The sequence below is a fragment of the Solanum verrucosum genome, unplaced genomic scaffold (assembly GCF_900185275.1).
Source record: "Solanum verrucosum unplaced genomic scaffold, falcon-dt-bn FXZP01000008.1, whole genome shotgun sequence".
In the NCBI taxonomy this organism is placed as follows: Eukaryota; Viridiplantae; Streptophyta; class Magnoliopsida; order Solanales; family Solanaceae; genus Solanum; species Solanum verrucosum.
In genome coordinates this window covers 919,983-992,071 of record NW_026020195.1, presented here as the reverse complement: position 1 = coordinate 992,071, position 72,089 = coordinate 919,983, and the positions used below count along the sequence as shown (strand labels likewise).

At 30.2% G+C, this 72,089-nt stretch overlaps 6 protein-coding genes and 2 pseudogenes across 7 annotated transcripts; 2 read left to right on the top strand and 6 right to left on the bottom strand.

The window, feature by feature from the left end:
* Positions 1–3,292: 3,292 nt before the first annotated feature.
* On the bottom strand, positions 3,293–4,474 carry LOC125829648 (F-box protein At3g07870-like). Its single transcript, XM_049508841.1, has one exon. It carries the CDS (start codon positions 4,472–4,474, stop codon positions 3,293–3,295), a length of 1,182 nt encoding a protein of 393 aa, XP_049364798.1.
* Positions 4,475–15,867: 11,393 nt separating this feature from the next.
* Positions 15,868–16,488, bottom strand: LOC125829647 (F-box protein At3g07870-like). The gene has a single exon (XM_049508840.1). It carries the CDS (start codon positions 16,486–16,488, stop codon positions 15,868–15,870), a length of 621 nt encoding a protein of 206 aa, XP_049364797.1.
* A 2,431-nt stretch (positions 16,489–18,919) lies between these two features.
* LOC125829646 (F-box protein At3g07870-like) lies at positions 18,920–19,624 on the bottom strand. Its single transcript, XM_049508839.1, has one exon. It carries the CDS (start codon positions 19,622–19,624, stop codon positions 18,920–18,922), a length of 705 nt encoding a protein of 234 aa, XP_049364796.1.
* A 548-nt stretch (positions 19,625–20,172) lies between these two features.
* Positions 20,173–21,353, bottom strand: LOC125829778 (F-box protein At3g07870-like; annotated as a pseudogene).
* Positions 21,354–28,210: 6,857 nt separating this feature from the next.
* Positions 28,211–29,386, bottom strand: LOC125829780 (F-box protein At3g07870-like; annotated as a pseudogene).
* A 918-nt stretch (positions 29,387–30,304) lies between these two features.
* Positions 30,305–32,384, bottom strand: LOC125829645 (F-box protein At3g07870-like). The gene is made up of 2 exons (XM_049508838.1): positions 31,227–32,384; positions 30,305–30,379 (listed from the first exon to the last, which is right to left on the bottom strand). Exons 1-2 carry the CDS (start codon positions 32,382–32,384, stop codon positions 30,305–30,307), a joined length of 1,233 nt encoding a protein of 410 aa, XP_049364795.1.
* Positions 32,385–35,917: 3,533 nt separating this feature from the next.
* Positions 35,918–36,334, top strand: LOC125829644 (uncharacterized). Its single transcript, XM_049508836.1, has one exon. The coding sequence runs from the start codon at positions 35,918–35,920 to the stop codon at positions 36,332–36,334; it is 417 nt and encodes a 138-aa protein (XP_049364793.1).
* Positions 36,335–38,387: 2,053 nt separating this feature from the next.
* Positions 38,388–50,837, top strand: LOC125829753 (prolycopene isomerase, chloroplastic). Of its 2 annotated transcripts, XM_049508947.1 has the most exons (10): positions 38,388–38,645; positions 38,963–39,073; positions 39,335–39,388; positions 39,535–39,822; positions 40,015–40,206; positions 40,292–40,450; positions 40,533–40,769; positions 41,387–41,528; positions 41,607–41,790; positions 50,821–50,837. In XM_049508947.1, the coding sequence occupies exons 2-9, from the start codon at positions 39,014–39,016 to the stop codon at positions 41,777–41,779; spliced, it is 1,305 nt and encodes a 434-aa protein (XP_049364904.1). In that variant the 5' UTR covers positions 38,388–38,645; positions 38,963–39,013; the 3' UTR covers positions 41,780–41,790; positions 50,821–50,837. The 2 variants fall into 2 exon arrangements, with proteins under 2 accessions (XP_049364904.1, XP_049364903.1); XM_049508946.1 differs by lacking the exon at positions 50,821–50,837 and having other exon boundaries at positions 41,607–41,898.
* Positions 50,838–72,089: the final 21,252 nt, after the last annotated feature.

Here is a 72,089-nt window from a genome sequence, read left to right as displayed (position 1 = left end):
TTTTATAGCCATGGGGTACCTGCTACGTCTCACCTATAAAAATACCGTATAACTCTATCCAATAATTAAGATTTGGACACATGGGAAGAAATGACCTAATATTTTATATTTCGCAAGAATTTCAATTAATTAATGATATAGGAAGTATCCATAAAGCTCTTATTCCTTTTATACAATAAGCTAATTTGTATTAATTAGAGAGGTGCAATAAATTCAAGTTCTCTCATATTAAACAAGATCAAAAGAGTTAAGTTGTTAATTTAATCATAAAAACAAGTAGTTACATAAATTAAAAGCAGTAAATACTTTAAAATCAAGGCAAGAATAGAATATGATCCACAAAATAGCAAACGTTTATATCGAAAGCACATAAGCAAAACATAATATATATATCCCAGAGGAAATAAGATAAAACAAATACTCTAAAGTACTATTTCAATCTTCGGATAAACTTTAAATCAAGGATTTCATATATATATATATATATACCAGAGTTTACAAACAGTCTTACATAGAAAAATTGGCTTAATTGTCAATCTTGAAAGAGTATCGACCACAATCACCCATGGAAGATCCATAATCCCTGTGGCATGAGAGATTCTTCTTCCTTCGCAACATGAGTTTTTTGATGTCCATGACCGCCATTTCCTTTGAACAAAAATGTTTGCTAGTTTTGATGGTTTTGGTTAGCTGGACTCTCATATATATATAGTGAGCTTCAAGATTTTGTGAGAAGGTTCACAAAATCCGATAGCCATGGACTATATAAAAGCAAGGGAGTAACTTGGTATATATTTACGAAGTCTAAAATGAAACACGAGTGAAATATCATCATATCATATATCATATAGTACTAAAAGTGGGAACAAAAAAGTTAAAAGTTGAAATTCCAAAATAACACTACAAAGTTGAGTTACTACAATGATACCATTAAAACACGAAATAAGTTTTTCCTAATAAAATCTAAAATCTAAATTATTCAGCATTAAAACATGAAATAAGTTATTTTTTTAATATAATCTAAATTATCCATTTATGACAACGTACAAAACTGGCTGATACTTGTTTTGTTACCTTTTCTAAAATGCATGTCTTCTCTTCTTTTTTTTCCAGAAAATAATTAATTACATCAATTTTTTTACACATGCATCTTTACTTAAGAGCTAACTTTTATAATTTTCATATATTTAATCTTCTTATTCTCATTTCTTAATCTTGACCTTTTAAATTTCTCACACAAATAAAAAAAATACAAATGAGTAATTATTCCTTAAAGATAAGAAATTAAAGTAGATACATGTATCTTTTAAAGTTAATTTTCATGCTTTATCCTTTTTATAGTTATTTTAATAGCATTTGACCTTTCAAATTTCCATGTAACTTTTCATATTACTGCAATTCTTGTCCTATAAATTTAACCTTTCCAAGGAAGACTTTTATTTACTACTCCTACAATTTTTGTGTGTTGGAGCTCTAAATCGGTGACATAATGTCACAATTTGTTGTGAAAGTTGTGAGATCTCCCTTATACAATCATGGAACAGACAAGAATTTAGTTATTGAAGCATCGAAACTTGGTGTATTAGTTTTATTCTTGTTTGTAGTAATTAGAATTATAATGAGACTTTTCTATATCTCTTTATATAGTTGAATTGCTGATTTGTTAGCAACTTGCTTTAATTTTAGATTTTTTTTGTATGCTCAAACATAGACTATTTGTTATGTTCATTTTTATTTCAGTTTTCATTATAGAGCAAAGCAAACCTAATTGTCTTGCTCGTGTGTTTCTTTCTTCTTATTTTTTATTTTTTGTACTTTTAATTTTACGTGTATATGAACTTTCACCTTTAAGAATGAATTTGATAGAATGTTTACTCATTTTTTTTTGTTGAAAAAAAGAAGAAGAAGGTGAAACATATAACATCAGATTAATGGTGGATAAGTCATGTATGAAGAGACAATTAAACTCTATAAAAAATAGTAGTATGTTTATAAATATTCTGATTTTCAAACTATAAATTATAAGACTTTTTACACATTAATTTTTAATATTTATAATTAAATTATTAGTTTAAAGTGCCCGTGGATAAAAATTTAATATAATATTTTGTACACATCCATTATAATTATACAAAAAGTAAATAATCTCCTATCAAGCTTTTAATTGATGAAACATTAATATTGCACTACAGTTTGAATAAGATTAATCTCATGCAATCTTTTGATCTTCTAACACTATTCTATCAACAAAAAGGAACTTCTAACACTATCGAGAAATTTAATTTGGTTAGCTGTTATCTTTCCCCTTTTGCTTTACAAACTCATTTTTTGACTTATAAATAGAGTTTATTTTATTAACTTCTCATATGATTATCTCGGTGCATTCACTTGAAGGTCATGAAATTGGAGTATCACAGTTAATAGTGAGACAAAGTAAGAAACCTCAATTAGACACATTTGTTTTAAAAGAACTCAAATCACGATATTTAATAATGTTTATTTTTAAAAAAAAATGAATATACTCATAGGGGTTACACGCGCAAAGCGCGTGCTCAGAAACTAGTCTTTATATAAAGTTAGACATAACAAAATCTGATTGCCATGGCTATATAAAGGCAAGAGAGTAACTTGGTATATATTTAATGAAGTCTAAAATGAAACACGAGTGAAATAATATCTTTATATAAAGTTGGACATAATTAACATCTATGTTTGATTTGAGAATTTTTTGGATTTAAATTGTTTGTTAGAATCCTCTTTGTATTTAAAGATTGATTCTTTGACTGATGATATATAAATTTTCCCCATAACCTTTATAACGTAAATGCCATAGTTGTGTTGGTTCACTAGAAAATAAAAGGAAAAAGAGTTTAAGTTCTATATGTTGATGATGTATAAATTATTAACACAAATATCAATTAAGAATTGTTATTACCAATTATAAAGAAAATGGAAAGTCTAATTTTTTAATGGAGCTCAGGTTCTGGTTTATTTGCCAGTGCAAACACACTCATAATTTGAAATGATAAATGTTTTAAATATTATTCGTGTGTCACATGGGTAAATATACTAGTTATCTTAATATTAACAATTAACAACATAGAAGAAAAACTTAAGCCATCTGATTCCAAAAACCATCAATTTCATCAATATTCATAATATAAAATAGTAATTAGCTTTTAAGATTTCTCTGTCCAGAATTCAAAAGCATCCAAAAACTAGTAAAAGTTTTATATCAGAAGCACAAAAGCAAAACACCATATCCCGGAGGAAATAAGATAAAACAACTACTCTAAACTATCTGAGTCTTCGGATAAACATTAGTGACTTGAAAGTCGTCCCCCATGATAGTCTTGAGTGAGTAAAAGCTTGGAGTGTATGTAATCGCTGTAATGACCTTACCGTAAACATAAACCACCCTGAAACTCTTCATTTTTGGGTTGTACGAAGCTAGCTTTCTGCCACATTGAATTAAGATTTCTCCATCTTTCCACATAAGTATCGGTTCAAAATTAATGTGAACCATACCACGTGGAATAGAATCCACCAAAATGATTTCTTTAGTCCATGATTCAGAAACCCCATACTCTTTCATCCACCAGATATCAATATTAGTGGATGATGTGTTGTAATAATCAGTCAAACATAAATAATTGCCCAACTCTACTAGCTTCAAGTTCCAGGGTGGAGTTACCAGTCCCGGTGGAGCTGGCAGGGACTTGACCTTTTCTGTCTCAATATCGAAGGAGTAAATGATGTCATTTTTTTTGCTATCCATCCAATGAAGAGCACCATTGATATTAACCTTGTCAAACTTATCATACCATACAGGACACGAAATTTCACCCACATTTCTCCATTTCTCACCAACTCCAAGAGTATAAACCTCCAATTCTGATACTTTAGTAACCTTTCTAGCTACAAATCTCAATACCTTATACTTTCCAGACGCTTTGCTAAAGCAAAATCCATAAGTAACACGCCAAACACTAATCTCCCATTCAGGCAATTTAACTTCGAAATATTCACCCAAAAGAGGATTACTAATATAAACAAAATGTTTCTCAATATCTGTCGAACCATTCACAAAACAAGTGAATCCATTACACAAACCAACTAAAAACACTCTCCCAGGAGGGTAGTGAAACTCAGGGGTCAATTGAATGGGTCTGTTACAATGGCGAGCATAATAATTATACTCTGCTTTGAGTTCTAGAATTGAAGGCTTGCCCACACCATCGAAAAGATAAATGCATGGGAATTTGAGGGATCTTGTTTGATATATGTTAGCAAATAAAGGGTCGTAAGATAAAAGGTTGTACCAAAGCTTACACACAGTCTTACATCGGAAAATGGGCTTAATTGACAATCTTGAAAGAATTTCAATCAAAATCATCAATGGAAGATCCATAATCCTCATCCTCGGGACATGAGAGATTCTTCTTCTTTTGCAAGATGAGCTTTTGACGTCCATGACTGTCACTTCCTTTGAACAAAATGGTTTGCTAGTTTTGAGGGGTTTGGTCGGTTGAACTTTCATATATATAGTGGGCTCCAAGATTTTGAAAATTTTATTTCATGCCAAAATGACTGTAGAAGTTGACTAGATACAGTTGGATGACTTCTAGAAACATATTTAAGGAAAAAAAATTAAATGCTACTTTCCATTATTATTCTTTTGGACGACTTCTCAAAGTCAAAAAAATTAATAACTGACTTCTTTGAACATTTACCTTATTTAGCCATTTGAATCGGATGTCATCAATATTTTACCTTTTTAGATGAAGTTAATAATTTACCATAGAAAAATTTGAGATACCTTCTCTTACCTTATAAAGTAAAGAGATTGATACTTTTTTTTTTGTTTTTAAATTATATGCGGTGAACGTTGATGCTATGTTTTATAGAAAGTGAAATAATGATAAGGAGTTGCAGAAAGGTCTTCGAAAGGAAAGCAACTTATCCTAAAAGAGTAGAGTGTATTATTTGGATTTTAATTTAAATATCACATTTATTTTGATTGTTATTTAAATTTACTGTACCATAAGTTTAAATTCATCATTAGGTAAGAAAGTCGGATGTGACAATATGTGTCCTTATATTTTCTTGGAAAATATTTCTCCAATGTTTAGTTGGTGAGTAAAAAATGTATCCTATAGACTCTCCTTGATATAACTATGGTGTTCGTTCCTACTTGCATGTAATACATCGACTAATTTCGTGGGGTACGTGCTACGTCCAACCAACACAAATATCGTGTAACTCGATCCAATAATTAGGGTTTGGACACTTGGGAAGAAATGACCTAATATTTTTATATTTCACGAGAATTTCAATATATTAATTAATGAGATAGAAAGTATCCATAAAGCTTATTCCTTTTATACAATAATGTAATTTGTATTAAATAGAGAGGTGCATTGAATTCAAGTTCTCTCATATTAAGCAAGATCAAAAGAGTTAAGTTGTTAATCATATATATATATTTTATATGATTTATTTTGTATGAACTACTTGTATGGAACACACGTGCGAAGAATGTGTCCAGAAGCTAGTATATATATATATATATACTAGCTTCTGGACACATTCTTCGCACGTGTGTTCCATACAAGTAGTTCATACAAAATAAATCATATAAAAAATACATTGTAATGAATAATAGAATAAAGTGAAAAAGTACAAGCTAAAATATATTCAAATGACTTCTTCGTTGAATAATATTAGATAATTAAATATTATTTGAAAATACAAAATTAAACAACTAAATTTATCTATATAGGTAAAATGTATAATGAATTATATTTTGAGCAACATTTAATGTATTGATATATTGCATGATACTCTTTCATAAGTAATGTTCTTGATGTGTATTCCATTTGTTGTTTTGATTACTGATTTCAACGATTAGAGTAGTTTCATTCATCCACTTTAATTATATAATTAGGAAAACATTAATAAACATATATCACCAAAATATTATATATGAATACGTATTCTATTTCATTTATCCACTCCTTTTTTACCAACTTCAGCAAATTTAAGGTATCAAAAATTAAAGTTTCAAACAACTTCTAGCTAAGCAAAGACTCAAAGCTAATGGTAAATGCATGTCATTTAATAGGACCAAAAGTCAATCTCTAACACTTCTATGTCAATACATCAGTTTGATTTTAACTCATAAACATGAATATAAGAAACATTGATAATTTATAAAACTTAAAACTCATAAAATATTATATAAACAAGAAAAATATATTTTTACGAACACGTTCACAGAAAATAACAAAGCTGAAAAATGAACTTACTTTTTAAAATATTTCCTCTACTGCTTCCCCTAATGGAGAGAGTTGTACATATTCTTGATTTATGAATTCATTTATATAAGTTGATCATTGAGCATAATTTAATGGAATAGATAAGATCATTCATTATCAATTAAGTTAGGTAACTAAAGAAAATCAAAAGTTTTATTGTTGAAGACGAAAAGACTTAAAGTATGATGCAATGTTCTTTCCAACTTCCAAACAGCAGCTATGTACAACCATTGTTATGAGATTTATACATTGCAAGTACAAAAAAACTAACAAAAAGAATGAACAAAAATTACACAAGAAAATGTTTTGTTGAGAAAACATTGTATTCTAAATTACTACATATTAAGATAATATGCTATAATAAGTATTGATAGATGAACAAATATAACATGTAGAATCTTCAATCAAACTAATAAATGTTGGAATGTGAAAAGGTTGTATTCTAATTAATATTGAGGAAATTTGCTACTATAATAATTACTGGCAGATGAACCACTATTGCTTATCCGGTTCAATGCATATGATTATTAATAAGTTTTATATTTTAAAATTATAGTTGCTGGACTTTTAATGTTATCTTTATATAATTAAAATATTATTATTTATTAAGATATTTGATTAAATTTATATTTAGTGTAGGGATAAAATGGTAATTCAACTTTTCATTTTGGAGCTTCCCACTTTTAATAATATATGATATATATATATATAAGTGAACCCTCAACCCGGTGACGTGGTGCCACCAGAAGTAAGGATTCTCTTTTTATTTATTTATTTATTTCCAATACTGCCCTTCCCCTCTACAATAGGAACGTATTTCAGCCTTCAATAACTGCTTCTCCCGTTCATTTTATGACCACTCTTGCCGCTCTTCATTAACATTGTGCCTGCTTACAACAGCCGACCCGCCTATATATATGCGGCGCCCTTGCAAATCAGGATTCTTATTTATTTTACTCTTTTTACAAGTCATAATCTTACGGAAAAGTCACTATTTAGTTGCTGCTAATACATATAATCCACTAATAATTTGTTTTAGTAGCAAGAATAATCGTCGCTAATACTCATAATAGTCAGCACTAAAGAACGCTTTAGCGGCAAAATTAGTCGCTGCTAATACCTATATTAGTCGCCACTAAAGATTGTTTTAGTGGCATAATTGGTCGCTGTTAATACATACAATAGTCGCCACTAAAAGAATGCTTTAGTGGCAAAAAAATTGCCGCTAATACTCATAAAAGTCGCCACTAAAAGAATGTTTTAATGGCAAAATTAGTCGCTGCTAATAGGTATAATAGTCGCGACTAAAAAATGTTTTAGTGGTTAAATTAGCCGCTGCTAAGACCTATAATAGTTGCCACTAAAAGAATGTTTTAGTGGTAAAATTAGCCGTTGCTAATACCTATAATAGTCGCCATTAAAAGAATGTTATAGTGGCAAAATTAGTTGCTGCTAATACATATAATAGTCGCCACTAATAGTTGGTTTTCGTGGAAAGAACAATCGCCGCTAAATGTCAATATCAGGGGCATATGCAGTTGTTGCTAATGCTTATTTAAGTTGCAGATGAAAGTATGTTTTTACTGGCTATTAAAGGTAGGTTTTGGTTGCTACTTTCCATATATATACTTTCCATTTACTGGCTATTAAAGGTAGGTTTTGGTTGCTACTTTCCATATATATACTTTCCATTTACTGGCTATTAAATGCTACTTTCCATATATATACTGGGCTCCAAGATTTTGAAAATTTTATTTCAAGCCAAAATGACTATACACGTTGACTAGATACAGTTGGATGACTTCTAGAAAAAATATTTAAGGACAAAAATTAAATGCTACTTTCCATTATTATCCTTTTGGATGACTTCTCGAAGTCAAAACAAAAATAATTGACTTCTTTGAACATCTACCTTATTTGGCCATTTGAATCAGATGTCATTAATATTTTACCATAGAAATTTTTGAGATACTTTCTCTTACCTTATAAAGTAAGGAGATTGATACTAAATTTTATAGAATGTGAAATAGTGATAAGGAGTTGCGGAAATGTCTCGGAAAAAAAGCGACTTTTTCTAAAAGAGTTGAGTGTATTACATGGATTTAGTTTAAATATCATGTTTGTTTTGATCGTTACTCAAATTAACTATACCTTATGTTTAAATTCATCATTAGGTAATGATGAAATATCTCATTTTGTGTTAACGATGGATTTGGTGTGATTACATCGGTACTTTAATATTTTTCATCTCATTTTGTTTTTATTTTTTTCTTTCTTTTTTCATTTTGTCTTTACTTATTATTTAACAATCTGATTTTATTTTTTACCCTACCGTTTTATAGAAGTTTTACCTTGTATCCTACTTTTGTTGTAGGTTTATCATTCAAATTGTTGATGTGTGATATATAAAATGAATATAAGAAATGCAGCTTTGTTGACTTTGCAATGCAAACAACTTAAACGTTAAAATGGACACTAATATATACACCAGAATTCAAAAGCATCCACAAAATAGTAAAAGTTAATATCTGAAGCCTAAACAAAACATCATATATATATATACTAGATATGGGACCCCGTGCCAGCACGGGGCCCAATATATGTTACTGTTTCTGTTTTAATTTATGTGGTACATATGAAATTTGAAGTTAATCAATTTTTTAGTATGTTTTTATATATTTTAAGTTGCTAATTATTTGTATTTAAAGTATGTTTTACGTAAATATATTAGAAATCACAATAATTAACAAGTTAATATAAAAAAAACTTATAAAAAATTCATTAACTTTTGAAATTTCATTTGTATCACATAAATCAGGACCGAGTAATATATATGAAAAATACATAAAACGTACTATAACTCACAAAAATTAGCAACTTAAAATATCTATATATCTCCCAATTTATGTGGTATAGATGAAATTTTGAAAGTTAACAAAAACTTTTTATATGTTTTGAAATATTTTAAGCTATTAATTATTATGATTTATAATACTTTTTACATAAAAAAATTATTTATATAAAGTATAAAAGAAAAAATTTAGAAAAAGGAAACATAAATGTCAGCAGGAGTCCAATCTATGTTAATTTCTATGTTTTAATTATTGTAATACCGATTGAATTTGGAAAGCCAACTAAAAAATTTTAAAGGATTTTTTTAATAAATTTTAAGTTGTTAATTATTATAATTTATAATATTTTTATTAATTTTAAACCAATATATGTTTTTCTCTGTCTCAATTACATGAGACATGGAATTCGGAGAGTCAACTAAAATTTTAAAATATGTTAAGTTGTTAATTATTATACCTTATAGTACTATTACGTGATTTTCAAATAAAATATGTATTTTTTAATTTCAATTTATATGTCATTGATATAATTATGTATATTAAGTAATGAAGAATTAATGTGTAAATTATGTGACACCTATGAATTTTGGAGTGTAAATCAAATTAGTTATATGATTTTTTTTTTAAAAAGCGGTTAATTATTACAATTTATAATACTTTTTATATATTTTTTAAATGATGTATATATATATATATATCTTTATGATATTGATATTAGTATTATAATAAATTAGATTTTATTATTTTAAATTTATGATCTCAATTGTCAGCCTATGCCACATTATAAAATGTTCCAAAGTAGATATCAGATTTACAAAAATGTCGATGCCAGCTAAAGTAATAAAATAACATCTAAGGGCATGAACTTATATATTTATATATAAAGCTGAATATTGACAATTTGATGTGGCATCTCTCTATGACCAGTATTTCTATTCATCTTTTTTTTCCTTTTTTTGACATTTTATCTTTGTTTTGTATTTTTTATTTGTATTTTAAAAAAAAGTATTTATGTCATACCCAATTAATTATGCCCTTTATAACATCCATTACACTAATATAGATTTAAGTAAATGAAAATGGAAGATGAAAAGATAAAAACTATTCATTTTTTATAACTGTTTATAATTATTTAGCCTATAAAAAAAAATAGTTGAGCATTTGTAACAAATAAGAACAAATTTCTTCACTTTGGCTCTTCTTCTTCTGACGATAATGATCAATATATGGTATCAACTTTTGTCGCTAAGATGTCCATCAAATTTCTAGGTCATGTGACTTTTTTAACAAAAGAGAAAGAGAGAATATCTCATGATTCTTGTGAAGACATTGATGTAAAGAAAGAGATTATGTAACAAAAATTCTTTTCAAAATAAAAGACTTTTTGAAAAAATGTTTATTCCTCCTACAAGGAGAGAAAATTCATTGTGGTTGAGAAATTTATAAGAAGCCTATTAGTGTTTTAAAGGGTAAGAAAAATTATTTGGAGAAAAAATCATTCTATTTATGGAATTCGTATCAAATTAGGAGGAGGAGAACAAGCAAAAATTTATTTTGTGATTTGAAAAGAGAGAAAATTAGATATTATTTCTTTCAACCTCATTATTCTTCTAATTTCTTTCTTCTTTTATTTTGTCTTGATTTTTTGTATCTTTAATTAAATTTTTTTTTCTTATTTATCTTTAATTAAAGTTTATATATATTTTCTTAAAAAAGAATTTAAAAAGATGATCATATTTAGTTCCTTTCCTCATCAATGCTATTAATCTCATAATTAGTGTTATTTATATTATTTTCTTAATTACTTTTTTTTCTTTCATTTAATTATTTATTTGAAGAAATTAGTTATTATAACTTTATAAGAATTACACATGTATTTTTACATAATTGATTTGTTATTTTTAAAATTTTTGGATCATTCTTCATCTTAAAGTTTCTATCTATATGTAATAATAAAGCTAAAATAGAAAATGTGGGGTGACACCTTCTTAGCAATAGATACTTATTTATTCTGATCAATGTTTCTGACATTTTTTGTTATTTTTTCCTTAAAATAATTGTTGCCTCGATTTTTAGTTTTAGTTTTATTTTTTTAGCATTTTCTAATTTTAAAAGACTGAAAAATTTATATTGAAAATTTACAAAATATAAAAAATGATTTATTTAACTCCTATCATCATCAATATTATTATTAATTTGTTTTACTTCTTTTCTTAATCTTCATTTCATCATTAATGTAATTTATATCATTTTCTTAGATATATATATATATATATTTGTGACATTTCTTAGAAGTTAGGATTACTATTTATTTAATTTTTAAATTTTTGAATTCTTTTGTCATACTAAATACAACATGTTTTATTATAATTACATTTAATATATTAATCAATATGTTGTACGAATGAAAAGAAAATTATCATTTCACAAAAACAAAGGTTAAAATATAATTTATTATGATTAAGGAAAGATAAAATTATTATTCCAATATCCATAACCATATATAATACATTAAAAATTAATTGAAAAGCTGTAAATGGAAAAGGAATCACCATTTAAGGAATCATTATTTTTAAATTTTTGGATCATTTCTTCTTGTAAAAGTTTCTATCCATACGTAACAATAAAGTTAAAATAGAAAATGTAGTGACACCATTCTTACTAATAGATAGTTATTTATTTTTATTAATTTTTTTTGACAATTTTGGTTATATTTTTCTTTAAAATAATTATTGCCTCGATTTTTTTTTAACATTTATTTTAATTTTAAAAGATTGGAAATTTTATGTTAAAAATTTTAATAATAGAAAAAATGATTTATTTAACTTTTATCATCATCAATACTACTAATTTTTTTGACGTTTTTTCTTAATCTTCATCTCATCATTAATGTTATTTATATAATTTTGTTTAATCACTTATTTTTTCTTTTTTAACTCTTTTATATATATAAAGTTGGATATGTAAATGATGATGTGACATTTCTTAGAAGTTAAGATTACTATTTATCTAATTTCTCCAATTTTTGAGTTCTTTTGTCATACTAAATACAATATGTTTTATTATAATTACATTCAATATAGTAAACAACATGTTCTAGGAATTAAAACAAAATTATCATTTCAGAAAAATAAATGTTAAATTATAATTTTATTATGATTAAGGAAAAATAAAGATATTATTTCAATATCCCATAACCACATTCAATACATTAGAAATTAATTGGATATAATTGTAAATGGAAAATGAATACGATTTAAGGAAAATAAATGTTTGTAATACCATAATAATTAAGGAGAGAGTAAGATATTATTTTAATATCCTAATTCGGAACTTTTAATCTACTACTCAATTAAAAATAAAATGCATTTAATAACATGAAAAAGTTATTAGTTTAATATTTTTTCTCATTGTACTAATTCAATTCAATAAAACTTAATTTTAAAGATAAAATAATAGCTTCATTTTAATTGTTGTCAATATATTTCAAAAAATTATCGTGAAAAGGCTTTTCTTGCACCTTATTTTAATTTTCATATACCATTATTATTTTTTCTGTCATTTTTCAATGAATTTTTATTTCGATTTAAAATTTAATGTTTATTCTTAAAACTCTGATGGTACAAATTAAGGTGGAGTAGAATATAATAAATGATGATTCTTCTACTAAATAAGAAGATATAACGAAATTGAAAGGGTGAAGGTTTTTTTTTTTAAATGGATAGGAAATTCTATTAAGGTATCATTACGTCATTATTCAATATATTTTTAATATAAATTTCATTTGTTGATGCATTTGTTTAGTACTCCCTCTGTCCCTAATTACTTGTTTACTTTTCCTTTTATAATTGTCTCTAATTACTTGTCCATTTTGACAAATCAAGAAAGAATATTTTTTTACCTATTATACCCTCAATTAAATGACTAATTACTTTGAAAATTGCAGAACTTTTCATCTACTTCATAATTAATAGGGGTAAAATGATAAACTCACTATGTCATTAATTGATTTCTTAATAAATGTGTAAATTTAAAAGTGGACAAGTAATTAGGGACAGAGGGAGTACTACAGTGTTATTTGACATTATGAGATATTTCTTAGACATTTAAGGAGAATGGTAGACCGAAACATATATTATATATTAAAGGATGAACTTCATGCAATGGAAGAATTTGTTATTAGCAAATATATTTTAACTTATTTGATAAAAAATATATTCTTCCTCATTTAATAGATGCAAAATTTGTGAAGCTTTATTTTTTTTCACAATCTTCATATTATTAAGACAAATATTAATATTACGATTAAACAACAAATTAAATATAAAATTCATCAAAAATATTTAATTTAAATGATCACGCGAAGTGCGGCCAAGTTCTCTAATTTAAAACAAAAAAGTAAAATTTAAATGGGTCTACTATAGAATTCCTAGAAATCCAACTTGAAAAATTATGTTAAAAATGGAAAATAAAAAGTGAAATAAATTTAATTGAGAGTTATCCTTCGTCTGTCCCATTTTATGTGAGACTTTTTATTTCTCGAGAATCAAATAGTTTAAATTTAACCATAAATTTGCGTATGATATCTTCATTTTTTTTTTTAAATTTGGAGAAATTAGATAAATAGTAATCTTATCTTCTAAGAAATGTGACATCATCATTTACATATCCAACTTTTATATATATAAAAGAGTTAAAAAAGAAAAAATAAGTGATTTAAGAAAATTATATAAATAACATTAATGATGAGATGAAGATTAAGAAAAAACGTCAAATAAATTAGTAGTATTGATGATGATAAAAGTTAAATAAATCATTTTTTCTATTATTTAAATTTTTAACATAAAATTTCCAATGTTTTAAAATTAAAAATAAATGTTAAAAATTAAAATAAAAATGGAGGCAATAATTATTTTATTAAAGAAAAATATGTGTAGAAAAAGTAGAAGTAGATGAAGTTACTTTAGTTGATATTTTTGGTGGGCCTCAATGTACAATTTCTATAGCTTTTAGTCCAACTCTTTAGTGCAATGTTGGTCCTCCAAACTCCCATTTCTAAATAAGAGTAAAATAAAATATAAAAGAGCTAAAAAAGAAAAAATAAGTGATTTAAGAAAATTATATAAATAACATTAATGATGAGATGAAGATTAAGAAAAAACGTCAAATAAATTAGTAGTATTGATGATGATAAAAGTTAAATAAATCTTTTTTTCTATTATTTAAATTTTTAACATAAAATTTCCAATCTTTTAAAATAAAAAATAAATGTTAAAAATAAAAATAAAAATCGAGGCAATAATTATTTTAAAGGAAAATATAACCAAAATTGTCAGAAATTTAATTCTTCATGTGGGTTGTTGTATATGTTGAAAGGCACGTGTACAATTAATGAGGCACAATTAATTTTATAGTACAATTTGAAATGTTTTGTGTACAACATGGTAGTGCCGTGTTCGTGCTTTAAAGTGTCAACTCTAATAAGGAGCCAAATGAGTAATAATAATAATTCTAATAAGGAGTAATGAGTAATAATAATAATTGCAATGTTAGTCCTTCTAGGTAATGAATAATAATAATAATTGCAATGTTAGTCCTTGGTGTTAGTCCTTCTATTAATGTACAATTCTTTTTGCACGTTGTACAACTAATTAATGCAGTCAAAAGTTAATGTACAAAATTGTATGCATGTTGTACAAGAGTATTAATGCAGTGTTGGTCCTTTCCTTTTTGGTGGGCCTCAATGTACAATTTCTATAGCTTTTAGTCCAACTCTTTAGTGCAATGTGGTCCTCCAAACTCCCATTTCTAAATAAGAGTAAAATAAAATATAAAAGAGTTAAAAAAGAAAAAATAAGTGATTTAAGAAAATTATATAAATAACATTAATGATGAGATGAAGATTAAGAAAAAACGTCAAATAAATTAGTAGTATTGATGATGATAAAAGTTAAATAAATCCTTTTTTCTATTATTTAAATTTTTAACATAAAATTTCCAATCTTTTAAAATAAAAAATAAATGTTAAAAATAAAAATAAAAATCGAGGCAATAATTATTTTAAAGAAAAATATAACCAAAATTGTCAGAAAATTAATTCTTCATGTGGGTTGTTGTATATGTAGAAAGGCACGTGTACAATTAATGAGGCACAATTAATTTTATAGTACAATTTGAAATGCTTTGTGTACAACATGGTAGTGCGTGTTCGTGCTTTAAAGTGTCAACTATAATAAGGAGTCAAATGAGTAATAATAATAATTCTAATAAGTAGTAATGAGTAATAATAATAATTGCAATGTTAGTCCTTCTAGGTAATGAGTAATAATAATAATTGCAATGTTAGTCCTTGGTGTTAGTCCTTCTATTAATGTACATTTCTTTTTGCACGTTGTACAACTAATTAATGCAGTCAAAAGTTAATGTACAAAATTGTATGCATGTTGTACAAGAGTATTAATGCAGTGTTGGTCCTTTCCAACTCTCACTTCTAAATAAGGATAATATATATTGCAGAGGAAATAAGATAAAACAAATATTCTAAAGTATTTTAGGCTTTGGATAAACATTTGTGACTTGAAAGTTTTCGCCCATGATAGTCTTGAGTGAGTAAAAGCTTGGGATGTATCTAGTCGCTGCACTGACATCACCGTAAACTTTAACCCGGATGAATCTCTTCGACTCGGGTCTGTATGAAGCTAGGCATCTGAAATTTGTATCAAGATTTCTCCATCTTTCCAAATTAATATTGGGTTTATATTAAACCTATTAAAATCCCGCGGAAGAGAATTCACCATAATGGTATCTTTAGTCCAAGATTCAGCAGCCCCATACTCTCTCATCCACCAGATATCAATATTAGCGGACCATCTGTTTTTATCATCAGTCAAACACATATAATTTCCCACCTCTGCTAGCTTCAAGATCCATGGTGGAGTTCCCAGACCAGGCGGAGCTGGTAGAGACTTGATCTTTTCTGTCTCAATATCAAAGGAGTAAATTTTGTCATTTTCTTCGTGATACATCCAATGAAGAGCACCATTGACAATAACCTGGCCAAATTTATACCTTGTAGGACACGAAATTTCACTCACATTCCTCCATTTCTCACCAACTCCAAGAGTATAAATCTTCAATTCTGATACGTGAATATGCTCTCTAACTACTAATGTCAATACTTTATATTCTCTAGAGACTTCGCTAAAGCAAAATCCATAAGTAACTTGATTAACACTTATCTCCCTTTCAGGCAATTTAACTTCGAAATACTCACCCAAAAGAGGATTACTAATGTAAACTGAATGTTTCTCAATATACATCGAATCATTCAACAAACAAATGAATCCATTACACGAACCAACTAAAGACACTCTCCCTGGAGGGTAGTGAAACTTAGGGATCAACGGAATGGGTCTTGTAGAGCGGCCATAATAATAATGATAACCTTCTTTGAGTTCTAGAAGAGAATGTTCGCCTATACCTTCCGAAAGCAAAATGCAGGGGAATTTAAGGGATGTTTTTTCATACATTGAAACAAATAAAGGGTCTGGATATAAAATATTATACCAAACTTTACAAACACATTTACATCAAAAAATGGACTTGATTGGCAATCGTGAAAGAATATCAATCATAATCACCAATGGAAGATCCATAATCCTCATCCTCGTGACTTGACAGATTATTTTTTCTTTACCCTTAGAGATTTTGATGTCCATGGCTGCACTTACTTTGAACAAAAAGAAAAATTTCCCAAATTTTGAGGGTTTGGGTGGGGTGGACTTTCATATATATAGTGCGCTCCAAATTTTAAATTTTGAATTTTAATTAACAAGGTTCCCATAATTGAACCTTTTTTCTCTTTATGTCTTCTTGAATTATACAATTGGAGGTAATATTTACTTTTTTTCTCTTTATGTCTTCCTGAATTATACTGTTGGAAGTAATATTTACCTTTTTTTTTTTCTCTTTATGTCTTCCTGAATTATACTATTGGAGGTAATATTTACTTTTTTTCTCTTTATGTCTCCCTGAATTATACTGTTGGAGGTAATATTTACCTTTTTTTCTCTTTATGTCTTCCTGAATTAATATTTACCTTTTTTCTCTTTATGTCTTCCTGAATTATACTGTTGGATGTAATAATTACTTTTTTTTTCTCTTTATGTCTTCTTGAATTATATTGTTGGAGGTAATACTTACCTTTTCTCTCTCTATGTCTTCCTGAATTATACTGTTGGAGGTAATACTTACCTTTTCTCACTTTATGTCTTCTTGAATTATACTGTTAAAGGTAATACTTACCCTTTTCTCTTTATGTCTTCCTGAATTATACTATTGGAGGTAAGATTTACCTTTCTTTCTCTTTATGTCTTCCTGAATTATACTGTTGGAGATAATATTTACCTTTTTTCTCTTTATGACTTCTTGAATTATATTGGTGGAGGTAATACTTACCTTTTCTCTCTATATATCTTCCTGAATTATACTATTGGAGGTAATACTTACCTTTTCTCTCTTTATGTCTTCTTGAATTATATTGTTGAAGGTAATACTTACCCTTTTCTCTTTATGTCTTCCTGAATTATACTGTTGGAGGTAATATTTACTTTTTTTCTCTTTATGTCTTGTTGGAGGTAATATTTACCTTTTTTTTCTCTTTATGTCTTCTTGAATTATACTGTTGGAGGTAATATTTACTTTTTTTTTTTTCTCTTTATGTCTTTCTGAATTATACTATTGGAGGTAATATTTATCTTTTTTTCTCTTTATGTCTTCCTGAATTATACTGTTGGAAGTAATATTTACCTTTTTTCTCTTTATGTCTTTCTGAATTATACTGTTGGGGGTAATATTTACTTTTTTTTCTCTTTATGTCTTCCTGAATTATATTGTTGGAGGTAATATTTACTTTTTTTCTCTTTATGTCTTCCTAAATTATACTGTTGGAGGTAATATTTACCTTTTTTCTCTTTATGTCTTCCTAAATTATATTGTTAGGGGTAGTATTTACTTTTTTTCTCTTTATGTCTTCCTGAATTATACTATTGGAGGTAATACTTACCTTTTTTTCTCTTAATGTCTTCCTGAATTATACTATTGGAGGTAATATTTACCTTTTTTCTCTTTATGTCTTCCTATTTTTCAGTCTTTAACAGATAAAATTCCAAAATTCAATATATTGTTGAGATAGACCCTAACAGAAGCAGCGTGTTGATGAGATTCCGTGACTTAAGACAGTGTCAATCTCGAGTAGGCTAGCACCTAATTAAGTTGGCTAGTTTGATAACAAGTTCAGGATCACTGCTGCACTTGACAGCATAGAAAGGTAGAGTAGTGTTTTATTGCTGCTTCTATGCATTTATTGATCTCTTTTATATAGTTATAGAATGCCCATATATGACGAAAATAGCTTACGCTTATGAAGTATAGCTTATGTTACAAAATTGCAGGAAGACATCTTGTGCTCGAGCTCATCCATGTTTTCTCTGTTCTCATTTTGTTCCTTAGTCCGTTCTATTCATACAAGTGCAGAATGAATTGAAACAAAAGGAATATAGCTTTAAAGACTTCACATTGCAAGAAACGTTAAAATGGGACAAGGTATGCTCTGCTTATAGAGGCAGAGTTGTACTATCATAACTCAAAAACATTCATTACACATTAAAAGTTGACAGGTCTATAGCTGAATTACACGAGAAACATAGAGAAAAACATAATATCCAGGAGGAAATAAGACTAATTAAATATCTAAACTATGTCAATCTTCGGAAAAGTGTATGAGACTTGAGAACTTTCTCCAATGACAGTCTTGATTGAGTAAAAACTTGGGATGTAGCTAGTCGCTGCAAGTCCAAGGTACACTTTAACCTTCGTAAACCTCTTTTCTTTTGGGTTGTAAGAAACTACTTGTGTGCCACTATCCCTTTGCATCAATATTTCTCCATCTTTCCAAGTTGAGATTGGTATAAATCTATCCCAACTGATATCAGGTTGAATAGTATCCTTCAAAATGCGAGTTTTACTCCAAGATTCAGCTATTCCATACTCTCTCATCCACCATATATCAACGTAATCACTATCGTTAGGATTACACAAACATAGACAATTCCCCAACTCTACTAGCACCAATTTGTAGGATGGAGTTTTCAGACCACGCGGAGCTAACAGGGACTTCACCTCTTCTGTCCAACTGTTAAAGGAGTAAATGCTGTCATTTTTTCCCGAATTCATCCAATGAACAACACCATTGACGTTAGCCTTACTAAATGTTATGGATAGAGGTTGTGGAGCCTCACCCACATATCTCCATTTTTCATCAACTCCAAGAGTATAAACCTCCAATTCTGATACTTGTGGATGTCTATCAAAATTACTAACTACTGATCTCAATACTTTATACTGCCTAGAGACTTCACTAAAGCAGAATGCATAAGCAACACACTGAATCAGCATCGAGTATTAATAATTTTTCGTCCTCGCTAAACAGACTGATTGTGTTGAGGCCTAAGTTTCACCTCCCTCCATTGGAATCGAGTATTAATAATTGTGGTAAAAAACCAAAAGTGTAAATAATTGGTTCATTTGTTTGTTGAATGTTCAAGATGTAATCCGATCTATGTAGGACACATATGTTCATTAGATGACGAGATGTATCCGTTCGATCTTTGTAGAATGCCATATCTATCATTCACTATAACGTTTCTGAATGGTTTTTTTTTTTTTGCAGATAAGCATTTACTTGTTCATAAAAAGAAGACAAGCAAACTGTTGTTTCTGCAGATGCGTACGAGATGTTAAAACAAAGCCATAAGGCCAACACTTTGTTCCTTAGTTCGTTCTATTCAGACAAGTGCATAGTGAATTGAACAAAAGGAATGCAAATCTGACATATATTAAAAGCATCCATAAAACATTAAAAGTTGGCAGGTCTTAAGCTAGATTACACGAGAAACATAGAAGAAAAACATAATATCCAGGAAGAAATAAGATAAATTAAATATCTAAACTAACTCAATCTTCGGATGAGTGTGTGAGACTTGTAAACTTTCCCCAATGACAGTCTTGAGTGAGTAAAAACTTGGGATGTACCTAGACGCTGCAAATCCAAGGTACACTTTAACCTTCGTAAACTTCTTTTCTTTTGGGTTGTAAGAAACTACTTGTGTGGCACGATCCCTTTGCATCAATATTTCTCCATCTTTCCAAGTTGAGATTGGTATAAATCTATCACAACGGATATTTGGTTGAATAGTATCCTTCAAAATGCGATCTTTAGTCCAAGATTCAGCTATTCCATACTCTTCCATCCACCATATATCAACATACTGACTATGGTTAGTATCACACAAACATAGACAATTCCCCAACTCCACTAGCGTCAAGTCGTAGGATGAAGTTTTCAGACCACGCGGAGCTAACAGGGTCTTCACCTTTTCTGTCCAACTGTTAAACGAGTAAATCCTGTCATTTTTATCCGTATTCATCCAATGAACAACACCATTGACGTTAGCGTTACTAAATGATGATTTGCATAGTGGTTCTGGAGCCTTGCCCACATACTCCATTTTTCATCAACTCCAATAGTATAAACCTCGAATTCTGATACTTGTGGATGTCCTTCAAAAAATTTAAGTACTGATCTCAATACTTTATACTGTCGAGAGGCTCCACTAAAGCAAAATGCATAAGCAACACGGATTCTTTCCTCCCGTTCAGGCATTTTAACCTTGTAATACTCACCCAAAATAGGATTGCTAATGTAAACCAAATGATTAGTTCCAACATGACCATTCAACAAACAAACAAACCCATTACATGAACCAATTAATCGCAAGTTGGGTGAAGGAAGATGAAACATAGGGCTCAACACAATGTTTCTCTTTAGGGGTTGAGAATCATCTGCTTTGAGTTCCACAAGAAAATAGACAGAGTCATTAACAGTAAGCAAAAGGCTTGGAAAATTAGATGATGATCTTTTGTGATACATGTTAAAAAATAATGGTTCTGAAGTTAAAAGATTATACCACAATTTACAAACCATCTTACAACAAAAAATCGACTTGATTGATAATCTCGAAAGAATTTCCGACATAATATCCCTCGAAAGGTCCATAATCGTGGTGACATGAGAGATTCTTTCTTTGCAATGTCTCTTTAAAATCATAGAGCTTCCGGGGTCCATGACTGTCACTTTCTTTGAACAAATCGAGGTTCGACTAATCCTAATCCCCCAAGCTAAAACAGAGAGAATTTTCTCAAAGAAAATAAAAGTGTACCATGCTTTCAAAATCCCCAAGTACATCCCTATAATCGATCCCAATCCTAAAAGCACAATATTTTCCTTTTCAAAATCTGTTAGGAATACCTATTTTATTTATTAAAACAATATAATACGATACAATATAAAGCAATTATTATTAAGTGAGTACCGTGTGTTTGAGGAATTAGATTTTGATTAGGAGACTTATACGCCTTATTATAAGGGCTATTAATTATTATTCCTTATTTAATACTCCCTCCGTCCCTATTTAGTTGTCCATATTTCCTTTTTTAGTTGTCCCTATTTAGTTGTCCATTTTGACAAATCAAGAAAGGACAACAAATTTTTTCCTATTATACCCTTATTTACACTTCTTGAAAATTGTAAAAGTGTATGTTGTTTCCCTCCAATTTATTTCACTTGAATTCAAAGAAGTGGTTGTAATTTTGAAGTGAAAGATTGTCATAAGGGTAAAATTGTAACTTCACTGTGCTTGCCATTGTTGCCTTAATCTGTGTGTCATTTCTAAAGTGGACAACTAAAAAGGGACAGAGGGAGTAGTACTAATTATATCTTATTTGTTTTCAGGATTAACATATCAATGGTGAAATTTTTTTCAAAATTAATTTAATATTTTCCTTGTCTTGTTTTGACATACACAAAGTAATCGTGGTGCATCGTTTCATAGATGACATGGTATTCAAAATACTAATATAGGTTCCAACTAAGTCTCTCATTCGACTCAAGTGTGTTTCTAAATACGACATGATCTATCCTTGTAATTATTTCAACCATAGCTTTAGTCCAAGATTCAGCAATCCCATACTCTTTCATACATATAATCAGTCAAACACAGACAATTCCTCAACACTTTCCTTCAATCCCATTGGGGCGATTTAATTTTGAAATATTCACCGAAAAGAGGATTGTTAATGTAAAGTACTAAATTACCATTCAACAAACAAATGAACCCGTTATGTGAACCAATTACATATATACATTGTCGATTCCACCGGAGGGAGGTGCAAATTAGGCCTCAACTCAATGATTCTGTTACTGGGGCAAGAATAATAATGCTTTGAGTTCTAGAAGCCAAGGGTTGGAATAACCATCCAAAACCATAATGTAGGAAAAATGAGATGATCTTGTATCATACACCGTAACAAATAAAGGGTCGGAAGTTAAAAGATTATACCAGAGTTTGCAAACAGTCTTGTTGGGAAAATGCGGACAAGCACAAAAATATTTATGGTAAAAGTAATGGAAATAAGAAGGGAAAATAATGGCACCAAGAATTTTACGTGGAAACCCTTCTAAATAAGGGAAAAACCACAGACCAAGAGGAGCAACTGATATTACTATAGTAAGGAATTTTACACTGTAGTCACGAATACAATACTCAAAGTGACTACTACACACTCAAAAGGAATAACACTCTTTTGATTTTCACCTTACTAAAATATCGGTCACACTCTATTTTTCTTCACATACTACTTTTCTTGTATAGTCTATGGAATACCTCACTTTGATCTCAAAATGGTGTTTTCTCTCTAACTTGGTGTGTTTCACAAATGAGCAAAAGACTCTCTATTTATAGGAGAAATCTACTCCTAATTATGTCACCAATGACATCATAAAAATACCAAAGTTTCAAACTTTGCAACTATGTAGTTATCTTGATAAGAATTAGTTGGTATGTAGTTGTACCAACTTAAGACTTTAACAAAAATGGGGGCTAGAACCCCGCAAATCTCCCCCTCCAGTCCCATTCACTGGAAGGAGGTATCTTCATTTTCTTTAGAGAGAGCTCATACCCCCAAGTTCTTTGCATAACTCGAACTTGTCTTTCGGTATCATCTTGGTCAGCATATCTACAGGATTTTCACTTGTGTGGATCTTTTTGACGTGAAATGATTCACTCTCCACTTCCTCACGAATCCAATGATATCTGACGTCGATGTATTTTGTTCTTGCATGGTACATGGAGTTCTTGCTCAAGTCTATTGCACTCTGGTTGTCACAATAGACAATATACTTTATCTGATGCAAACCAAGCTCTTGAAGAAATCGCTTGAGCCATATTATCTCCTTGCCGGCTTCAGTAGCCGCAATATACTCAGCTTCAGTTGTAGATAGTGCAACACACTTCTGCAACTTCGATTGCCATGATATAGCTCCCCCTCAAAAAGTAAACAAATATCCAGTAGTGGATTTTCTGTTATCAAGGTCACCTGCCATATCAGCATCTGTATAGCCCTTCAAGGTTGGATCTGATGCTCCAAAACACAAGCATTCATCTGAGCTCCCTCTAAGATACCTGAGTATCCACTTCATAGCTTCCCAATGCTCTTTTCCCGGATTGTCGAGAAATCTGCTAACAACACCAACTGCGTGAGAAATATCAGGTCTAGTACATACCATTGCATACATTAGACTTCTGACGACGGAGGAATATGGAACTTTGGCCATGCTTTCTTTTTCCTCCCTAACTGTAGGACACATTTTCTTGCTCAACTTCATATGATCAGCAAGAGGTGTACTAACAGGCTTAACATTTTTCATATTGAAGCGCTCTAGTACACGTTCAATGTACTTCTTCTATGACAAATAAATCTGCCTTTCATCTCTGAGACGAGTAATTATCATGCCCAAAATTTGCTTGGCATGACCCAAGTCTTTCATAGCAAAAGACTTACACAACTCTTTCTTCAACTCGTCAATCTTGGAAGTATTCTTGCCTACAATCAACATATCATCCACATACAACAAGAGGATGATAAAATCATTGTCAGAAATTTTTTGTACAAATACACAATGATCTGAAGAAGTCTTCTTATACCCTTGCTCCTCCATAACAGATTCAAACTTTTTGTACCACTGTCTAGGAGCTTACTTTAAGCCATAAAGACTCTTTTTGAGTTTGCACACAAAATTTTCTTTACCTTCTACTTTGAAGCCCTCAGGTTGTTCCATATAAATTTCTTCTCTTAGGTCACCGTGAAGGAAAGTCGTCTTCACATCCATCTGCTTAATCTCTAAATTTAGACTAGCAGCCAAACCCAGAACAGTACGAATCGAGGACATTTTCACAAGAGGAGAAAATATCTCGTCAAAGTCAATACCATTCCTTTGACCAAATCCCTTAACAACCAATCTAGCTTTGTACCTTGGCTTCAAGTTGTGTTCTTCAACTTTAACTTTGAACACCCACTTGTTCTTCAAAGATCTCATGCCCTTGGGCAATTTTACCAACTCATAAATGTAGTTCTCATGCAGAGACTTCATCTCATCTTGCATGGCTTCAATCCATTGATCCTTGTGCTCATCTTCTATGGCCTCCTCATAACATTCAGGTTCTCCCCTATCAGTGAGTAATACATACTCATTGGGTAAATAACGAGAGGAAGGAACCCGCTGCCTTGTGGACCTCCTGAACGGAATATTTGATTCGTCCACAACTTCATGAGTAGGAGGATCATCAATAACAATATCATTGTTATTATCAACATCAACATGTTGATTCGATACATGGTTATGGGTGTCACCGTGATCATCAAACCCAACAACATCATGCATACTTGTGTGAGGAACTTCTTCTAGATGAATTATAGCATCAAAACTTGAAGATTCTAGCTTCTCCGCTTTGTCAATATCTTCAATTGTTTGATTCTCCATGAAAATATTATTACAGCTTCTCACAAGTTTCTTCTCAATTGGATCATATAGCCTGTAACCAAATTCATTAAGACCATATCCAACAAAGATGCACTGCCTTGTCTTGGCATCTAAGTTTGACTTCTCATCTTTCGGCACATGTACAAAAGCTTTGCAACCAAAGACTCTCAAATGGTCATAGGAAACATCCTTTTCATACCAAACACTATTTGGTACATCACTTTGCAAAGCAACAGCAGGAGATAGATTAATAACATATGCAGCGGTCAATAAAGCCTCACCCCAAAATGAGCTCGGCAATTTTGCTTCAGAAAGCAAACATCTAACTATTTCCATCAAGGTCCTATTCATCCTCTCAGCCAAACCATTTAGCTGAGGAGTCTTCGGAGGAGTCTTCTGGTGTCTAATGCCTTGATGCTTGCAGTATTCATCAAATAGTCCACAATATTCACCACCATTATCAGTACGAATACATTTCAATTTCTTTCCAGTTTCTCTTTCTACTGAAGTCTGAAACTGCTTGAAGACACCTAACACTTGGTCTTTAGTCTTCAAAACATAGACCCAAAGTTTTCTCGAGCAGTCGTCAATAAAAGTGACAAAGTAGAATGCACGACCCAATGTCTTTGTCTTCATTGGACCGCATAAATCAGAGTGCACCAATTCAAGCAACTCAGTCTTTCTTGAAGGGGGGTAGAACTTAAAGGAAACTCTATTTTGTTTACCAGCCAAGCAGTGCTCACACTTTTCTAATTTAGCACTTTTGAAATTTGACAATAATTTCTTCTTGGCTAGAACATTAAGTCTTTTCTCACTGATGTGGCTAAGCCTCTTGTGCCATAACGTTGAAGAGCTATCGCTTTCAACCAAATTCACCATATCAACACAAGCAGAAGCCGTAGTTCAGTATAGACCACGACGTTTGTTACCACGAGCCATAACCAAGGAACCCTTAATGAGTTTCCATTTTCCATCACCGTTGGTACTAACATATCCTTCATCATCCAAAACACCAACAGAAATCAGGTGTAGACGAACATCAGGGGCATGTTTCACATTGTTCAAAACTAGTTTAGTTCCAACACTAGTTTTCAAACAAATTGTACCAATACCAACCACCCTAGAAACAGTCTCATTACCCATACTCAAGGTTCCAAAATCACCAGGAGTATAGGAAGAGAAAAAATCCTTCTTTGAAGTCACGTGAGATGCGGCACCAGTGTCCACAACCCAGCTTAACTCATCACAAGCAATATTTATCATATCCGCATCAAGGACAGTAACAAGATCTTCGGTGGTGACGGTGGCTAGGCAATTTTCATTGCCATCTTCTTTAGTTTCCTCTTTGTTTTTGTTCTCTCTCTTCAACTTCCTGCAGAACTTCTTTGTGTTCCTTTTCATGCCACAATGATAGCACTCAATATCCTTAAGTCTGCCTCTGGATTTGCTCCTATTTTGTTCTCTATTTTGAGAACCACGAGTTTTGTTTCTCCCTCTGGAGCTAGTTACCAGGACATCCAATGAAGAAAAACCTTAAGATTTTCTTCTCATCTCTTCATTCAAGACACTACTCTTGGCGGAATCCATTGAGATAACACCATCCGGAGCAGAATTTGACAATGAAGTTCTAAATGTTTCCCAAGTGTCTGGTAGGGAACCAAGTAGAAGCAAGCCTTGAATTTCTTCATCAAATTTGATGCCCATAGCAGATAATTGGTTCATGATCCCCTGAAAATTATTCAGATGGTCTGTCATCGGAGAACCATCATGATACTTTAAACTCAGCATCTGCTTTATCAAGAACATTTTATTGTTGCCAGTTTTCCGAGTATACAAACTTTCAAGATGCTCCCATAGGGTTCGAGCATGTGTCTCTCCAGAAATATGGTTCAACACATTATCGTCAACCCATTGCCTAATGAATCCACAAACCTGTCTGTGCAACAGATTCCACTCTTTATCTATTTTATTATCAGGCTTTACAGTGGTAAAGACTGGTTGATAAAAATTCTTGACATAAAGCAGATCTTCCATTTTTCCCTTCCAAATGGCATAATTAACACTATTTAAAGTAACCATTCTACTTGTGTTGTCTTTCATTGTTTATCCCCAAAAAATATAGATATTGCAAACCAAAGTAATTCTTTTATGATGTGGAAGTTCAGACTGTGCTGCAACCACAGAGCATACTCAGATAAAACCTTGGCTCTGATACCAGTTTGTTGGGAAAATGCGGACAAGCACAAAAATATATATGGTAAAAGTAATGGAAATAAGAAGGGAAAATAATGGCACCAAGAATTTTACGTGGAAACCCTTCTAAATAAGGGAAAAACCACGGACCAAGAGGAGCAACTGATATTACTATAGTAAGGAATTTTACACTGTAGTCACGAATACAATACTCAAAGTGACTACTACACACTCAAAAGGAATAACACTCTTTTGATTTTCACCTTACTAAAATATCGGTCACACTCTATTTTTCTTCACATACTACTTTTCTTGTATAGTCTATGGAATACCTCACTTTGATCTCAAAATGGTGTTTTCTCTCTAACTTGGTGTGTTTCACAAATGAGCAAAGGGCTCTCTATTTATAGGAGAAATCTACTCCTAATTATGTCACCAATGACATCATAAAAATACCAAAGTTTCAAACTTTGCAACTATGTAGTTATCTTGATAAGAATTAGTTGGTATGTAGTGGTACCAACTTAAGACTTTAACAAAAATGGGGGCTGGAACCCCACAAGTCTTACATCAGAAAACAGGCTTGATTGGCAATCTTGATAGTATTTCCATCATAATCACATTTGGAAGGTCCATGGTTGTCTCTTCCTTCTGATTTCAATGAACAAAAAAGGAGCTAAGTGATTTATTATTAAGTGAAAGTATGTATTAATTAATTAAGAATATGTATATGCTCTGCTTATAGAGACAGAATTGTACTACAATAACTCAAAAGCATCCATTAAACAGTAAAAGTTGACATACCATAACTCAAAAGCATTCATAGAATCGTAAAAGTTGACAGGTCTTAAGCTAGATTACACATAGAAGCAAAACATAATATCCAGGAGGAAGTAAGACAAATTAAATATTTAAACTATTTTCATCTTCGGATAACCATATGAGACTTGTAAACTTTCCCCAATGACAGTCTTGAGTGAGTAAAAACTTGGGATGTAGCTAGCCGCTGAAAGTCCAAGGTACTCTTGAACCTTCGTAAACTTCTTTTCTTTTGGGTTGTAAGAAACTACGTGTGTGCCACGATCCCTTTGCATAAATATTTCTCCATCTTTCCAAATTGAGATTGGTATAAATCTATCACAACTGATATCTGGTTGAATAGTATCCTTCAAAATGTGATCTTTAGTCCAAGATTCACCTATTCCATACTCTTTCATCCACCATACATCAACATATTCACTATCGTTAGTATCACACAAACATAGACAATTCCCCAACTCTACTAGTGTCAAGCAGGAGGATAAAGTTTCCAGACCACGCGGAGCTAACACGGACTTCACCTCTTCTGTCCAACTGTTAAAGGAGTAAATGTTGTCATTTTTTTCTGAATTCATCCAATGAACAAAATGATCTGCATAGAGGTTCTGGAACCTCGCCCACATTTCTCCATTTCTCATCAACTCCAAAAGTATAAACCTCCAACTCTTATACATGTGGACGTCCCTCAAGCTTACTAACTACTGATCTCAATACTTTATACTGTCCAGAGGTTTCACTAAAGCAGAATGCATATGCAACGCGCTGAATTATTTTCTCCCATTCGGGCAATTTAACCTCAAAATATTCACCCAAAAGAGGATTGCTAATGTAAACTGAATGCTCTACGGTATTCCTCCAACCATTAAATAAACAAATGAACCCATTACATGAACTAATTAATCTCAAGTTTTATTTATATAAAGTGGGGGAAGGGAGGTGAAACCTAGGGCTCAACATAATGGCTCTGTTTAGGGGGTGAGTAACATCATCTTTGAGTTCCACAAGTAACCGAACTGAGTCATTTATCGAAAGAAAAATGCTGGGAAAATAAGATGATCTTTTGTAATGCATTTTACCAAATAAAGGGTTTGAAGTTAAAAGATGATACCAGCGTTCACAAACAATCTTACAACGGAAAATGACTTGATTGGCAAGCGTGAAAGAATGTTGACCATAATCACTATTTGAAGGTCCATAATCCTCGTGACATGGGAGATTCTACTTCCTTCGCAATCTCCGTTGAAAAGCTTAGAGCTTTGGGCATCCATGGTTGTCACTTCGTTTGAACAAAAAAGGAGTTAGTTTATAGGGTTTATGTCTTGGATTGACTGAACTTTTTTATATAGTGTGATCCTCTAAAATGACTATAGAGGCTACTTTGAGTTCCACAAGTAACCACACAGAGTCATTAATTGAAAGTAATTATTGAAATTTAACTAGCCGTTAGCTAATATTAAAAAAAAATTCCTAATATTTTTTCTTACACCGACTAAGTATTTAGTAATTAATGAAATTCTAACTAGCCGTTAGCTAGCCGTTGGAGTGAACCTATATATATATAAGGTATTACATTGGAGACTCAAAGAATATATAATTCCTTTATCTTTCTTGAGATTCTATTGTATCTATTCCCAATTTCTAGCTAGCAGTTTTTGTTTCCACACCAAAGAAAGTACATATATTTTCTAAAACTTCTAGATACTCCATATGTTATTGTCCATTAATGTGTTTAGTATTGGAATCGTTCAAGTATTCAATACCTGAAGAGATTAACATGGAACTACTTCACGTAACAACACTTTCTCCAATGGAGAACAAAAAGAGCAAGTGTGATACAATAAAATTTTACTGAGAGGTAATTAGGTTTATTACAGCAAATTGTCCACTAATATTAATATCTGGTGGATGAAAGAGTATGGGGTTTCTGAATCTTGGACTAAAGATAGAATTTTGGTGGATTCTATTCCGCGTGGTATGGTTGACTTTAATTTTCAACCGATACTTATGTGGAAAGATGGAGAAATCTTAATTCATGGTCGCACAAAACTAGCTTCGTACAACCCAAAAATGAAGAGTTTCAGGTTGGTTAATGTTTATGGTGACTACAGCGATTATATACATTCCAAGCTTTTACTCACTCAAGACTATCATGGGGGACGACTTTCAACTCAGAAATGTTTATCTCACTATTTGGATAAACATTTCTGAGTTGAAAGTCGTCCCCCATGATAGTCTTGAGCGAGTAAAAGCTTGGGATGTATCTAGTCACTGCAGTAACATCACGGTAAACATTAACCACCCTGAGCTTCTTCTTTTTTGGGTTGTACGAAGCTAGCTTTGTGCGACTTTGAATCAAGATTTTTCCATCTTTCCAAATTATTAACAATTCAAAATTATAGTTATCCATACCAGGCGGAATAGATCCACCAAAATGCTGTCTTTAGTCAAAGATTCTGTAATCCCATACTCTTTCATCCACACGTGTTGTTTGTCGATATGATCAGTCAAACAGAGACAATTCCCCTACTCTGCTAGCCTCAAACACGAGGATGGAGTTTCCAGACCCGATGGAGCTGGCAGGGACTTGATCTTTTCTGTCTCAATATCGAAGGAGTAAATTCTGTCATTTTCTTTGGGATCCATCGAATGAAGAGCACCACTGACATTAGCCTCGCCAAAAATTGCACCATACACATGACCCCAACAGCAGCAGCATCCTTGATGTGGGAAATAGTCTTACATGAGTTGGCAAATATGATTTGGTTTAGACTAATTCCGTGATTTAGACAGTGCCAATCTCGAGTAAGCTATATAAATCAAAATGGGCACCTAAGTTGGCTAGTCTGGTAACAAGTGCAGAGCAAATTGAACGTAAGGAATGCAACTTTGGAGACTTCACATTGCAAATAGACTAGAAACGTTAAAATGAACACGGTATGCTCTACTTATAGAGGCAGAGTTGTACTACCAGAACTCAAAAGCATCCATTAAACATTAAAAGTCGACTGGTCTTAAGCTAGATTACATGAGAAACATAGAAGAAAAACATAATATCCAGGAGGAAATAAGACTAATTAAATATCTAAACTATGTCAATCTCCGATAAACATACGAGACTTGAGAACTTTCTCCAATGACAGTCTTGAGTGAGTAAAAACTTGGGATGTAGCTAGCCGCTACATGTCCAGGGTACACTTTAACCTTCGTAAACTTCTTTTCTTTTGGGTTGTAAGAAACTACTTGTGTGCCACTATACCTTTGCATCAATATTTCTCCATCTTTCCAAGTTGAGATTGGTATAAATCTATCCCAACGGGTATTTGGTTGAATAGTATCCTTCAAAATGTGAGTTTTAGTCCAAGATTCAGCTATTCCATACTCTTTCATCCACCATATATCAACATACTCACTATCATTAGGATTACACAAACATAGACAATTCCCCAACTCTACTAGCACCAATTTGTAGGATGGAGTTTTCAGACCACGCGGAGCTAACAAGGACTTCACCTCTTCTGTCCAGCTGTTAAAGGAGTAAATGCTGTCATTTTTTCCCGAACTCATCCAATGAACAACACCATTGACGTTAGCCTTACTAAATGTTATGGATAGAGGTTGTGGAGCGTCACCCACATATCTCCATTTTTTATCAACTCCAAGAGTATAAACCTCCAATCCTGATACTTGTGGATGTCTATCAAAATTACTAACTACTGATCTCAATACTTTATACTGCCTAGAGACTTCACTAAAGCAGAATGCATAAGCAACACAAATTCTTTTCTTCCGTTTAGGCAATTTAACCTTGAAATACTCACCCAAAAGAGGATTGTTAATGTAAACCGAATGGTCTAAGTCATATATGCAACCTTTCAACAAACAAACGAACCCATTACATGAACCAATTAATCTCATGTCGGGTAAAGGGAGATGAAACTTAGGGCTCAACGCAGTGGTGCTCTTTAGGGGGTAAGGATCATCTGGTTTGAGTTCCACAAGAAACTGGACAGGGTAACCAATTGAAAGCAAAAGGCAAGGAAAATTAGATGATGATCTTTTGTGATACATGTTAGAAAATAATGAGTCCGAAGTTAAAAGATTATACCACAGTTTACAAACCGTCTTACAACAAAAAATGGACTTGATTGGTAATCTCGAAAGAATGTCCAACATAATCTCACATGAAAGGTCCATGATCATGGTGACATGAGAGATTATTCTTCCTTTGCAATCTCCCTTTAAAAGATTAGAGCCTCGAGGGTCCATGACTGTCACTTCCTATGAACAAAAAGGTTGACGATGTTCGGGTAGGCTTAATCCTCCAAGCAAAAGCAAAGAAAGTTTTCTATGAAAGAAAAAAAAAGGTACAATGATTTAGAATCCCAACTACATGTATAGATCCCGAATAATCCCAAACCTATAAGAAAAAGGTTCTCCCAATCCTAAAAGAACAATATATTCCTATCCCAAATCTATTAGGACATAGAGTTTCATAAACATTCAAAAAATAATCAACACCTATTTAATTTCGAGTACATTTATCATAATAATCATATTTTATTTTTTGAGTTGGTTTATCATTCAAATTCTTGATGTATGTCGTCACAGAAAACGATAAATATATTAAATGCATATATAATAACCTAGATAGACAACCGTGTGTTTGAGGAATTAGATTTTGATTAGGAGACTAATGAATCAGAATAGGCCTTATTATAAGGGTTGTTACTTATCTAATACTAATTACGTCTTATTTGTTTTCAAAATTGATTTGAATGAAATAAGTTCATTGAAGTATTTTATTTTTTTACACAACAACCAAAATTGTACATATTAATTGTGTACCTATAATTATTGTTATTTAATTTGAATAAAGCACTTGTACTAACAAGTGTTACAACATGTGCAATATATATGTAACACAAAACGAAAAACGATCACACAGTTTAACATTATACTAAAAACAGAAAAACTCCTAGGTGCAAATTTCATCGCCACTCATTTATTAGACCAGAAAGAATTCCAAGGACGATAATTGAACAAACCTAGTTCTTAATTTCGTGTACAATTTTTACGCCATTTTTTGGAACTAGAGGTTGAGGGGATGTTGGTGGTAATGGACCTTGAATGGGGCAAAAACTTCGAAGTGTTAAAGGGAAAAGTGAACCAAAAGGGAAAATCTTAGGCCAACAACTATCATGAATGTCTAATACAGCTTTGCAACATTGAGGACCAATTAATCGAAGTCGAATAGTTAGGAAAGATGTTATAATCTCCTCAACACATCCAGGAACGTTTAACACTGATGCTAAGCATGTGGAGATATCCGGAAAAAGACCATTATCGACCTGACCACCTAAACCTGGTAAAAGACCTCCTCCTCCTAGTAATTGTGAGACGCTCGGAGAAACCTGGATCGATATACACAAGAAAATTAGTGCATAAGCATAGACATAAGTCATGTTTAGAGGATTTGGAATTTGATGAAAATTTGGAAGGAAGATTTCATATTTATATATTGTAGGATGTAATGTTAATGTATGGTGGACCTTTTAATTTCTTTAAATGTCATTAATATGAAGACTTTATTGTATACATTTTAATAGTAGTAAAATTGTAATCAATTATCTTTTCAAGTTTTAATGTTTTTTAGCATTAATATCAATGTTTATTATAGTAGCACATCCTCTAAATTAAAGAAAACAAGAATTATATTGAACTGAATATGTTACAACTTATATATATATATATATATTCCATGAGTTCGCATTGGGTTTAGACTAATTCATATTTGCATCATATAAAAGTTGTTTATGGGGGAAATAAATAATAATTTTAATAATATAAAAATGGAAACAAAATAACATTGGAGGTAGAATTTGATTTGTAAGGTGATGTTAAAAGGGGAAAAATTACTTTCACCTTTTTGGTCTTATTTTCTAATGCTTAGTCCGGTAGGCTTTATGATAGATCCCCAACTCTAGAAAATAACAGAAATGAAGAAATCAAATCTGTTAAATTGTGTGTAAAATATTTTACACTCGATTGAATGCATTGAATCTTGCAATTCTTATGATTAAGATAAATATTCAAAGTTTTTAAAAGTGAAATTAAACAATAAACCCAAATTTATAACTAGATTAACATAATTTGGTATTTTTTTAAAAATTCTACATATGTGGAGCATAATACTGCATTTATTAATTAGGAAAAAATTAATTTTGTACTGCAAAATCTTTTCAAATCTCCATGATGAATTTGTAGATAAAATTTATGAATTTATAGTAAGTTAATCTTCAAAGATTTTTTCCATATATACCATATAAACTTTATTAAGTTCACATTTACAATAATTATTATTTAAGAACCATTCATCGAAGAAAAAACAATCAAAAATGAATTTCTTTCACTTAATCTTCTTCATTCTTATTGCTCTCTTTGTTCCTAGTAATGAAAAAATGGTTCAAGCTATTCGACCACATGAGAGTTTATTAGCAAAAAGTGAAAAAATATTTCAACCTTTTTTAGCTATTCACAAGATTTCAAGAAAGTTGAATGATGTTCAACAAAGGTCAGGGTCTTCATACCGTTTGGTTCCTAGTGGCCCTAATAGGGCTGAGAGTCCGTCAGATTACCCTCCAGCGCCTATTAAGCTAGGCAAAAAGTTATATAAATTGAAGGCATCAAGGAAATTGAATGATGGTCAACGAGGGCTAGGGTCTTCATATCGTTTGGTTCCTAGTGGCCCTAATAGGGCTGAGAGTCCGTCAGATGATCCTGCAACACCGATTAGACTAGTCAAAAGGTTATATTAATCGAAGGTCTAAAAAACTTAGACTCTAAATCTTATTTTGTGATTGATGCAAGGTTTAATTTAGTGATTGAATTTTTATTTTTCACCTAGTTTGGAAGTACCTATGATTATTAATAATATATGTTTATGTTGTTCGGGTTGAAGGATAAATAATATTTTTATTTATTAGTATGTATTTATTTATTCTATGAATCATGTAACAGAAATTACCCAGATTGGAAGTCTATAATTTTAATTGTTATCGAGGATTTTATTTTGTTCAAAATGATTAAAGATGTTTGTCTATATAAAATATTTATTTGGTATAATATGAATGAAACAGAAACATGAAAATATAATATAAAATATTTATCTAGGTATTTTGTTTTGTTTATTACTTAAATTTTACTATATTGTATGATTTAAATCCATTGTTAGGTAACGATAAAAAAATTCATTTTTTTGTGAGGACCGATTTGATGTGATCTGTCGTTACCTTAATATTTTCTTCTCATTTTGTCTTTACTTATTATTTAATAATTCTATTTTTTCTTTTACCCTACCTTGTATTATGAATGTGTGATATTATATAACGATGGAGAACGATACAATCTATCCAAACATTATATTCATTAAAATAATACAATACAATACGATATATTATTATGAAACAATATGTAATAACCCCTAACAAAAATTTAACACATTCAGTTTAATATAATCCTTATGCTTACTGTTTATGAACGAAAATACTAAATATAACAAATATTGTCACTTAGTAAATATCGTATAGATTAATGGTACTCTCTTTAAAGGCATTAAAACTTAAAACGAAAATTAATTACAACTATTAAAATGTACAATAAAGTTCCCATATTAAAGACGTTTAATTTAAAGGGGGGGAAAAGTAACCAAATATCTTACCATATAAATATGGCATGTCCTCCTTTCCAAATTTTCATCAAATTCCAAAATATCTTACCAACTTATATATTCGATAAGAAAAATGACTTCTGTCTATGCGTATGCACTTATTTTCTTATGCATATCGATTGAGGTTTCTCCAAGCGTCTCACAGTTACTCGGAGGAGAAGGTCTTTTACCAGGTTTAGGAGGTCAGCTCGATAATGGTCTTTTTCCGGATATTTCCAAATGCTTAGCATCAGTGTTCAATGTTCCTGGATGTGTTGAAGAGATTATAACATCATTCTTAACTATTCGACTTCGATTAATCGGGCCTCAATGTTGTAAAGCTGTACTAGACATTCATGATAGTTGTTGGCCTAAAATTCTTCCTTTTGGTGCACTTTTACCTTTGACACTTAAAAGTTTTTGCCCCATCCAAGGTTCATTGCCACCAACAACCCCTCAAACTCTATTTCCAAATAGCGACATGAAGATCGTACGCAAAATTAAGAACTAAGTTGTTCAATTATCGTCCTTTAAATTCTTTTCAATAAAACAGGTGGCGATGAGATTTGCACCTAGGAGTTTCTTTTTTTTTTTTTTTTTTGCTTTTAGTACAATATTAATTAAATTGTATGATTGTTTTCATTTAAATGATAAGTAATTTGTTAAAGAATGAAATTTGGAAATCTATCATTTTTCAAAATAAATCGCTGTCTTTAGTACGATCTGACTTCACACCAAAATACGCACCCAATCTTATATTTTTTATAATTTATTTAGTTATATTTTCAATAAATTTCTGTGATACAAATCTTACCAGACCTGTTACCTGCTTCGAATTCACAAAAACTAATTTTAATTCTTAATGGGATTTTCTTGATGTTTATGTTTAAATCTCTTTTTGCACTATTACCGTAAAATTGTTAAATACGTCGGAAAATAAAAATATTAACTTTTGACAAACTTAAACGACCAAAGTTGTTTAATACATACTTAAGGGACTATTTTTGATATACTCTTAAAAAAAAATAAGGAATGGACCCACCTTCCACTTGTCAAACTATTGAGTAGCCTCACACAACTTATATAAGTTATGTGAGATACAATATAAATTTGTGGTGCAGAAACTTAGAACGTGGAAATTCAACTATCAACAAACTTAGCTATAGAAGTATAATAGTATACAATTTATGGTTAGCCAAATTAGTTGCAAAACTTCAAATTCAATGGCGTTGAGATTTCTTCCATTTTCTCCACTTTTCAATTTCAGCTCATCGAATCGAAAACGCACAGTTTCTACCTCTGCTACTCTTGCCTCCAAGCAACCCGTTCCAGGTACCGCTATGGTTTATTATAATTGTTGTTATGATATGTATGTATGTTTTACAAGAAAGATTGGGACCTTGTGAATGTGGTTGGTTTTATTGGAAATAAACTGTCTACCTTCTCAGGACTCCGGACCCACATGTGGAACATTAAATATTTATTGTTAGGGGTGTCAAATGGATGGGTAAAAATAATTGAGTTAATGAATGAAAGGATTATTGGTTACTTTGACTTAATTGGAGTGGGTCCAGGGGCGGACCTACAGTGGTTCAAGTGGGTTCATATGAACCCACTTCGTTGAAATAAAACACCGAATATATATGTATATTTAATTAGTTTTTAAAATTTTATATGTATATATTAACTTTTGACCTCACTAACACAAATGTGACCCTTGGCTAAGTAGAGAAAAGGGTTCAATTTTTCCAGCCAACTCGAGTTCGAATCCCTATTGCCACATTTTAGTTTTATTTTTTATATCTTGAACCCACTTCGTGAAAATCTTGGGTCCACCACTGAGTGGATCAAATGTCATAATTCATAACCCAATCCACTATTCCTTACTAAAACATGGATGTCAACAGTGATGTCAGCTAATATTCCTATCCGCGTTTTGTCTCTTTGGTCTAGCCAATTTTACTCAATACACAATGCCAAGATATTTCTCAATTTTTGATTTACCGGAGAAGGCGAGAATCAAATTAAATATATATTGACTATCATCTTTGCATTATTTTTTAAAACTTTGATATAAGAAAAATTGCAACTTATAGTAAATTTGGCGTAGATTTCGAAAATATGTAGAAGTAACACTCAACAAGCCAAAAGTGCCAAGTGAATTTGGATGGGGAGAATGTAGTTACATGTAGTAACACTCAGTAAGTGTGGACATTCCAAAATGTTTTGATAGTTTCTTATAGCTGACTCTTTTGCAAGTCACATTACCTTGTTGAATTCTGTGTTCAATCAAATTACATGACGCAAACGGAGTACTGTTTCCTGAAAAAAGGAACGAGTATATGCACGATATGTCTCGTTGTTGTAAGTTCATAATTTATAACGTATTGAAATTGTTGTCTTTATGCTTAGTGTATAACAGATTGTTATTTGGAAGACTTGATAACTCGTGATGTATCCACTTGCCTCAAGGTGTAAATTGATGTTCCATTGAAGGAAAATACCGTCTTTCTAAGGATCTTGCCTGTGTAGATTCTTAATGCGGATAAGTTCTCTCACTACAGGAACATGTTTATTTGACTGCAGAATAATGTGCAGGCAAGCCAGAAGCAGATATCGTTGTTATTGGGAGCGGTATAGGTGGACTATGTTGTGCTGGACTTCTTGCTAGGTATGGCCAAGATGTTTTAGTACTCGAAAGCCATGATGTAGCTGGAGGTGCAGCTCACTCTTTTGATATTAAAGGATACAAATTTGACTCTGGTCCATCATTGTTCTCCGGTTTTCAATCAAGAGGTCCTCAGGCTAATCCATTAGCACAGGTTATACTCGTATATGTTTATAATTTGGCTTTGTTTGTTCAGAATGCAAATGAATCGAAATATACTAGTATATATATAAGTTTTCTTCTTCCCTCGTCTATCCTAGACCTTCCTTCCAAATGTAGTATTCGTCTAATGTGGATAGAACTCGAATTAAGGGCTTTGAATACTAGCATTTTCTTTGTCGCATCAATGTTCTTAAGTTACTACACATGAAATAAGTGTATGAGATGTTAACAAATTTTTACTGTAATTTAGTATACATTTAGTGTGGTTTCTTGTTAGCAAATAACTTGACTTATTGATATGTTTCTCAGGTTCTTGATGCATTAGGTGAATCGATTCCCTGTGTGAATTATGACTCGTGGATGGTATATTTACCTGAAGGTGAATTCCTGTCACGCATTGGCCCAACAGAGTTTTTTAAGGTCTGACCTCCTGTTTGCTTTTGTGAACATCTTTCATAGACATCATCGAAATTTTTCCTGTGTGTTTTCAGTATTTGCAAGCTTCATGTTGTAACATCTAAAATGTTAGGATGTTGAGCTAGTGTACGATGCTTACAGTAGAGGACTGTAAGACTTCCTTTTTATTTATGTGATCGTATCCTAATGAAACCATTTTATCTTTTAACTGAATGGTTACATTTCCTTATAACATTCTTCGTGATAATCTCTCTCATAATTCAGGATCTAGAGAAGTATGCAGGACCAGATTCAGCGAGAGAGTGGAGGAAACTTCTTGTGAGTATTGCATACTTCTCATACATGTTGTCGTTTCTTACGTTATTGATTGTTATAATACCCAGAGATGTTTCTCTTGATAGTCCCTTGCTCTCGAACTTTTGTAAGAGCTCTTTACTCATTTGCATAGAGTGTTGTTTTTACAGGACGCAATACTTCCAATCTCAGCAGCTGCAATGGCTCTTCCTCCACTATCTATCCGAGGGGACTTGGGCGTTCTTTCGACTGCTGCTGCTAGATATGCACCTTCTCTCTTAAAATCTTTTGCTCAAATGGGACCTCAAGGAGCCCTTGGTGCTACCAAGCTTCTCAGACCCTTTTCAGAAATCATTGATTCTTTGGGGATAAAAGACCCTTTTATACGTAATTGGCTGAATCTCCTAGCTTTCTTGCTTGCCGGGGTCAAAACTAACGGCATACTCTCAGCAGAAATGGTAACATATATCCTTATAGATATATTCTACATAAATCTGGTATTAATTAGTCTCATCTTCATGGTTTCACGAGTGTTGTACTCGATTTTATGTTTAACGTTCTTACATTTAACTTAACTTATTGGAGCAAGTATCATTATTCTCACAATGAATTCATACAACTTCATTAATATCATAGTTGATGCTTCATAGGTGTACATGCTCTCAGAATGGTATAAGCCAGGTTGTTCTTTAGAATATCCACTTCATGGAAGTGGAGCAATCGTTGATGCTCTTGTTCGAGGATTACAAAAGTTTGGTGGACGGATTTCTCTCAAGAGTCACGTAGAAAACATAGTTGTTGAAAAGGGTCGAGCTGTTGGAGTCAAACTAAGAGGTGGCCAAGTGAGTAGATTAAAAGTATGTTGCATTGTGAAATGATACATGACATTTTCTATTAAGGTTGCACTTTCTCTTCGTGATGTTGCAGTTTGTCCGTGCTAGGAAGGCGGTAGTCAGTAATGCATCTATGTGGGATACACTGAGTTTATTGCCTCCAGAAGCTGTCCCGAAGTCATATCAGGACGGGATTGAAACGACCCAACAGTGTGAATCATTCATGCATCTGCATTTGGGTTTTGATGCAGAGGTAAGGCACAGCACAACGATGCATTGTAATAGCTTTCGTGGACTGATTGCTTACTTTAATTGTCATTGTAATGGATCTATAGGGTATATCTGATGACCTGGGAATCCATCATATAGTAGTTAATGATTGGGACCGAGGGGTTGATGCTGATCAGAACATTGTGCTGATATCTGTCCCGAGTGTGCTTAGTCCAGATCTTGCTCCACCTGGAAAGCATGTGTTGCATGCTTATACCCCTGGAACTGAGCCATTTGAAATTTGGGAAGGTCTTGATCGCCGAAGCAATGAGTACAAAAACCTCAAGGCTGAAAGATCTGAGGTACTCTTATAATTTCTTATCTATTAATGACAAACAGTGGTCCAACAACAACAACACACCCAGTATAGTCCCACAAATTGGGGTGACAAAGAACGGTCCAGCTTTCGTTGTTTACATAGTTTTGTGATGATAGTATGGCTGATCAACTTGCTTTATCATGTCACGTTAGTATGATGTTAGCTAACATGTTGTTAGATGTTGCATTTTCCATCTTGAATCAGAAGCTTAGTCACAATGCTCAAGCCATCGTGCCTAGCTGATTTATGTTCTAGATCAGAGGCGGATCCAAGATTTAAACACTATGGGTTCAACCTTTAAGATTCTTAGAATTGAACCCGTTACACTTTTAACATACGGGTTTAAAACTATAATTTATTGCAATTTTAGTGGACTTTTACACGTAAATGTATGCTCCTCGTTGAAAATACTGAGCTCAAATGAACTCGATGACTAAATACTGCATCCTCCACTATTCTAGATATCTTTTATCACATGTTCATTTTCCGTCTATATGTATCTTTGCAATCAAGAACTAGTTGTACTTTCCGTTCTAGTTAGCTGCAAAATTGTATTCATATTGAGGTCCCTTTTCAGCTGATTTTCCGGTTACATGACAGGTAATGTGGAAGGCTGTAGAGAAAGCACTTGGGCCAGGGTTTAATCGCGAGAAGTGTGAGGTGAAATTAGTGGGAACTCCATTAACACATCAAAGATTTCTTAGAAGAAACAGAGGGACCTATGGGCCAGCTATATTAGCAGGTAAAATAGCGTGTTCAACTGAACTCATTATTTTTTACTCAAACTATAAGATCACGCTCATTCTAAACCAATCTGCAGGTAAAGGCACATTTCCTGGACACTCAACACCAATTCCACAACTTATGTGCTGTGGAGACTCTACTTTTCCTGGCATTGGAGTTCCTGCAGTTGCTGCTAGTGGTGCTATTGTCGCGAATTCATTGGTTTCTGTGTCAGAACATTCGCGCCTTCTTGATGCTATAGGGATATGATCAAGGAGACTGTTAAGTTGTTTTTTTTTTAGTCCTGAAAATTTTGATTCATTCTGTATAAAGCCTTACATTGGTTATACTTTGTACAATTCATTCTACCTTTGTTTACATTACTGAAATATATATATATATTCTAATTCAGCTTGTACCATTTGTTTAACAGTAACTTTTTTTGTCTTTCACATGAAATGAAAAGAAGTGCAATTGAAAAATAATAAAGGACCATTATTTGAGGAAATGAGATAATACTAATCAATTAGTGAGTGTACCTTCTCCATAATTGTTTATTATATCTTTCACATTGAAATGAAAAAAGAATAAAACTATGGGTGTGTTTGGTAGGAAGGAAAATGTTTCCATAAAATATTTTCCTGGAAAACAAGTAGATTTTTTACTTATTTTTTCATGTTTAATTGGTGAGTAGAAAATATTTTGCGGAAAAAACTTTTAGTGTTTGATTTATGAATAAAAAATATTTTTGAGAAATATTTTTTTGTTTTACTAGAGTAGAAAATAATTTTTGAAATTGAAAATATTTTTTAAAATCAAACTTAAATTTTTTATGGGGTGGGGGGGCTGGCGGGGGTGAAAAATAAAAATTTAAAGTTGAAAATATTTTTTAAAAATATACTTAAATTCTTTTTTGGGGGGTGGGGGGCTGATAGGGTGGGTGCGTGGGTCGGGGGATCAAGGTAGGGATGAAAAAATAAAACTAAAAATTGAAAATATTGTTTAAAATATATATATTACATTACATCTCTTATTTAGAAATGGGAGTTTGGAGGACCAACATTGCACTAAAGAGTTGGACTAAAAGCTATAGAAATTGTACATTGAGGCCCACCAAAAAGATGAACTAAAGTAACTTCATCTACTTCTACTTTTTCTACACATATTTTTCTTTAATAAAATAATTATTGCCTCCATTTTTATTTTTATTTTTAACATTTATTTTTAATTTTAAAAGATTGGAAATTTTATGTTAAAAATTTAAATAATAGAAAAAATAATTTATTTAACTTTTATCATCATCAATACTACTAATTTATTTGACGTTTTTTCTTAATCTTCATCTCATCATTAATGTTATTTATATAATTTTCTTAAATCACTTATTTTTTCTTTTTTAACTCTTTTATATATATAAAAGTTGGATATGTAAATGATGATGTGACATTTCTTAGAAGCTAAGATTACTATTTATCTAATTTCTCCAAATTTGTAAAAAAAACTTGAAGATATCATACGCAAATTTATGGTCAAACTTAAACTATTTGATTCTCGAGAAATAAAAAGTCTCACATAAAATGGGACAGACGAAGGATAACTCTCAATTAAATTTATTTCACTTTTTATTTTCCATTTTTAACATAATTTTTCAAGTTGGATTTCTAGGAATTCTATAGTAGACCCATTTAAATTTTACTTTTTTGTTTTAAATTAGAGAACTTGGCCGCACTTCGCGCGATCATTTAAATTAAATATTTTTGATTAATTTTATATTTACTCTGTTGTTTAATCGTAATATTATTATTTGTTTTAATAATATGAAGATTGTGAAAAAAAATAAAGCTTCACAAATTTTACATCTATTAAATGAGGAAGAATATATTTTTTATCAAATAAGTTAAAATATATTTGCTAATAACAAATTCTTCCATTGCATGAAGTTGATCCTTTAATATATAATATATATTTCGGTCTACCATTCTCCTTAGATGTCTAAGAAATATCTCATAATGTCAAATAACATTGTAATACTCCCTCTGTCCCTAATTACTTGTCCACTTTTAAATTGACACATTTATTAAGAAATCAATTAATGACATAGTGAGTTTATCATTTTACCCCTATTAATTATGAAGTAGATGAAAAGTTCTGCATTTTTCAAAGTAATTAGTCATTTAATTGAGGGTATAATAGGTAAAAAAATATTCTTTCTTGATTTGTCAAAATAGACAAGTAATTAGGGACAGAGGGAGTACTAAACAAATGCATCAACAAATGAAATTTATATTAAAAATATATTGAATAATGACGTAATAATACCTTAATAGAATTTCCTATCCATTTTTAAAAAAAATCCTTCACCCTTTCAATTTCGTTATATCTTCTTATTTAGTAGAAGAATCATCATTTATTATATTCTACTCCACCTTAATTTGTACCATCAGAGTTTTAAGAATAAACATTAAATTTTAAATCGAAATAAAAAATCATTGAAAAATGACAGAAAAAATAATAATAGTATATGAAAATTAAAATAAGGTGCAAGAAAAGTCTTTTCACGATAATTTTTTGAAATATATTGATAACAATTAAAATGAAGCTGTTATTTTATCTTTAAAATTAAGTTTGATTGAATTGAATTAGTACAATGAGAAAAAATACTAAACTAATAACTTTTTAATGTTATTAAATGCATTTTATTTTTAATTGAGTAGTAGATTAAAAGTTCCGAATTAGGCTATTAAAATAATATCTTACTCTCTCCTTAATTATTATGGTATTGCAAACATTTATTTTCCTTAAATCGTGATTCATTTTTCATTTACAGTTATATCCAATTAATTTCTAATGTATTGAATGTGGTTATGGGATATTGAAATAATATCTTTATCTTTTCTTAATCATAATAAAATTATAATTTAACTTTTATTTTTCTGAAATGATAATTTTGTTTTAATTCCTAGAACATATTGTTTACTATATTGAATGTAATTATAATAAAACATATTGTATTTAGTATGACAAAAGAACTCAAAAATTGGAGAAATTAGATAAATAGTAATCTTAGCTTCTAAGAAATGTCACATCATCATTTACATATCCAACGTTATATATATAAAAGAGTTAAAAAAGAAAAAATAAGTGATTTAAGAAAATTATATAAATAACATTAATGATGAGATGAAGATTAAGAAAAAACGTCAAAAAAATTAATACTATTGATGATGATAAAAGTTAAATAAATCATTTTTTCTATTATTAAAATTTTTAACATAAAATTTCCAATCTTTTAAAATTAAAAATAAATGTTAAAAAAAAAATCGAGGCAATAATTATTTTAAAGAAAAATATAACCAAAATTGTCAAAAAAAATTGATAAAAATAAATAACTATCTATTAGTAAGAATGGTGTCACTACATTTTCTATTTTAACTTTATTGTTACGTATGGATAGAAACTTTTAGAAGAAGAAATTATCCAAAAATTTAAAAATAATGATTCCTTAAATGGTGATTCCTTTTCCATTTACAACTTTTCAATTAATTTTTAATGTATTATATATGGTTATGGATATTGGAATAATAATTTTATCTTTCCTTAATCATAATAAATTATATTTTAACCTTTGTTTTTGTGAAATGATAATTTTCTTTCATTCGTACAACATATTGATTAATATATTAAATGTAATTATAATAAAACATGTTGTATTTAGTATGACAAAAGAATTCAAAAAATTTTAAAATTAAATAAATAGTAATCCTAACTTCTAAGAAATGTCACAAATATATATATATATATATATATATATATATCTAAGAAAATGATATAAATTACATTAATGATGAAATGAAGATTAAGAAAAGAAGTAAAACAAATTAATAATAATATTGATGATGATAGGAGTTAAATAAATCATTTTTTATATTTTGTAAATTTTCAATATAAATTTTTCAGTCTTTTAAAATTAGAAAATGCTAAAAAAATAAAACTAAAACTAAAAATCGAGGCAACAATTATTTTAAGGAAAAAATAACAATGTTAGAAACATTGATAAGAACAAATAAATATCTATTGCTAAGAAGGTGTCATCCCACATTTTCTATTTTAGCTTTATTATTACATATAGATAGAAACTTTAAGATGAAGAATGATCCAAAAAATTTAAAAATAACAAATCAATTATGTAAAAATACATGTGTAATTCTTATAAAGTTATAATAACTAATTTCTTCAAATAAATAATTAAATGAAAGAAAAAAAAGTAATTAAGAAAATAATATAAATAACACTAATTATGAGATTAATAGCATTGATGAGGAAAGGAACTAAATATGATCATCTTTTTAAATTCTTTTTTAAGAAAATATATATAAACTTTAATTAAAGATAAATAAGAAAAAAAAACTTTAATTAAAGATACAAAAATCAAGACAAAATAAAAGAAGAAAGAAATTAGAAGAATAATGAGGTTGAAAGAAATAATATCTAATTTTCTCTCTTTTCAAATCACAAAACAAATTTTTGTTTGTTCTCCTCCTAATATGATACGAATTCCATAAATAGAATGATTTTTTCTCCAAATAATTTTTCTTACCCTTTGAAACACTAATCAGTCTTCTTATAAATTTCTCAACCACAATGAATTTTCTCTCCTTGTAGGAGGAGTAAACATTTTTTCAAAAAGTCTTTTATTTTGAAAAGAATTTTTTGTTACATAATCTCTTTCTTTACATCAATGTCTTCACAAGAATCATGAGATATTCTCTCTTTCTCTTTTGTTAAAAAAGTCACATTACCTAGAAATTTGATGGACATCTTAGCGACATAAGTTGATACCATATATTGATCATTATCGTCAGAAGAAGAAGAGCCAAAGTGAAAAAATTTGTTCTTATTTGTTACAAATGCTCAACTATTTTTTTTTTATTTTATAGGCTAAATAATTATAAACAGTTATAAAAAATGAATAGTTTTTATCTTTTCATCTTCCATTTTCATTTACTTAAATCTATATTAGTGTAATGGATGTTATAAAGGGCATAATTAATCGGGTATGACATAAATATTTTTTTTAAAATAAAAATAAAAATACAAAACAAAGATAAAATGTCAAAAAAAGGAAAAAAAAAGATGAATAGAAATACCGGTCATAGAGAGATGCCACATCAAATTGTCAATATTCAGCTTTATATATACATATATAGGTTCATGCCCTTAGATGTTATTTTATTACTTTAGCTGGCATCGACATTTTGTAAATCTGATATCTACTTTGGAACATTTTATAATGTGACATAGGCTGACCATTGAAATCATAAATTTAAAATAATAAAATTTAATTTATTTACTAATATCAATATCATAAAGATATATATATATATATCATTTAAAAAATATATAAAAAGTATCATAAATTGTAATAATTAACCGCTTTATTTTTTTTAAATCATATAACTAATTATATCAATGACATATAAATTGAAATAAAAAAATTACATATTTTATTTGAAAATCACGTAATAGTACTATAAGGTATAATAATTAACAACTTAACATATTTTAAAATTTTAGTTGACTCTCCGAATTTCATATGTCTCATGTAATTGAGACAGAGAAAAACATATATTGGTTTAAAATTAATAAAAATATTATAAATTATAATAATTAACAACTTAAAATTTATAAAAAAATCCTTTAAAAAAATTTAGTTGGCGCTCCAAATTCAATCGGTATTACAATAATTAAAACATAGAAATTAACATAGATTGAACTCCTGCTGGCATTTATGTTTTCTTTTTCTAATTTTTTTCTTTTATACTTTATATAAATAAATTTTTTATGTAAAAAGTATTATAAATCATAATAATTAATAGCTTAAAATATTTCAAAACATATAAAAAGTTTTTGTTAACTTTCAAAATTTTATCTATACCGCATAAATTGGGAAAAATATAGATATATATATTTTAAGTTGCTAATTATTGTGAGTTATAGTACGTTTTATGTAATTTTCATATATATTACTCGATTTGTCCTTATTTATGTGATACAAATGAAATTTCAAAAGTCAATGAATTGTTTATAAGTTTTTTTTTATATTAACTTGTTGATTATTGTGATTTATAATATATTTATGTAAAACATACTCTAAATAAAAATAATTAGCAACTTAAAATATATAAAAACATACTAAAAAGTTGATTAATTTCAAATTTCATATGTACCACATAAATTAAAACAGAAACAGTAACATATATTGGGCCCCGTACTGGCACGGGGTCCCATATCTAGTATTAGTATATACTTCAGCTTGTACCATTTGTTTAACAGTAACTTTTTTTGTCTTTTGTCTTTCACATGAAAAGAAGTGCAATTGAAAAATAATAAAGGACCATTATTTGAGATAATACTAATCAATTAGTGAGTGTACCTTCTCCATAATTGTTTATTATATCTTTCACATTGAAATGAAAAAAGAATAAAACTATTTACTTTCTTCATCAGTCTCCTTCTTATGATCTGAAGTGTGAATTTTTTTCTCTGTGATTTTAAGTAATCTGTGTTAAATTGGTGAAAACATACCTCTTTCTTCTCCTTCCCAGCCAATACCGAAGTAAGTTTTATTTGTTTTTATTTAGATTAACTGTGTATTCGATACAAAGGAAAATTAGTGGATTTCTTGTTTACATTTTTTGTGTTCTGTATGTAAGCAAAAGATGTTATTTAAGAGCATCCGTTGTGAAAGAAGATGATTGAAAATTAGGATTTTTTTTTTTTTGGTTAAATACATGATTTTGAGTATAGATACTGGAACCTAAAGGAGGGGTTTTAGAAGAAGATTAGAAGTTAAAATACCACAAGCATAAGTATAAATCTCCATTAAGATAATTTGCATGAATAACTGGATTCTGAATCAAATATTTGTAGGTATTTGATAAAAATTTTAATAGATATATAAGGTATAGGCAAAAGCTAATGGATTCACGTGAACTCGCCCCTGGTATGTGCTTATTTGCATATAAGCAAAGACTGGTTATGATTGAATCTTCTTAATATGCACGAAATATGTTCGTGTCAAGCTACCTGATGAAGATATTGGATATTTACTACTTGCAGGCTTTATTAGGAATCCAACAATTAGAGAAAACTGAAAAGGTGGAAAGCAGATGGCTAAGGAGTGTTGCTATGTGATGACTGTCCTAAAACTTGTGAATCGTGAGCTGTTTGATAGTTTGACGAATAATCAATTGGACAATGCTGTGGGGAAACTATTTCAAGTATCTTTGTCTCTCGCGCTCCTCCAGGATGCTCACCCTGAGAACGGGATATCTACACAACTTAAGGCCCTATTTGTGGAAGCCCTTGGTGTCCTTTTTGAGAATGGTTCTCCGGTGAATGAACAAGGCGAGACAAGTGATGACGCCATCAGAAAGATACCAAAGGTGCTGAAGATAATTCGACTGGAGAATATTGCTGAGCGAGTCAAAACTTCAAAGCCATCAAGGTCATCTAGCCTGCTAATTACTTTGGAGATGGTGGAGTCTGTTGTAGCTTTGCTTGATTGTTTTGCTACTATACTGATTACATTTGATCCGGAGCGTGATGATGCCTCTCCCGCGTATGTGCTTCTAAAGAAGCTAGGATACCTAAGTCTCTTCTTGAGATTTACTGCAAAGTGGTGCATTGAGCATGAGAGTATAAAGGATCTCTTCACCTGTGCTGAAGATGTAGTTTATGCTGCACTTCACCTATGGTTCTTAGAGTTGGCCTACAATATGGAGAAGGATGACGACCAGTCTCACGTGCTGGACCATGAGTTCTCTAAACTGCTGGAAAGGATAAGTCCAATGAACGTGCCTGAACTGAGACAGATTTATCTGAACCTATTGATAGAGTCAAAGTCATCACGATCAGAGACTTCAATGGATGCAAAATCTATGCGTTATTTAGTTGATGCTCTCAAAGAGGATCTGAAAGAGCTGCTAAGTCATGATGCCAGATTGAAAAATACTTTCGATGATCAAATTCCTTGGCTCCAAAAAAGATCTACTCACCTTTCTAGATTCCTCTGTGACATAGCATTTAAAGGCACTTCACTTGAAGAATTTAGTTCTATTCAGTCACATATCGAAGCTCTGATCAATGAGGCAGCAATTGTGATCTACTCATCTTGCTATGATGGCATGACGAATACTGAAATAGACCATGAGCTCTTTCTGTTGCAACTGAAGTTTAATCATGTCAAGGTAGAAATCAATCTGATTCAGCTACTAAACGGTGAAGCCACCATAGTGGCTCCTCTGAAATATCTGATTGACTGTGTTCGAGAAGAGCTGATACTCTTGGGAACTTTTCTCATGGATTCATTGGAGCAGTGCAAAGAGCAAACTAAGATAACTGATTTTTTGACCCTTAATCAGTCTGTGACTAACCAGGCATGGTCAGTCATTAAATCTCTTTCTCGTGACTCGAAGCAAGAAGACATGGCCAGGGAAATTAATCACTTGCATATTAAATTGCTTCTTAAATTCAAGTTTATTAAGGCAGTGATTAGACAGATGTGTCCCAACATTTCATCATCATCGACACTGGATCATCCTACGATAGATCTTCTGAATTTTCTTCCAATTGACTTTGATGTCATTGATTCTTATTTCAGCATGCTAAAATCCTCAAAGACACAATCTTCACATATCCCCAAGGTTGATGAGGTTTTGATGGGGTTTCATGAATATATTCTTGGCAATGTGCTACTGAAAGATGAAAGTTATTCGATGTTTACTGTTGCAAATGAGGTTAAAAAGTATTACTATGGGTTGTTGCTCCTTGTAACGTGTCTTGTTGATCCTCCAGTTCAGATCAATGAATGCGTGAAGCAGAATGATTTCTTGACTAGATTTGGAACTCTTTCAATTGAAGCTGAATCTTCTATCTGTTCAATTTATAAGGAGGCTGTGGATAGCAACAAAAGTAGGAAGGTCAATCTTATTATTCAGTTTTTGACGATTGCTTTCGATCTTATCAAGTCTGAAGGAAGCTTGATGATTCTACAACAGCAGAAAGCCACTTTGGAAGCTGAAATTCTGGATCAGATTGAAAGTGTTCATGAAGAGCTTATTTTCCTTAGAGCTTTTCTCATGGATGTTCTCACACAACACACAGAGCTTAACGAATTGCATGATCTCTTAATGCATACTGAAGTGACTTCCCACAAGTTAGGACAGATCAGTGGTTCTTGTTATGGGAGTTCCGTGGACGGGTCCAGCACTCAGCAAATGAGGATTCCATTATCTGATCTGCTACAAGAGATTGAGACTGTCAAGGTAGAGTTCAGAAAAGTATTCTTTCAACTTCTGGATGCATCACCTTGCAACATGACCGGTGGAGAAGGTCTTATCAATTTTTTATCGAACTGCCAAGACAGGCTGTTGAACTATGATGATTGTTCAATCTCTTTTCTGAAGAATCAGATCCTAGTAGTCAAAGAAAAATCAGAGTACTTGAGATCTTTTATTGCAGATATCATACAGTACCGTGATATGCATCAAGAACTCAAAGACCTTGTGAGACGTGTTCAAGATATAAATTATGTATGTCTCTTCCATGTCAAGGGTTATAAACCCACCTGGTATTACATGTTATATCTCTCTGATTTCAAGCAACTGCTCAAGCATATTGAGGCAGAGGTCAAAATGATCTGTCTTAAAGTTCCACATTCATTAGGTTGTAGTTTCCCCAAGACAGATGGATTAGGATTTTTCAGTTGTTTCTTGGGAAAATTGGAGGAGTTGTTGCGTTCTAAGATTGATTCGGTTATCGATTTAAAGCAACAGATTGAATCAGTCAAGGAGAGCTTATTGTGTCTCAAATCATTGATGAATCATTTTGCGGAAAACTTAGATGAGCATGATGAAGTTTATGGTATTATAATAACAAGTGTTGCTGAAATGGCATACAAGGCAGAGTATGTCATCGACTCGTGCTTGTCCAGTTCTCATCCACTCTGGTACAAAGTTCTTTGGATTTCTGAAGTTGTTGATAACATTAAGCTTGAAAATCATGTTGTTAGTGAGACTTGTGGAAGAAAGAAGATGGACGTGACGGTGCATAAAGTTGTAAATACCTCTGTGAGTCTTGGACCATCTTTATCAGGTAATACTCCAAGAATAAATGAAGAAATGGAGGGTTTTCAGGAGGCAATGGACAAAATAAAGGAGCAGATACTTAGAAGATCTCCTCATCTGGATGTTATCTCGATAGTTGGTATGGCTGGGATCGGGAAGACCACTCTTGCAGAGAAGATTTACAATGATCTCATAGCTACCCCTCACTTTGATGTTCACGCTAAGTGTCGTGTGACTCAAGTATATTCATGGAAGGAATTGCTGCTTACCATCTTGAATTATGTTCTTCAGCCTGCTGATCGCACTGAAAAAGAAGACGGTGAATTAGCTAATGAGCTGCGTCAAGTTTTGTTAACCAAGAGATTCTTAATTCTCATTGATGATCTGTGGGATAAAACAGCATGGGACTGTTTATATATGTGCTTTAAAGATGCTCATAGTGGGAGTAGAATTATCCTAACAACTCGTCTTACTGACATTGCCAATTATGCTAAATGTGAAAGCAATCCCCATCATCTTCGTTTGTTCAGAGATGATGAGAGTTGGATATTATTACAGGAAGAGGTGTTTCAAGGGGATAGCTGTCCACCTGAACTTGTAGATGTGGGATTTCGAATAGCAAAAAGTTGTGGAGGGTTGCCTCTCTTCATTGTGTTAGTTGCTGGTGTTCTGAAAGAGGAAAAGAAGAACGAAGATTCGTGGAAAAAAGTAGAGGAAAGTCTAGGTTCACGTAACGGTGGTAGCTTGGAAGAGAGCATGTCTTTGATTGAATTCAGTTATAAAAATTTACCACACCATCTGAAGCCTTGTTTTCTCTACTTTGGAGGATTTTTAAAGGGCAAGGATATTCATGTCTCCAAATTGTTTCGGTTGTGGCAAGCTGAAGGATTTGTACAAGAGAAGAAGGAAAAAAACAGAGAAGATGTCACACATTACTTTTTTGAAGATCTTATTAGTAGAAATATAGTAATGGCCATGGAGAGGAGACCGAATAGCAAGGTGAAAAGGTGTCGTATTCATGATCTCTTGCACAATTTCTGCTTGGAAAAGTCCAAGCAAGAAAATTTCCTTAACCAAATCAATAGGTACAGAAAATTATATTGATGTCATTTTATTATGCTTATACCAACTGCCAAGGGTCCTTCGGAAACAACCTCTCTACCTCCACGAGGTAGTGGTAAGGTCTGCGTACATTCTACCCTCCCCCAGACCGCACTTGTTATTTTGTTATGCTTATACCAACTCTCATTGTCATGTATTTATTTATTCAGGGGAGTGGATGTGCTTCCTGAAAAGCCTGAGGACTACCGGTTGTTCATCCATTCTTACCAGGATGAGATTGATTTGTGGCGTCCATGTCACTCAAATGTCCGGTCTTTACAATTCAAAGTTGTAGATCCGGATAACCTGTTATGGCCACGTGATATCTCGTTCATATTTGAAAGCTTCAAACTTGTTAAAGTGTTGGATTTGGAATCGTTCAACGTTGGTGGTACTTTTCCCAGTGAAATACAGAGTCTTATTCATTTGAGGTACTTAGCTGTTCAAACTGATGCGAATTCAATTCCTTCTTTTATAGCTAAGCTTTGGAATCTAGAAACTTTTGTGGTAAGAGGATTAGGAGGAGAGGTGATATTACCTCGTTCTCTTCTGAGGATGATCAAATTGAGGCATATACTTGTAAAACGTCGTGCTTCATTTACTTTGCATGAGAACATAGATGAATCACTTGCTAACTCTCAGTTAAATGATTTGGAAACATTTTCGACTCCACGTCTCTCTTATGGTAAAGATGCTGAGACAATTTTGGCAAAGATGCCAAATTTGAGAAAGTTGAGTTGTATATTTTTGGAGACTTTTAGTTATTCGGAGAAATTGAAGGGAAGGTGTGTTCTTTTTCCGCGATTAGAGTTTCTAAGTCATCTTGAATCAGTCAAGCTAGTTTCCAACAGTTATCCATCTAAACTTCCACACGAGTTCAATTTCCCCTCAAAACTAAAGGAATTGACTCTGTCCAAGTTTCGTCTTCCCTGGTCTGAAATTTCTATAATCGGAGAATTGCCTAACTTGGAGATTCTAAAGTTACTTTTCCGAGCCTTTGAAGGGGATCGATGGGAAGTGAAAGATGCGGAGTTCCCTAAACTCAAGTACTTGAAATTGGACAATATCAACTTTTCACAATGGTCCATCTCAGACGATGCTTTTCCTGAGCTTGAATATTTGAGTTTAACCAAATGTGAGCGGCTTGAGGAAATCCCTTCTCATTTTGGTGAAGCTGTGTCTATAAAAAGCATTGAAGTAAATAGATGTGGATCGTCCGTTGCTAATTCAGCCCTGGAAATTCAAACAACGCAACATGAAGAAATGGCAAATGATGCGTTCACAGTTACCATACAACCTCCAGATTGGGCTACAAGATCATCTCTTTGATCTTTGCTGGTATGTTCATTCCGCTCATATGTTTCACTCATTCATTTTTCTTTGTATAAGAAGCAAAACTGCTATCTATATATGTAGTCTGTAGATGATCATTTTGTAAGTTGGAGTGTTCAACTGACAGAGTGGAGACGAGTTGAGGTGTCTAGATATGCATACTCAAAGTTGAAGTGCTTACTTGCCATCTGAGTCCAAGTTCGAGTGTCGGTTTTCACACTCATTTTGAACCAACTGATTCTTGTCTACAGGTAAAGTCACATTTCCAGGACACTCAACACCAATTACACAACTCATGTGCTATAAAGACTCTACTTTTCCTGGTTTGCTGCTAGTGGTGCCATGCATTGTCGCGAATTAATTGGTCTCTGTAGAACGTGTGTATCTACTTGTTCAATTTTATATAAGTCAAAATGTCTACTTGTGTATACCCAAAGTTGAAGGGCATAAATATCAACTAAAGTCAAATTAAATGCACGTTTATAAATTATACTTTTTAATTACTTAGTACTCGTTTCTATAATATTCACTGTACATAGGCAGTAGTACTCATTCTATTCATAAAAAAATTGTAATGAAATCTGTCTTCGTCGTCTATATTCATACGCAAACTTAATTAGTTAAACATTATTAAATACTATATATAAAAAATTATAATATCTAAATTTACTTTAAAATATTATTATATTGAACTTGATTAAAGTCGTGCAATCGATTTCGAGTATCAACAAGTGTTTGGACATTATTTTGAATTGATAGAATAATAAATTAAGTAATTACATGTTTAGATTAATACATAAATATGACTTTTAATTTGACTTCATTTTATATTTATGTCCTTCAACTTTGAGTGTGCACAAGTGGACATTTAAATTTGGATAAAATTGAACAAATAGACACACACATCCTATGTGACATCCTACATAACAATTTGCGTTCTATGTGGTATACTATGTGTATTATGTCATATAGGACTCGTGTGTTTACTTGTGCACACCCAAAAATTGGAGGGTATAAATGTAAAATGAGAACAAGTTAAAATGCACATTTATATATTATGCCTAAAAATAATTGTTATCGATTATTAATGTATTTGATTAAAAAAAAATTAATAAGTTATTCTTTTAGTCAAAACGACTAAACTACCTTTAAAATTTTCAAACAAAAAAGTGAGAATTTAAAAGTCTTTTTAGTCCTAAAGAGACTACTGTATTTGACTTGTCTTGATCCATTTACCTTTAGTCGCAGCTTCTTCTTTGTTTCCTTTTCTTTTTCTCGACCCATTTAAAATATGATAAAGTAAATATTTGAAGATGATAAAAAGAGGTTTTAACGTATATTTATTATATATACATAAAATTTTAATTATAATTATTTAATATAATTTTTCAATGGAGAAGATAATTCGAAACTCGTGATTTTAAATATGGTATAGTGACATTTTGTGTGTTTATAAGATTTATGAAATTCGTAATGTCATTATATCTGCCACTTGTCTATAACTTCTCATTAAGAAATGAGTAACCACATTTAAAAATAATTCTTTCTTTTTTTTAACGCAGACAAAAAAGAAATTAGGTTCATATAAAATCGAAGAAAATAATATTAATTAGTATTAATATCAAATAAATAAAAGTTAGTGCATGCACCACATAATTATATAACTGTTTAATCTTGACTCAAAAATAAGTCAAATCTGCTAGCTTACTAGATAATACTATATATAGTCAAAATTTGTGTACACATAATAACATGCTCACTGTTGGAAACAATTAATTATAATATATACTTTCTTTAATTTAATACCAACTGTTTCTCACTTAGCCACAACTATATATATTCCAAAACCAAGTCTGCAAAATTAATATGTTCCCTCAAGATTTCAACAATTACAAAGAAAATAAATAAAAATGAGTCCATCTTCATTAGCTATGTCTTTTTTCATTTTCACTATTATTTTGAGCTACATATTTAAAATAATATTACAAATGTTTCCACAATCAAAATTACTAAACTACATAGATTTCATATTTTGTCAATTGAAATGGGCATGGTATGTTGTCCTCTTTCAATCCTTCTCTCATTCTTGTAGTAATTACGATTTCACTATTAGTTCTAAAGATGTACCTCATTATCATCGTAATAATAATGAGCTTAGAGTAACGCATTTCGAGCATGATAATTTGGAGGATTCATCAGTGGATTGTGCAATATGTTTGTGCAAGATTGAAGATGGTGAAGAAGTTAGAGAATTAAATTGTGATCATTTTTTTCATAGGGCTTGTTTGGATAGATGGATGAATTGTGGACGTATGACATGTCCATTGTGTAGAAATCATCTAATGAAGCCAAACACAATATACTCAGAGCTTCAACATGAAGTTATCCATTTGAATTTGTTATCAGGTAGATCGAGAGATCGTTGTGAATGGTGGTTAAGGTAAATTTACAACTAAAAAAAACGTCGCAGAGAGGGTAAAATTGTAAATTTACATGGGAAGCTGGCTATGCATGGTTTTTGAAGTCGGCTCCGCCACATTTGATTTATTCAATTTATTTCAGTACTGATGATTTATAACTCTTTGCAAACTAAGGGGAAAAAATTGATATATGAGTAGATTTGATCATTTCACTTTATTGAGAAATTTATATTTTATTTATCAGTATTACTTGGAGAGGAGATTTAAATCTCATTATTGATTTTGATATTTCATAGTAATATTAGAAAGGAAAAACCACATAGACAAACTTTACTATCATATATTATACTATTATTACCTATACTTTCAAAATATTACATATCTTATCACTAATTAAGAGTTTTCTAAGTATCTTAATACATGCATTTTTGCTATCAGATACACAAAAATAGGGAGAGAGGCGAGCGAGATTAGGGAGGGAGGCGAGCAAGATTTGTGTGTATCTCAAATATATGCGGATCACACTAGATACATGTATTTGTATGTATCTAGAGTGATTCACATGTATTTGGAGTGTCGACTGACACCCTTTCGTCGAAAAACTACACTGTGTGGAGCTAGAATAAAAAATATTTTTTATGTATATAGATTACATATTAACATTCCTTGACTTCTACGCGATTCTATTACTTTATATTTTGACACTCTTTGATAAAATTATGGATCCGCCACTATAGGAAAAACATGAATGCATTGGGGTACCCCATTTATATATCACACATTGTAAAGCAATCCAGACAAAAAATAAAAATAGAGAATGTATACATAATATTTTTAGAATAGTGGAGAATAAAAGTGAATGAAGTCAGTCTAAATTAATCAAATAACTTCTATTAATTATATTTTTTTAAAGAATAAGTAAAAAGGCTAACACTAGAAATCAATAAGAACATAGGAATACGTAAAGTGTTCACTATTAATTGAAGTTATTAGCAATTAATTAATTCTCTTACTTCTTCACCATCTTCAATCTTGCACAAAGATATTGCACGTTCCACTGATGAGGTGCACCTTCAGAATTACTAGTTAAATAATTGTAATTATTACAAGAATGAGAGAATGGTTGAAAGAGGACAACGTACATTACATGCCCATTTCAATTGACAAAATATGAAATCTATGTAGTTTAGTAATTTTGATTGTGCAAACATTTGTAATGTTGTTTTAAATATGTAGCTCAAAATAATACTTAGAATGAATATGGATATGGCTAGTGAAGATGGACTCATTTTTCTTCAATTAAATATGTAGCTCAAAATAATACTTTAGAATGAATAATATACACACTTAGCTTTATATAGTTTGCTAAAAGTTGTGTCTGAAGAATTCATGCTCATGAATTATATATATTATTTGTGATATTTTCTTCTATGGTGTCTGTAGACTCTTTAGTGTATGAAATAGGTCAATGAAAGTGTCCTAGTAAATTTGATCAGTAAAATATTGAAAGAAGGAACAATAAGGAGTGTGGTAGGATAAATTTTATTCATTTTTGTATAATTTTTTTTATCAAGGTTTCAAATTTAAGCTTTGCAATGAGAGTAATTCAAGTAAAGACGTGAATAGAGATCGATGGAAAGTCACTAATATATACCCTTTGACCAACTAGCTAGTTTATCAACATATCGAAATATTTTAGCAATGTATATGTTGTGTATTGATATGTAAGTATGTAAAATATACACTACATATATATTTTGTACATACTTTTATAAATTATATAACAAAATGATTTCAACCCGTAATTATTTCAATATATAAATTCATTTGTTAGTAGATTGATTTCAAGTTGGTGTGGCAAATGCAGCTCATTTTCAATGGTCGGATGAATTAGTATGTAGTCTAAATTGATCAACGAAAACAATTGTCGTAATATTTTTTAAGAAGGAAAGTAACATTTTAGCGTTTTAATGAGTGTTTATTTATTAACTAAGCCTATTTTAATCTGTCAAATTCAATCCAACTCGTTAATTTAATACTTGAAGTCTATATATCAAATGGTTATAAAAGAAAATGAGAAAGCTAAGTGAACTCATTATGATATAAAACTAGGTTAACCATCACTAAATAATTTTTGATAGCATAGTCTACATAGCTAGACAAAAAGCAACAATATCATGATGTTTATATTATAAAATATAAAACTATATCTTAGTCCATATAGCACGCTATTTGTTTAATAGTAGCACTTATTTTAATTCATCATCAACCGCCAAAGAATTTTAGCATAAGATGTTAATTAATAAATTTAGGTTAGATGAATTTGAATTCTCTTTTGGCAAATTGATCATTCATAATATTATTTAATTTTATATGATTGTACATATGTACCAATCATATTGTATTGTGAATATATAAATTGGACCTTAGTGGTATGAACATTTAAATACCATATAACATTTCTAATGTTTTTCTTGTATTTTCTTGTATTGTGTGTGTAGTAGCCTTTTATTTATTTTTAAAAAAATTGTTGTGCCATACTTCAACTGTCAGAAATAGGTCAACAAAATTGTACTAGCAATTGGATTAAAAAATTTTAAAAAGGAAGTGTAGCAACTATAAAAAAAAAAACAAAATCGAAACTAACCACTTTGTATTACTGTATATTTTAGTTTGAGCAAGAAAGTGAGTGAGTTGCATAGTGAATGATAGTGAATGTAATTTCTTCACCTTTATTAGATGTTTTAGTTTTGAACCCTTGAAATGAAGAAAATCGTCGTAGAGAGTACTTTCTTATTAAATCACTATTAGAAAATCGTTAATAAATGTCTCATAAAAAATTGGTATTTATTTGATGATGAATTAATTTATATTTATGATGTTGAAGTTGAATTAGTCTGACAGATTAATACATATGTCCGGAATATCAATTATTATGAAAAAAGTTTTATTTTTTTGGTTTTTCATTTGGTTTCTGGTACCTGCATTAGAACTCGATTATTTTGGGTTTGCTCCGTGTATGGCCCCATTCAGAGGGAAGCACTCCCTATCAAATTTTTCCAAACCCAAGAGTTCAAGACTTAAATCTGGGACTTGAACCTGAGACCTCTTATTAAGAGAGGAGCGACCTCATCCGTTGACGGTTATTATAAGAAATTAAAGTTGAGTGAACTAAACTTTATGATTTGATAACTTTACACATGCATAATGCTCACTATATAGTGGTTAAATTATTTTAGTAGCGTAGCCCACCAAGTAAGATTTGTACAACGAATAATGAGTCTTTTAATTTATATCATCGCCATTTACATTAATTAACCATATCAACCATGTTATGATTTTTATATTATAAAAAATTATGTACTAGCTTAGTTCATAGAGGAAGCTATTTTCAAATAGTAGTAAAAAGAACATTTATCTTTGTTAGATGAACTTAAATTCTTCTTTAGCAAAATCGTGTGTTAAATTGTTAAATGGGGCATTACAAAATAAAAAGATTGTAATTTATAATTTCTTTTATCAAAAAAATAATAATCATAACTAGTCATTGGGAGAAGTTGAATCGAAAGTTACTTAAATTGTGGTTAATATGTCTAATTAAATTTATATTACGCGAATTTGAATTATGTTTTTAGCAAAATAGTGAGTTAAATTATGTATTATATCGGGAAATTCATCATTGATCACCTATTTAATTAGTTCTAGTTAATTATACCATAGATTAAAGGGGGGAAATCCTCATGATACTTACTTAAACCATACATGAGCTTAATTAAGTATGTTCGCCCAATGCCATCGAAGACAAAGCACCACAAGGAGTGTCGTGATGTTTAATCAGATGTCTTCGATTTGAGCTATGTTAATAAAGAATGATTATATTAAAATTTATGTCTTTTTTCCGAGTAAATATAACGTAACATTGAAATAAGATTCTTCATTAAAAATGAAATGATTGAATCAAGTCATATGTATTCATTATTTCCTCAATTTTCAAAGAGTTCATCACAAAAATAAATCAAATAAATAAAACCAGTGCCAAAACTAAACCCCAAAACTACAAAAACCAAACTTTCATGTGTACAACAATTATTTACAACTATACCCTTTTCGCGCCTCTTTGATAAATATTTACCTTAGCCACCATTCACAACGATCTCTCGATCCCGATAACAAATTCAAATTGATCACTTCATGTTGAAACTCTGAGTAAATTGTGTTTGGCTTAATTAGATGATTTCTACACAATGGACATGTCATACGTCCACAATTCATCCACCTATCCAAACAAGCCCTATGAAAAAGATGATCACAATTTAATTCTCTAACTTCTTCACCATCTTCAATCTTGCATAAACATATTGCACATTCCACTGATGATTCCTCCAAATTATCGCGCTCAAAACGCATTACTCTAAGCTCATTATGTTCATGGTCATGAAGTACACCTTCAGAATTACTAGTGAAATAATTGTAATTACTACGAGAACAAGAGAAAGATTGAAAAAGTACAACATTCCATGCCCATTTCAATTGTAAAAATATGAAATCTATGTAGTTTAGTAACTTTGATTGTGGAAACATTTTTAATGTTATTTTAAATATGTAGCTCAAAATTATAGTGAAAATGAAGAAGGACATGGCTAATGAAGATGGACTCATATTTTTATTCTTTTTTTTTTGGTGATTTTTGGTTTTGGGATTTTGATGTAAGGGAATAATGTGGACACTAGCTTTATATAGAGTTTTTTTAAAAGGTATAGTTGATGCTATAATAAAATAAAATATTTACTAGTAATTGTTTCAAATTAAACATATGTTACAAATTGTACACAAAATTTGAATGTATGGGTGAACTGATTTTGACTTACAACTAGAAAATAAAAGTATGGGACGCCATCTTTGTTGTCAAGAAGGAATGATTAGTCTTATTATTATTATTATTATGTTAAAACTTCCCGGTCCTCTTGTACTAGGGAAAGGTCCTTTCAATGCTCTACGCCAAAAAATATAGAAATTCGTACCAAATATGTAAAGCAATGGCAGAAGAAAATCTCTGAGGATATGGTGGTATGGATGAAATTTCTCTATTGTTATCGATTTCCAAAATTTAGAATGAAAAAACTTTCGATAGAAAACGTGTTTTTCTCTTTGATGGATCGTTCGTTACATGGATAGTCGAGCAAAGTTATTGAGTGATTATACAAAGAAAACATGTTCACATTTTTTTTTAAAATAGTTTAAATAATTCATCAATCTTAAAGAAGACTATTTTTTTTTAATTTTAGTGGAGTAAATTAATTCAATCTTCAATTATTTCAATGATCTCTTTAGCGAATTTTGTCCCTTAGTCATCAGTTATGAATAAATAAATAAATAAATACTTATAAAATCATTTGAAAATTATGTATTTAATTTTGATCTTCTTTTACCAGCACATGATGAGCAGCACAACTATTTTGAAAAAGGGTGAAATAAAAGGATTAGAAAAAGAAAAACAATAGAAACCCAACAAGTTTAAGTTCATTATATATATATATATAAAGTATGGACTGATAACAGAAAAAAAATGATAAGTCATATATGTTATAGTTGGTTCAATTGTATCGATTGTTTATGAAAAAAAAATTGTTTTATATAGAACTAGCTAGTGTAATGTAAACTTACTTCTAAAAATAAAAAGAGAATTGGAAAAAGAATGTGGTACTAGGTAATTAAAAACAAGTCAAAACTCAATGTTGCATTTGTGGACCATAATATATTTTATGTTATATATATTAACTTGAAATTGTATTTTATATGTATAATATATAAATAATAGTTTTACCATAAATATTAGTTTAAGAGATTAATATATGATATTTTTTCTTGGCGAAAAAGTATCTACAACAATCATAAGTTATGTCAGTGTTTGAAGTAATATCCTAGCCGACATGATATTAGTAGATTTCATTATTTCAACATTTATAATAGTATATTTATTTATCGTTTGGTTTGAATTCAAGTTATGATAGGATTATTTATGATGGGATAAGTTGTGATAAAATCATTTTTTATTGAGTGTTTGGTTTGTTGTATTCAAAATAATAAATTTTAAGTACAATTTATTTGTTTACAAAAATGTCTTTCATGAATGTAAAAAGTGATGTAATAAAAGGGTTGAAAAAGACATTTTTGTCATTTACCTACTTTATCCCAGGATAAGTTATCCCGGAATTACTATATCATTCAAGGAGAGGGATAACTTATCCCGGTACTAATTATTAATCCCTGAATAAGTTATTTCAAACTTGCCAACCAAACAACAAATTAAGTGATACTATAATTTAATCTCAAAATTATTTGGTATTATCCTTCACTCCAAACGACCCACAGGATGTTGATAGGATTTAAAGGGAAAATAAATGAATGGTCCAAACCTGATCAAATAACTATTTCCACCTGTATATATAGCAAACATCAATTTCATTGACTGTTATGTATATTCACTTCTTTATATTTTCAATATGCTTAATGGAAATTTTGATTTTGATAAAGACAAATCAAACTCAATGTTGTATTCGTGGACCATAACATATTTTATATACTGGTATATATAAACTCGAAATTATATTTTATAAATATATATATATATATATATATAAATAGTAGTTTTACCATAAATACCTAGTTTAAGAGATTACTTTATGGATTTCTCCCAAGTGAAAAATAGATATGTATGAGTTGTTTCAGCGGTGGTCGGGATATTTTGGAGTAAAACCTTAGTTGATATCAATGTTTTAATATATTCTGTTGGGACTCGCTCTGGGGTGGGGCTTTAGCAAAACGCTTCGTGACTCAAATGTGGGGCTTAGTTCTATAAGACTTACGTCCTAAGCGCCTGACTGTACGCCTTAAGCACGCCCAACGCCCAACGCTCGAGGCTCGTCTAACAGATCTTACACAAATAATGTATTAAAATCTTTAGTTAATTTGTTGACCCTCATCATTCTTGAATAAGTGAATGATACTTAATAATTTTTTAATCTATAGAGACACGAAGATTGAGAGTAACTCAAGTAACAACTTGTAGTATCACATCTTTACTATTTGGTAACACTGTGAATGTGATTATATATAATGTAACATTTCTTGTAAAAATACATAGCGAAATTTTATTTTTCACTTATCATTGGTCTTTATGATTTTGCCATATGTCTCAAAATTATCATATTTTATTTAGTTATTTGAAAGTAATTTTATTTTTATTCACAATGGAGTGATATTTTTATTATAACACTAGTAAGTTTTATTAATTATTTTTTTAGGGGGTAAATTGTATAGTATGATAAAAAAAAAATACTTTTAGAAATAATGATTCTTTTATTAATAGAAAATTAAGATATTAGATTATTTATATTTGTATAATCGTGTTAGAAGTTTTATTTTCTATGAGTTTAATTTCTTAATCATGCTTGTAATTATTTTAAAGTATTGTATAATTTTGTGTTATTATATTATTATACTATATAGTAAATTAAAAATTTAAGGATCCATAAAGCTTACGCCCCAATGGCAGAGCCACCGTATTATGAGGGGGTTCATCCGAACTCGCTTCGGCAGAAAATTATATAATTTATACATGGTTAAAATTATTTTTTAGGTATATATAGTAGATGTCAAATCTCCTTCGACTACTTCGTGTGTCTATTTTTTTAGATTTTGAACCCCCTTATTGAAAATTCTGACTCCGCCACTGTTACTCCCCACGTCTCGAGGCTTACGCCTCGCCCTACACTAAGTAAAATGCCCCGCCTCACGCTCCTGCCTTTTAATACACTAGTTGATATATTATTTGTGGATTTCAACACTTATAATAGTATATTTACAGGATATAGATAGGATTTAGGGAAGGACAAATGGATGTGCCGACAGGTTAATTGACACTCCTTTAAGGATGAACCTAATCAGATAGCTATTTCCAATAGTATATATAATAAATGTCACCTTCTTAATATTTCTCTTAATAAAAATTTTGATTTTGATATTGATATTTATGATAAAATAAAGCCAATAGAAAAATGAGATTTATTAGTAGGGAATTTCAAATACTTCATTTTTACTTTAATTGGAAGACACGGAGAGAAACTCATTAATAAGTATCTTTCACTAATCGTTAAATAATAATTCAGGTAAATTCACAAAATCAATAATTTAGAAATAGAACTTTAAAAAAAAAGAGAATTTTGATGGATTTTTTACCCATTAACTCAAATATATACAAAATAAACATGATTACATAGTTTTGGAGTAAATGTGAGTACACTATTTCATCAATAAATTTTTGGTATGATATTTTGCTTGTATCCTACTATATGAACAGCAAAATATCGTACAGAATATTTATTGATAAAATAGTATTTTTATCACACTTTTCAATTAATTTTTGGAAATTAATCATGGGATGAAATGTTATTTTTAATAGCTATTTTTATCATTTAATTTGAATAAAAAAATTATTTTTAACAAATCATTAACTTTTACTTTATATACTTTTTGTTCATATTTTATTTCATTATTTTAGTAATAGTTAAATAGAACTATAGAAGCACACCGTTCATGGAACTAAGGGAAATGTTTTTTTTAATGTGCTATTTTATTTAGTTTAATGATTTTATCAATTTAATAATTAATAAAATTATTTCAATCTCGTTAAAATAATTATCCTGCAATTTTTATTTCATCTTCGATGGCTAGTCTTAATAAATATTTGGAACAATTTAATAAACTGAATTGATAGTACAAACAAATTAATTATTTCCTCTGTCCCAATTTATGTGACACTTTTCATTTTTCGAGAATCAAATAATTTAAGTTTGACTGGAAATTTGCGCATGAAATCTTTAATTTTTTTAAAATGAACACATAAAGAGTAAATATTCAGTAAAGAAAGATTATATCTTAAAATATTTAAGGATAAAATAGTCAAATACCTCTTTTAATTAATAACTAGCTCCTAAGATTATTCGAAAATAATCCACTTTGCTTTATGTTTAAGATTCTTTTCACAATAAAAGAATTAGAATTTAGATTGTGACACGAAGAACATGAAAATTTTCATTTTATCCTTTATGCGTACTTATCTAATTGGTTAATATTTGTACGTGTAATATTTGAGAGGCTATATATACATTATGTTCCTAAAATCATAAAATTTAAATAGTGAAATAAATTGACTACACAAAAATCAAAATGTTAATTAGCTATGTGCAATGAATCCTCCTAGCTTTTGGTATTACGTTGAATTATCTTTTTCTGACAGTTATAATTTTTTTCAAATCCATTGTGGAAAAATGGTTTATTAATTATTATATACCCATCATTCTTTTTTAAAAGTTGAAAAGTATTTCCTTATGAAAATTATACTTCTTGTTCTTTTGTTGAAACTTGAAAGTATATGATTACAACTACGTCCACATGGGTTTTATTTTATATAACATTGTGAATTACCATTTTTAAAAAATGACCTATTTATATTAATTTAATTCAATTAAAATGTTTGTTATTTTTTTGTGATCAATTATAAATTAAAAATATTTTTTTCTTAGCTAAATAAACAGACTACTCGGTATATCTTCGTATCACAGGTGATATTTTCTCATACAACAGCATCGGATATACTCGAGAAATAATCAAAATAAATTAAAATGTTTAAATATGTATGCCCAGAAATTTCTAAACCTTTGTATCCTCAAAATAGACTTGTCAAAATTATCAAATGAATTTTATAATGAGAGTGAAAAGTCTTTTTTTTTTAAATTTCACGAGTTCTACTTTTGTTACAAGTCCTATGTAAACTTTACTGTACAAGACTTTCATATAATTAGAAACTAGGTAGAAGAATAAAGTTTCTAGTATTAGGTGCGCAATTTGCGGAACTTAAAGTTAAATAAAAATTATTTGAATTAATAGTTAAAAATATATTTAAATTATATTTTTTATTTATTTACGAGTTTCATATTTTAATTATCTATTGTTATATTTATTTATCTACCCTATTATTCTCTTTATATTAAAATACATCTTGATGTTAAGTTAACCTACACACACTATTGGAAACAAACTCGACATCAAGATATATTTTAATATAAAAAGAGAGTGAAATAGTGTAGGTTGTTACGTTTATATAATAATAAATAATTGAAATATGAAATTTATAATCTAGTAATAGTTTAAATGTATTTTTCTTACATTACTTCAAATTGTGTTTTTGAAGCAAAGTTAATTCTCAATTACAACATCATTTTTTTTTTTTTGGAGAGATTGAAGGTAAAACATTTATTTTGTGCAAGGTTACTATTTAAACTAATTAGTGTTGACATATTGGATTTAGATGACATATAGTATATGATAATCTATAGAAAATTGTTTTCCATTTCAAATTAATGATTACTTTGTAGAAACTTGTTTTAAGTAATGATGATCTTAACAAAATTATGACATTAAATTAGGGAAAGGAAAAGACAATTAATTCCACACAATCCCAATCCGATAAATTCAAAGTTTTTTTTTTTTTCCATTTTGTGGACCTAATATAAGAAACTTAAAAGGATTGGTGCTAATTTATCTATCTACATTTTTTTTTTAAATCTACATGTATAAAGAATTTTTTAAATTTAATTCACAAAACTTGTTTTGGATTTGCCTCTTTACTTTAGGATACAAGTTTAACTTGTAAGAATTGTGACTAGATGAATATGAATTATGCGGTATAAAATTCAAATTATTTAAAATCAATATAAATATCAGACATGAAAAAATAAGGTAAAAAGTCATTATTGTTAAAAGACGAGAAAATGACATAAATAGTCCCTAAACTATCACAATAGGTTTAAAATGGTCTCTTAACTATACACGTGACAAATATAGTCCTTTAATTATCCACCCTTTTATCAAGTTTGGTCTATATCACTTTTTATAAAAAGTGTTAACAAACACCGTTAATATACATGATTGAATTCTGTCTCCTTTCTTTTTTCCACCTCTTTTTCTCCATTATCTCATTGTTTCCTCACTTTCTTTTTTTCCAATTCTTCTCCATTGACTTTCTTTTTTGTCACTTTCTTTGTCTATTATCTCACTATTTTCTCACCTTTTTTTTCAATTCTTTTCTTCATTGTCTGCAATTATGTCATTGATCATTATTTCATGCGAGTTAAAGCAAATGCAAAGTAACGAACACAATTGAGAAAATATGATTCTTTTTTCATGTTAATAATCGGTCATTACATCAATAAAACTGCATAAAAGTTCAAAAATCAGTAACTAAATTGAACTATAGTGCTCTGTTTTCAACAGTTTTTGTACAGAAAATAACTTAAACTACAAAAAAAAAATAGCAGTTATCAAACTTCAATCGAATTGCAGCACCAAAACACCCAATCAACAGAAAACTGCAAAATCAACACCAAACTATACATAACACAGCACTAGACAGCAACATCAAACCACCAAAAAATCAGCACCAAACTGCAAAAACATAGCTCCAAAAACGTCACAAAACTGCACAAAAAACAGCACCAAACTGCTGCACAGACAGCAGCACCCAACCACCAAAACTCAGCACCAAACTACACAAAAACTAGCATAGAAACTGCGCCAAACTCACCAAAATCTAGATTCTAGGATTTTCTTGACTGTAGGTCTCACAATGAAGAAAAGAGGAGGGAAAAAGAAAATCAAGAGAGAAAGTACTGAATGACGGCGTTTGTTAACGGTGGATATAAAAAGTAGATAGAAACCAAACTTGACAAAAGGGTGGATAGTTAAAGAACTATATCCGTCAAATATATAATTAAAGGACTATTTTAGACCTACTGTGATAGTTTAGGGACCATTTATGTCATTTTCTCGTTAAAAAACTAACATAGTTATTTACGTTAACGGTAATAACTAATATGTGGCTGGACATATACCATACAAAAAAATGTGGCTAGAAAATTAGGGCCTACAAAATCATGCAACCCAATGGAAGAAAAATATTCCTTTAATTTTATACTTTTAAAAAAATCGATTTTTTTTATTTGACATAATTAAATTTTAAATTTTATACCCATAATATTGAGGGCTGATCAATTTGAACATATATATCAAGATGAACTAAGTAAATAAATAAAAGGATCAATTTACACATGCTTAGCTCCTATCATCGTCGTCGGATCATCTATACATATTTGATCTCATATATATAGAGTTCCTAAGACATAATCACAGGAAGAGTTATTTTGTATAGAATTACTATAATAGAGATATAATAGCGCTGGAGATTTTTGTTTATTACATTGGATATGTATATTTGTACAAATCTTGTATAGTTTTAGCTTGAGTCTTATTTTTTGTGAAGCAAATATTGAAAACAGTAGTTCAAGCTTATGCTCCTCTCAGCTTTATAGTTTTATTCATCATTAATATAAAGGTCACACTATCCGACTATCATACAGTGATAAATTTTTAAAAAAGTTATATTTTTTGTAAATGACTTTTTTATCCCTAGTATTTTCCTCCTCTTTTCAATAATTCAATATCATAAAGTCTAATTTCCCCACCCTAAAATTTTAGTACAAATTCATGTCTAGTGGCCTAGGAGGTGAAAAGGTCTTTGTGCATGTGCATGGATTTGCAGTACAAGGTTTACTTATATGAATTTCTAGCACTTATATTCTTTGGAAATAAAATAATTCAATTCACTTATGATCTCTCTACTTGGACTAGCAAATTAAATTAAATAAAATTTGGTTGGTGACAGTTTTCTTGACCTTTGATCTATTAATTATGAATCACATTAGGACAAAAATAACTTTTAGCGATAATAAACATTAATAAAGAGTGTTAAAAATTTTATCGACATTAGTTAATTGTTTATAGATCCAATGTTGCTATAGGCTTTAGAGACATTTACAAAAAGTGCTAATTGTCGTTAAAAATATATAATTAACGACTATTAAACTATTATCATTAATTATTTGTCGTTAAAAATTAATTTTTTTATATAGCGACATACCACAGAATATTGGAAAAGACAATCAACCTAAAATGTTATTTGTTAAACTTATTTTCTCTATACATCTCAATTTTCTGAATTAAAAAAAAAAAAAAAACTAAAGAATCCAAATTTTAGATAAAAGAAGACAAGTTACATCATGAGAGGACATAAACTATAATATATTTTGTATTTATATGACAATTCAAATTGATGGCCCCAAAAAAGAAAGTAAAAACACATAATTTTCAATAAAAAGTCCAAGAAAATGTACGAGCTAATGTTTGCCAAATATCGATATATAATTAATGGCATATACAACATCTTCCAATATTTTGATATGTAATGTTACTCCTTCTAACCAATAGAATATTTGGATCTTATTTCATTGTATGCAAATTCAAGAAGATAATAAGATCGCGATTCAAATTTTAAAAAAATATCAAGTAATAATAAAATCACGAGTTTAAAAAAGAAAAAGTTAAAATTATTAATGGCTATTGGCTACCAAAGAAATTACTGTTATTATAAAACAAAACCTCGAAAAAGATCTCTAAATTTATTTTATTTTTTATTTATTAAATTTAACAACCCAAGTTTTAAACTCATATGATGTCAAGAGTTTGACATGATACTTACCATATTATAGCAAAAAAAAAAAAAACGAGTTACAAAATAATAAGGAAAGGGACATAAACTATTAAGTCGTTTAGTCGTAAGTTAGGAATTGAATTATTTATATATTAAAATTAATATAATCAGTATCATATTTGATAATATTGCTATAGATAAAATTTTGTATGGTTACTGATATAAATTTTACATAATTAACTATATGTATAAGTTATGACAGAGTCTATACATTATTTATGTAGGACGGAAGATAGAATAACTACTACATAATTGTTTAAATTTTGCATAACTATTTTGCTGCATTATTAATACATGCATTGAATACATTACTTAATGGATGTAGTAATATATGCAAAGATTAAATCTGCAAGATTTAGTTATTAATTAAAAAAAATAAGCGACAAACAAATGTTATAACTAAACAACAAAACTCATTGATAATTCTATTAAACATGATCGGATTATCAAAAGAATCTTAACTATGAGTAATATAGTGATGAACCAATAATGACGGTTGTTCATAATTAATTCTAATTTTTTTTTAAATAATAATTCATGCGTTAGTTATTTTATCTTCCATCTTCCCTTACAGTAAACCATAAATTGAACTCACTATAGTTATACTGTTTAATTTTGTCCCATCTTATGGGATAACCTATCCTATTTTTAATATTGAAAAGGCGCAATAAAATAGTTTCGAAACTAAATATTACACATTACCAAATAAAAAATATTATATTTTAAAATTATTATTTTTATCCCACCGACAATCACAATTGCCTCCCCCAAAAAAAAAGAGTAAAAACGCATTATTTTTTCCTTAAAGAAAAGTCTAAGAAAAAGTACAGCAAATTATATCCATTTAATTAATGTCACTTCTTCTTCATGAGTACCTAAATTCATATAATTAATTTCTTCTTAATTTCAAGAGTTCAATTAAAAAATATATCAAAGTTAATTAATCAATTTAATCAACTTATTGATTAAAAGAATAAACTAATTAATATTTTCTACGTCTCAATTTATGATTTGTCCTAATGACAATGTCATATTTTTATACTTGAAAATAATTAAACTTTAAAATTTCCATTTAAACCTTAATAAAAAATAAATTATAATCACACAAATATTGGTCAATGAGTGTTTTAGCACTATCACAAATTTCAAAAGTATTTTTTTTTTTTAATTTTGTATGTCAAAATAAATGATGCAACATAAATTAATATAGATAGGGTATATACACAAGTAAATCCATCAGAATAATTGTAATGGAGTTCTTACTATATATTATATATATAATATTAACTTGAGTTCATTGTATAAATTAATAAACTTCAAATTTTAAATTTGTCAGACTATATTTATATATAATATAATATAGTAAGTTTGACAGTACCTTTTAGTTTCCCTTGTTGGACATCTATCTCCCATACATACTTTTTTACCATTTTATTCAATAATAATAATAATAGTCTATCTTGTCTTTTCTCTTTTAACTTTTATTAAATAATAAAAAAATTCCTATATTTTCTAAAAATGATCTTATAGTAAAAGCCACCTGCCACATATTATGGACCCTCTTATTATCCAAGTTATACAGCGGCAGACATTATTAGCATTCCATTTTAATATAATTTTCAATCGTTTTTATTCTTAAAAAAACGTGTATAATAACTATCCAATTACCAAAAAAAAGAAAAAACACTATTAAATTTTACTTTCTTCTTTAGCCTTCCCAATTTTCTACTAGTCCTCTTATTCTATATATAGCCATATTTATTCCCCAAAACATATATACACCAAATAGCTTTTGTGAGTTTCTTGAAAAATCACAAAGGTTGCACATTTTACAAAAATAAAAAAAATGCGACCAGCATCATCAGCTATCACTATTTTCCTATTTTTCTAGTTTCTATTTATATTTTGAAAAAAACCCTAAAAATGTTTCATCG

Bases quoted from the DNA above. Each gene is read 5' to 3' on its own strand.
- LOC125829648 (XM_049508841.1), bottom strand. From the start codon at position 4,474: ATGGACGTCAAAAGCTCATCTTGCAAAAGAAGAAGAATCTCTCATGTC.
- LOC125829647 (XM_049508840.1), bottom strand. From the start codon at position 16,488: ATGTATATTGAGAAACATTCAGTTTACATTAGTAATCCTCTTTTGGGT.
- LOC125829646 (XM_049508839.1), bottom strand. From the start codon at position 19,624: ATGCTGATTCAGTGTGTTGCTTATGCATTCTGCTTTAGTGAAGTCTCT.
- LOC125829645 (XM_049508838.1), bottom strand. From the start codon at position 32,384: ATGGACCCTCGAGGCTCTAATCTTTTAAAGGGAGATTGCAAAGGAAGA. The intron at 30,380-31,226 runs GTTTATCGGAGA...TGCAGTGACTAG, and splicing joins AAAGTTCTCAAGTCTCGTAT to ATACATCCCAAGCTTTTACT.
- LOC125829644 (XM_049508836.1), top strand. From the start codon at position 35,918: ATGACTTCTGTCTATGCGTATGCACTTATTTTCTTATGCATATCGATT.
- LOC125829753 (XM_049508947.1), top strand. From the start codon at position 39,014: ATGGTATATTTACCTGAAGGTGAATTCCTGTCACGCATTGGCCCAACA. The intron at 40,451-40,532 runs GTAAGGCACAGC...ATGGATCTATAG, and splicing joins ATTTGGGTTTTGATGCAGAG to GGTATATCTGATGACCTGGG. The intron at 40,770-41,386 runs GTACTCTTATAA...GTTACATGACAG, and splicing joins TCAAGGCTGAAAGATCTGAG to GTAATGTGGAAGGCTGTAGA.